Consider the following 72,089-nt stretch of genomic DNA (forward strand, 5'->3'; position numbering starts at 1 on the left):
GCTGTGGCATCTGGCAGTCATTGCTGCATACATACGTGTGCAAATATCTTCCGTTCTCTAGGGGAACTAGACTTTGTTGCATTTTTTCCATACCATAATTAGCACAATAACATAAGGCTCATTCTGGTGAAGAACTTGATGCCCGCAAGTCATTACATAAGAATCTGCGAGCGGTGTAAATGCATGAAAGGAAAAAAACTGTTGGAAAAAAGAACCCTAAACTGTTTATTTCTCACTAAAGAAAGGGAGTTGATATGAGAAGAGGAAATGAAGTATACGCTTCCAAGCCATACATTTCCTTGTGTGCTACTACTGTGTGCAAGAAATTTCTGCAGTTAATTTTTGTGTGTTGCATAAATTTTGATATCACTAGCATTAATTTGTGAGAAGGATCCTATTTTCTTGGAATTAAAATAGAGTGGACATTTCATCATTGGTTAATATTCTGATGACTAATGACATGATACTTTTTTGCAATGGCACCTGTGAAAAAGAGTCACATTGGTTACTATAAGAACATGCAGGCAGCGATGTCCGCTCACTGTAGTGACAGCCAAGGTGATTCCTTTCTGTTTATGGCGAAGCATCTTCTGCAGTGTCCACGCTCAACAACATAAACCAATTCTGACGGCATTGGGCACTGCTAATCGCTGCACTTGTCGCGAGCCGCGACAAGAGCGCACTAACGATATTGTAGAGTTAACACATCTTACTTACTTAATGTAATATGCAGGTCACGGGTTGGGTAAAAATTTACTTTGTAGTGACTATCCATTGCATTAAAATACTTTAGAGATATTTGATCCAATGTTTATTGTGAGTGGCGACTGCTGTCTGTTGAACAACAGATGCGCCATTCAATTACGCAGATACACTGCGACCGAAAGATGTCTCTGTTGTTGGCAACAAACTCCAGCTGTGATGGACACACGCTTGAGGAAGAGTTCGTAGCGCGGAAGACACTCTTGGAGCGCCGGCCGCGGTGGTCTAGCGGTTCTAGGCGCTCAGTCCGGAACCGCGCGACTGCTACGGTCGCAGGTACGAATCCTGCCTCGGGCATGGATGTGTATGATGTCCTTAGGTTAGTTAGGTTTAAGTAGTTCTAAGTTCTAGGGGACTGATGACCACAGATGTTAAGACCCATAGTGCTCAGAGCCATTTGAACCATTTTGAAATCTTGGAGTTATCAGATGGAAAATATTATGTTCACTTTACTCTTTGTTCCAGTTTACGTCTTTTAGTATGTTTCATCCTTCATTTCTTAGGAAGTTAACAATTAAGGCATCATGACACGTCACCAGTAACAGTACTGCATAGGAATGCTCAACGAGCGCCCTGATGACGTCCAAGCAAAACTGCAATAATAGTCACTCCGTTGATTTTTGTTGTTTCGAATTAGAGCATGCAGTACTCCCACACAGACGTTTGAGCCTTGCCTATTGAATGCAAAAGTCGCTTGATGGTTAGATGGTAATCTATCACTTACGTCAGTAGTCGAGACTTCCGTAATGTGGAAAATCATTCATGCCAGACCGATGTTTGTTGAAAAAAGAATATCTTTTTCTGGCGTATGTTTCCCAAAAGCACTCGCTCCACACACAGTTCAAATCTTTCGAACTGCCTCCTCTGCATTCACCCCTCTATTGTACCAAAAGTAAATACTGTGGGGCAGATGTTACACCTTTTTCCACTTGGGAGCCACTTTCACAACGCTTAACCGCACTTCATGATTTTCAAGTATGCAAAATCCAATGCTGCAGCTCGAGCGTAAGCTGTTCTGATCGCGATGCAGTCCCGAGCTGCCCTGCGGGATTGTTTATGGAAATATTTGTTATTGCTGGTGGGTAGGATGTGAAACGAATTATCTTCCATGTTCAATCAGACTCATAACTTTAGAGGGCCGAAATACGGTAAAAATAAAGGGAGATACACTTGGACGCGAACACGAAGTTCAGAATGCATGACGATTACCACTAGACCAGGGGCTCACATCTCGGAAGTAGACAACACTTCGTCCTAACATTTCCGCATCTTACAGTGTTGCCAGATTGTGCAGATGGGCGGATTTAGCATTGTCAGGGGTGACCGCTTTTATTGGCCATCTTAAGAAACGACTTAGACTTTGTTTCTGTGGCGGCCGGCAAGCAGTCAGTTTTTATGTCTAAGACTGTACGTCTCCAGATACGATATGACATCGCTTTACTTGTGAAGGTCATATCGTAAACTGATATTGGATTAGGACACAATTGGCCTTCCTTACTCGATCTTTTGAGGCTGCATTCACTACGGACATCATATTGCGCCCAGATATTTCTTTCTTTCCACGGTCGAAAACCCATACCTTTATGTGGTTGCTGGGACACTTCATTCATTATGTTGTAGAAGGCGAGGGGGAAGATGACATGAACTTCTTGCAGTACATGATCACTGCCTATTGGAAATGCTTGGAATGCCTCGATATCCAGATCTCTTCGCCAAAAACGTGTTGAATCTTGCTTTCCATCGGCAAAGAGTGGGTGAATTTAATTTTTTTTTATCAGTGTTTTTCTTGGTTTTGTTTGTTCCCATATGATTTGATTCGACTTGTCCTCTACTAGTTTCTCTGCTGGTTTTGTCTTGTGTATTGACTGAGCAGCGCTCCAGTTCTATTGTTAAATGTGTATGGATGAAGTATACATACACATGAGTGTCTACAATCCTTGCCAATCAAATTAGAATTTTTCTTAGTTTGCTATTTCGAATTTAATAGGGTTTCGTTTTCCTTCTACTTTTGGATTCTACTACAAACTACAAAAATAAATAAAAAACACAAAATAAAAAGAAATCAAAAAATTAGTAAAAAACATACAAAGATAATTGTTGATACATATCGTGTCAGCTTGGTGGTTGTTTGTAGGCTGGCTACGTTCTCGGTTTTTTCCTTTTATAATAATTATTATTGTCCTGTTATCATAATTAATTTTGTCAATCATTTGCAGCTCGTATTACATGGCGATTTGACTATGGGCTACTAAAGTGTCATGATAGTAGCAAGTCATTCTGATAATAATACAAAAAAGGAACTAGCGTTGCTGCCTTTCGATTATGGGGCCCTGGAATCGATTACCAGCCGGGTAGGTGATTTTGTTCGCCGTGGGACTGGGTGTTTGCGTTGTCGTAATCATTTCATCATCATTGGGGAAAGTGGCGCCAGTGGACAGTGAAAAGGTTGAGATTTTCAACGGTCACTGATAACGACGCAGTTGAGAGACCCACAAACCAAATATTCAGATTTTGTTTGTCTTGGTCGCAGGTCCGTCACCTTCGCACAATAGCGAACTGGTAAAAATCTCATTATACATCCTCAGACGGTTGTCCATCCGACGTCTTCCCGAGTCATTAGCAGTCCTGAGTTATGGAAGAACGATGTGAGTTTCTACCGTGGGGACAAGTCACATCGGCGAATCTTCGTCCTGCTCAGCCCATTCGGTACCAACGAGAGTCTCTACAATGCCGCGGGCTGTACTGGTATGTAGTGTTCGTGAACTTTTCGCAGCATCGTCCTCTGCTGCTGAAGGATCGACGGACGCCTGACGGAATGTATCGTCGGAACGACACGACATCTTTCCACTCCCCGAATACACTTGTTCAGTGACATCCGATGGCTGTTAGTCCATGTCAGAGAGGTTCATATTGCCACAATCATCAGATGTCTCGGGATGAGCAGGAACCGATTCTCAAGAGTCGAGGCAGCCTTCTTATGACGCTTCGGGGATCGCTGTTTACGCGCCAGGATTTCGACTTCCGGGGCTGTTCAATCCTTTAGCTCCTGTTGCACCGCCGTTTCCACAGTGTCCGTGGACACCTCCGCTTTAATTTCCATGCCTGTGTTACGTGGTCCTACTCGGGATCTGTCACCTGCAGCTTCTGTGGTTGGACTGGAGTAGGAGCCATTTCATCGTCGTTGTGGCCCATCTGTGTCTGCAGTACTGGTTCGAATATGTGCTCCTATTTCGGCGTCTTCTCTTCGCAAAGCGCCGACTCTTATTTCAACGGTAGTCTCCGTCGCGAAGTCTCCGTTGGATAGTTGCACTAGTCTCCTCTTTATGCACTCATGTCGAAGATGCCCTTCACCAACACACCCAGATCACGTCTGGGTTTGGCTCTACAACCGCCGTATGTAAATAGGAGAGCACATGTTTTGTAAGAGCGATTCGCACTTGAGGAACATGGCGGGATACTTGCTAAAACTTGCCCAGCGTTCGGCTGTACGACTAATAACTCTGTCATGAATGTGGAGTGATTCAGTCTCAGTGACTCAGGTAGTTCAAAGGGCAGCTTGAAGAATCGAATCACGCGCAAGCAGAGGACTACATGAGCCACTAACACGTCGCTAGTATGACGATCAGAGTGTCTATACCTCGTTTGGCGACTTCTAAAATTATGTCACACGCTGTGTCGTCGACAATCTTGACATAAACAGTGCTGCTCACGATTGATAAATGAATTCCATGAGCTCTGTGTAATAAACATGCACCTCATCCCTCAAAAAGCGTTCGATTTCGAATGCTTTCGGTCTTGCATACTTATGAGAAAACGTAAACTGTTCCATGATTTTTCAAAACGTATGTGCCATTGCTAGCCAACGGCCTTGCCGCAGTGGTAACACTGGTTCCCGTCAGATCACCAAGTTAATGGCTGTCGAGCTTGGCTAGCACTTGAATGGATCACCGCCCGGGTCTGCCGAGTGTTGCAAGTGTGGTGCTCTCATTCCTTGTGAGGCCAATTGAGGAGCTACTTGTGTGAGAAGTAATGACACTGGTCACGAAAACCAACAACGGCCGTCAGAGCGGTGTGCTGAACACACACCCCTTCGTGCCTGCACCCGTTGACGCTTAAGGTCTGAGGATGACACGGCGGCCGGTCGGTGACGCTGGGCCTTCAAGGTCTCTTCGGACTGTTTTTGTTTGTTTGTTTGTTTGTGCCATTGCTATCGGCTTAACGAACAATACACGCAAGTACTGTTGATGTAAACACTGCCTCTTCCTCGAGTGCTTCGCAGCTAGGACATAAACAGGTCCTAACCGCCAAAGGCAGACTATTTCAGCTGTCTGGACGCCGTCCATGACGACTTTAAAATTCCAACTTAACTGAGGTTATGCGCTGCTCATCACCCTCACTACTCACTGTGACCCACTGATTCCCAAAAGAGTTCGAGTGTGCTCGTATGAGGTGTTTGTTATTTTGGATATGTCAGAAAGTGCAGACAAAGCTTAGACACTTCTCATAACATTTTAGTCCAGCACAAGAGTCAACTGTATGTCTCCAATGATAAGCTATTCCACTGTTTTTATTAGTGCAATCGCTGTTCGGAAAATATAGAAACTTACCCAAATGTTTCTTTGCCTCTGTTGCAGATGATGATCCAGCCTACCAGTCCACTGCCTTTCGAAGACTTCCTGCAGAAATTCAATTTTCCCCAGTATTTTTCCGTAGCTGTGTATATAGATGAAACAAAACCTTGGCTGGTGCATACATTTATGCGCTAAGTTCACTGTAAAAAAGATTACAGCTCACGTAAGGACGTGTAGAGCAATTTTACTGAGTATTTGACATTATCGGAAAAGAACGTTTTACCTAAATATCATTAACTAGATTTGAAAAGGGACTACTTTTTTTGTAACTAGTTTTCTGAAAGCATTTACTTTCATGAGACAACAATTAATGATAAGTATTTTATTGAAACGTGTTTACATTTAATTCCGGAAAACATAGATGCTGACGATTTCGTTGCTACAGCGTTTTAGGGAAAGCCAATGTCACGTGTTAGTTACGGCAAATTTTGGACTTATTTTGGGAAAGCGAAGATAATATCAGGTTGTTCAATATCAGACCACTAGATTTAGTTGCGTAGTTCATCATAAATGAAATGTTGAAAGATGCTACTGGTGCAGTAGCAGGCAGACAGTGCGCGCCTTCCGTGGTATGCTGTTAAGGGCGAGCCGGTAGTGCTGGGCTTGGGAGATGCGCGCAGCGTAGCAGGTGTGGGCGTACCGCGGGTGGCCGCGCGGCTAGGCGCGGCTCGGCGCGATGCTGGAGCACGGGAAGGCGTCTTCGTGGCTGCAGGCGCCGGCGCTGCACAACAGCAGCTGCTCCGCGAGGCCCGCCTCCGGGGGCGCGGGGGCGGCGGCCGGGGGCGGCGTCACGCTGTGGGCCGTCACGCAGTCCATGCTCGTCCTGCTGCTCTCCGTCGCCATCCTGGCCGCCAACCTCACTGCCATCGTCGTGCTCAACAGCCGCAGATACTCCAAGTACATACACGCACAGGTAACCATCCAAACTACCGTTATTGTAATTCATTACGTGACGTTCATGTAACGTTCATAGTTTACTCAGCAAGTAGCCTCTTTTCGAGAAAGACTGTGTCCACTTTTGAGCCAGAAAATACAACTGCTCACTCGCACCTGTTAGTACTCAGCTACCTACAGTCGCCTTGAAAACACCTATCTCGTGAAGGAGACAGTAGCATGTTGTCAGAATGAAAAGGTGTCCTAGAAGAATTTTCTTTCCAGAGTGTCACAGGTGTCAGCTCTGGGCCTCAGTCCTGGGCCCATTGTTGCCCTTTCTGAATGTCAATAATATCTCCTCGATTCTGAGCCGTAAAAATCATGTCTATGCAGATGACCTTCAGCTTTACTAAATCCCTGAAGATACAAATACACCGATAGCCTCTGAATCTTTATTTTACATACAATTCCAGCGGAAAAGACTTATACTATTATCTTAGCCCACTATGTAAAAGAAATCATGTCTTGAGAAACGACGTTTTTCGAACTGATTACTGTAATGTCTAAAAATGTGCGTCTAATACATATCTGTCCCATCGAAAATAAAATTTGCAATAAAATACAATTTGGTAAATGACGTGATCATTAGTACTAGCTTCTCTATAAAATATAAAACGTAATAGTCATGATTTTTTTTCCTATATGGTGATGAGTTCCATTTTGAGGATTGTTCATGGCCAAAATTGATAACAAAATTCATGTGATTAATGTTGGCTGTTATAAGTGCTCTTCACATGACTTCCTTTATTTAACAGCTACTGAACACCTTTTACTGAAGATATGTGGAAAATTTTTGTACTTTTTTTGGTTGTTTTGGTGTCTTTTCACCTAATTATCATTAACGAGTTTAGTTAATACTCTCGCGCTTTTCCAACTACCACAAACATAACATCCATACGGTGAATTCAGCTCAAGGAAAATAAGACTGAGGTGTATAGTTATGTCGATGATGCTGTCATTAGAGACGGAGGCAAAACTGACGGAGGTAAAGCTCTGAGTAGGAAATCGGAAGTTATCGTTTCCCCACAGAACGACTGTGTCATCTATAGAAGGTGATTCAGACAAATAACAAAAAAATTAAACTTGCGTGACATGAGAGGGATTTGAAATATAGTGCTCCAGAATGAAGGTCCAGTGCCTTAACCATAGCTTAATATCGCGCAGGGCTTTCATATAATTATATTCTGTGCCTGAGATGCTTCTTTCCTTTGGCAGTTGTCTACAGGAGGTAAAAGTGTCTCTCCCTGCGTCGTTATAGCTGACTGTAGCCCTCTTGAACTTTGTTTTCGGGTGACGCTGTAGCCAAAGAACGGATTTTTCGTGCTGCCCGTGACGCATTAGCTCACTTGTTGCGGGCCACTGTGCTGTATAGCTCGCACCATCTTCCTCGTCTCCGTACACCGTAACAGATATTTATAGGAATTCTGTGTACGAGCCTTTACTGATACAGATATTGTTAAACTAGCTAACGTTTTTCTACCAACTTAAGTAAGATCGGGAATTACTGGAACGACAAGTCCACTTTAACTAACATCATTAACCCTTGAACAACAACAAGTTATTTAACAACAACACTTATTTTTGTATATTTTCTTTTATAATAGGTCCCCCTTGGAAAAAAGGTAGAAAAATTGAAGTTAATTTGCCGTTACAGGCGTTCAAAATGATGAGCAAGACAACAGTTAATTTGCAATATTTACCTCAAAGAAATTCAAAAAATAATACCTTAACAATATTGACTGTTTTTCAGGTTTTTAAAGTAAACAATTTTAAGTAAACCAGCCAATTAAAACAATTAAAACCGTTATAGATAAATTTCTTCAAGCAAATTTAACTTCAAGATATTAGGCGGTTTCCCTAAAGGGTGAATGTTAACAAAGACAACGTAAGGATTACCCAAAGATTAACACGAAATAATTTGCAATGAAACTTAGACCAACAGTACAGTATGTATTAAATATTAAAGAGAAAATTTCCTGTGCGAAGAGAGTTAATCAAAGGCCTATTGGTCGAAAGCCAAATTTCGTTTACACTAGGTACTCAGCTTGAGCACAGACAGACAAGAGGCGCGACTGCAAATAAATAGCAATCCGCATTAGGAAATTCTCAAGCGTCATGCACAGAGCCGCAAGGAAGCCAGGCCCAAGCGGCAAGAAGCCGGCGACACTGAACACTCTCCCAGCATCTTAGTAAGTGCTGTTAACAAACGAGAAAGGTATGTTTCTGATTGTTACGCTTTATCCATGATTGCATTTATATAGCGGTTTCAATAAGTTGATACGCCTTAGGAAATAAGCGTCGCCAACAGAGAACTACAGAAAGGGCGCTGTAATTTCTTCCAGGAAGAAATACAGTAAACAACTATATAGGGTCTTATTATTAACCGGAGTTCACAACATTCTTAAAACTGCTGGATAACTGTGATACCACAAAGCCCACCAGCTTCTAAAGCCTCGTGAAAACAAACATTAAAACTTTCAACAATTGGATCTCTATCACAAGAATATTAAAACTACAGAGTTTAAAGAAATTAGATAAGACGTAGGTCTCCGATACAGCTATGCGTGACAACTGGGCACATTTCATAACCAAAACAACATTAACCATGGAATTTTTTATTTATTTATTTGTTTTTCACTTATTTATTTATTTATTTTTTATTTTTTTGAAGGTGAACGCTGGCCCGCAGGTTAAGACAAGTTACCTCAAAATCAAGCCCGTCCGGTTAGCCGTCGGTTTAACGCACGGCTTTCCGAGTGAGAAGGAGCGCCTGGTCCCCGGCATGAATCAGCCCGGCGGACTTAAGTCGAGGTCGGGTGAGCCGGCCAGTCTGTGGGTGGTTTTTAGGCTGTTTTCCATTTGCCCTGGCGAATGCGCGCTGGTTACCCCTATTCCGCATCAGGTACTCAATGTCGGCGATTTCTGCGCAAACAAGTTCTCCACATACGCGTACACCACCATTACTCTACCACGCAAACATACGGATTACACTCGTCTGGTGTGAGACGTTCCCTGGGGGGATCCACCGGGGACCGAACCGCACAATAACCCTGGGTTCGGTGTGTGGCGGCGGAGGCGGTGAAGTGGACTGCGGTAGTCGTCGTGGGGTTGTGGGCCACTGCGGCTGCGGCGGGGACGGAGCCTCTCCGTCGTTTCTAGGTCCCCGGTTAACATACAATACAATACTTCAATATCGCACAGGATAGGCAGGGTAGTAGACTGTTCACAAAATCACAGAGCCACGTAACAAGGCGTGCATCACGAGTCAGTGAGACACAAATACTAACGTCTGTACAAAGAGCTTGCGGAATGTAAAATCTGTGCACAGAGCTGGACAACTAGTTGCGCACCACGTAAGCGAACCAGACTTTGCATTCCGTCCAGGCCTGGGGAAGAAGAGTAAACGACGACCAGGAAAAGACGCCGTTCACATCCACAGCCCGTGTGCGTTTGCTCCAAGCACTGCTGCTGCCTCCGGCTCCCCGATGTGCGAAAACTCCCGTCAAATGCCGCCGCCACACTGTTCGGGGGCCTCTCTCTCTTTCGGAATGCGATTCAAGCCACCGCTTTTGAAGACTAGGCGAGGCAACAATAACAGCACAAGGAAGTAATCCGTGACCCCCGGTAAGACGCTAACTAAAAGTTATCAATAGTGAAATGAGCCGTCTCGGCTCATTAAGCTGTCGGCAATCCCTTAACTATTTTCTCTACAGACGCAGTGAATTGCAAATGGTGTCAGTCTTCTCAGAATTACAGCACTCGGTGGCCACTGGAAACGTCATTTGATTTACAAGCACGACCACGTTGATTGCTTGTGTCAATGCAACTGTTAAATGTACAGTAATATTATGTAACACTGTGTGCAAATGCAATAAACGCACTCGAATAAACTCTTCTACGGTCGATTATTATATCTTGAATTCAGCCACATGAATTTTAGCTTACAGATTTTGGTGTGGAAGAACAAAATATTTATTTCGCTCTTCAGTTTTGAGAGAGATTCACAATTTTAAAATTATAGAAAATGGCATGCCCAAATCTCTTGTTAGTACTAACGTTTAATCACTAATTAACGTTTTCTAGTATTTTCCCTCTTTTTTGGATTCAGTGTAGTTCATCTCCTGCCTTGTAAGATAAATGCACTGCCTGAAAAAATGCAACACCCCCAGGCACAAGGACATTTTATTGATAAGTAAGGTGACAGGTAGTTCATCATCGTAGACTTGTAGGAGTGTAGATAACGAATGCAGACCAAATGCAAACACTTACGTCACAGGAAATAGTGCTCAAACCTACACAGTATACCCCTCTGGTGGCAGCGCAGGCCTATATTCTCGTAAGCAAACGGTCATAAAAGTGACGAATGGCATCCTGCGATAAACTGTCACAACCCCCTTGTGTCTTTCGTTGCAGTTCGGCGATGATTCTCGCAGGTCCCTGAGAACTGATAAGTTGCCGCTTCCTTATGTCCCATTCGTGTTCAGTTGGCAAGAGATCTGCTGTGCCAGGGCACTTGTTGTACACTATGAAAAGCACGTCGCGTCGTAGCAGCCATAGATAAACGTGCGTTGTCCTGCTGAAGAAGCACATCACCTTCCTGTCGGAGAAATGGCAGTTTCACGACGACAACAGTCCGTGCTATGCAGCTGGTACTGGTTACTTTACACTGCAGAAACATCAGATGTGACTGCGGGCTGTAACTGATGGCCCTCCACACCATGAAGAGTGTCACATACGCCTCGTGAGCGTATGTCAATCACACGTACACAGACTGAACCAACTCTGAGCGCCATACCACTCTCCAGTGGTCTCTTTCACGACACCAGAGTAGCCTCGCTTGGTTGTCTCGTGGTGTGAGTGGTAGTAGGCCCTGATCTACGGAGCGGCAATTTCAAGGAGCGCTAAATTCATATTCTTCAAGAAAAAAAACCTTGTTTCATAAAGCACCTAGTATCCAGCGCACGTTGATGTATCGATTATTCATATGATTTTGAAACGCCTCTGAGTTGGTTTTTGGACATTTTTGAACACATTCTAAGTTGATCTCTGAACGAATCATAAGCTGATTTTGAATTCGAGCATAGTCTACGTGACGTCTCTGCCAAGTGAACCCCCGTCCCGTCTAGAAATAAAAAACTTCCCCGCAGACAAAAGGGGAAGGAGCTATACGAGCTGAGCCGAATAAACCTGAACGGCTGAATGCCAATCGCTTTTTGTTTATGTTATTGACTGGGTGTACCAGTGATAAACGTTGTTATAATTATTAACAAAATCCATAGATTCAGATTACCAGAATGGAGATAAATGACAAACAGGAATAACAGGTAAGCAAGATTACATATTAATCTTCTCGGTGTTTCCAAGAAAATGAAATTTTGGCAGAAAGTATTTGCCAGAACGATAAATTACTAGGGGTCAGTTGTACAGTCCACGGTTAGCAACCTCGTAAGTTCTGTTCTCGGAATAGTGCGGAAAACGGGTTGTACGAAACCGTAATAACGCCTAACCGGAGAATAAACGCGGGGAAACTGAATCGGTGATTGTGGCTGGGTTTGTGAAGCTAACCGGAGCATAACTATTGCCAATGGCAGAAATAGTTACAGAATTGTTTATAACGAGATTGTTTGTTACAATGTGGAAGAAGAGGAAACGGAGAAATCATACCAATTTTATGGAAGAATGTGACATTTCCACTACTACTTTCCGATCTCATGCTTGAGGAACTGGAGCGTATAAAAGAAATGTGAAACTATCTCCTAACGTAAAACTTATTACTTGTAATAGGCCTAATAGGCATCTGATATTGTTACTTCGACAGTTATATTCTGTCGTGTTGCATCGTTTCCAGCAGTGTGTGTACGCAAACAGTAGTACTCTAATGGGTGATGTGTAGCAATGAACTTGCATGGTTGGTACTACCTAGTGCTTTCGGAGTCACTGCTAAACGTACATCACGCCAGGAGACAAGAAAATAACGACGCTCGCTTACGCGACATCGATAAAAAGACATCCATAGCAACTGTTAGCAAGTTGTTTCCGTTCTGCATGTTAACAAAAATCGCCATCTGCTCGACATACTGTCTCCAGTATTTCACTATTTAGATAACATTTAACTGCTAAGTTCTTTTGGCTGTGATCACGTAACATTCATGATGAACTTACTTAACATCCCTGACGAACACTGACTGACACAGCGCCAGCGTTAATTTACCACAACCCCACGTAGCAATTCAAGCACAAACGTCACAGTAAATCCTTGTTCGCTCTCTTGTCGACGTGGCCAGTTCGGCACCAATTCGATATTCGCACTCGGTTACAGCTGCACAGCTACAATGACACACAAGCCACTTCACAGAAACAAGAGTTCAAATGGCTCTAAGCACTATGGGACTTAACATCTGAGGTCATCAGTCCCCTAGACTTGGAACTACTTAAACCTAACTAACCTAAGAACATCACACACCTCCATGCCCGAGGCAGGATTCCAACAAGCGACTGCAGCAACCGCGTTGTTCCGGACTGAAGCGGCCGGCAGAAACAAGGGTATCGCAGCAACAAATGTGCTGTTCGTATGTACCGTCACTAGCAATTAAAACGCACTAAAATAAAAACCGATACTGTTATTTTACACCTGCATGTAAAAGCTTTTACTTGATGTAAAATTCATGCGTGGTTGGGTTGGAGAAGTGGACAGAAATTGTGGTTGTGGCGGGGGGATCAAAACTGAAAAATGCATTCTAAAACCCCGCTTACCTGTGAGTATTAGGTTACCTTAGACACAAAATTGAATGACATAACGAGCTTACCCCGCTGTCCCAGTGGTTGAACAGGTCTTTTCTATTTCTTCGACGTGGCCCAATTACCTGTGTTAGCCATTCTTTTTATCTCTCTCGTCACAGGTACACTTCATTGTTGTTAGGCGTCCTCTCTGGGCCACAACTGTGTTGCGATGATGATTTTTCTTTACTATGTGTCAAAAGTAAATTCTACGTCATTATGCTTGGGAACCATGAAGGACAAGTTCAGCTGTCTAATTGGAAAGGCTTTAATTTTCTTCCTACTTAATGGCGCCTTCCCTACGCAAAAAGTGAGAGTTGTTTGTTTAATTGTATCTGTTAAACGTAGGTGCTGGTTTGCGTCAAGGGGACCGCCGAACCTGAAGTCCCCACACCATGGACGGATGCCATCCAGTGTGTCACATGCACTCACTCCATGAGACACTGGCGAGAAGTTTGAAATTTAATCCAGGATATTTTTCCAGAGAGTGGAGATCAGGGACTTTACACCACCACTCCTCCACACCATTGTTGTAAAGGCGAAGGGAAAGCAACCAACCATACGTGGGGTACCCGTCCAAGTACTTGCCACGCCCAATGTTGCTTTCCTTCGGTGATCTGACGAGAAACGGTGTATTCAACGAGGCAAGACAGTTGGTTTTTTATGTATGGATGCCCTCGTAAACAACAATTACTTTCAATGTAAGGACAGCTCCACGCTCATCAACGTTACATACAATGCAACATATGCTTGTATTGCGAAGAAAAGATTATAAACACGAAAGAAATTTCAACAGGAAGCACGAGATTTCTGATTCAAAGATGTTAAAAAATAAAACGCAGGCCTGTTACACTACAATCTATGCACTTGGTAATCTCTTTACACAAGGCTTTTATAAAAACGTACCTTAGGTGCTTATAAAAAGTGTTACTAGATAAAATCAGAAAAAGCACTTTAAACATTTGTACTCAGACAAACACTTGTTGAGATGCAAGCCATACACTTTAGTAGAGAACGGTCACTATTCAGTAGGTTAATTTGTCTTCCTGCTGACTTTCCTCCCACCATCGAGTGATGAAAGTGAGTATCCAACCCAAAACTATCAAGAACTGGAGTACGTGTTGAGTTGTAGCTCCCGATATATTTAGAAGTGACATTTTTGTACAGTTTCTGTTTACCTATACCTGTTAGAAGCCGTCCATACTGTTTTGTGATAGTCATCTCATTTTGACAGTGCGGAAGGTGCTCGATGTACTTACGACACAGTATTACAAATTTTATGGCATTCGTTTTCAAAGAATCAGGAACTCTTTCGAACACAACTGGCTGAACTCCTATTTGGTCACGTGTATGACACATGCTTTTCGGTAACGTGAGCACTTTGACGATAGATTTGAAATACACCAAATACTTGAAATTTCCCCACAGCGAGAAATCCAAGGGATAAAGGTCACATGAAGCAGAGGCAATGTTGCTGAATCTCCATGACTTACCCGTCACGAATGTCATGCCATGCACATGAACAAATGCGAGTGCAGCCATTTGTGTTTACATGAGTTCCTTATTGTTTGATTAGTAGTGCAGTGAAGTATGTAGCATCCACGATAACCACACTGAGCTATCTTCCTGTCGTGTCAACAGAGAAATGTCTGGCAAGGTACACAGTAGGCTATAACTAAACGTTATTTGTTTCCGGTCATGTGTTTGTAGTGTGTTTTTCTAGTTTTCAACAAAATACGGTACTTATTTTTTAAACATTTTGTTACTCATTGTTACCGCCGGTGAAATCAATAGCATATACGAAACAATAACGGAACTATTGTATAACTCGTAGGAAATAACATAGTTATTATAGGCGTATAACACAATTGGCAGTAGCCTATTTTACTTACTGAACAACAGTCTAAATATACACTTTAGCTTGAATACATAACATAAAATATCTAAATAGAAATTACAAAAAAGACTCATCTACAAAAACATGGCGAATTATTCCTCCTTGTGATCGTTTCGCTAATTTCTCGTCATTACTTTTGCTGTTGGCTGTTCGTGGATTTAATACACAACTTCATCACTCGGGAGAGGGAAGGATGAATGTCATATAGTCGCTTCTCATATACAAAGAAGAGGGTGAAGTAGGGGATGAAAGAATTCTTGAAAATATGATGCTACTAAGGCAATTTTGAAGCTACACCTACAAAAATTGACATTTGGTTCCTCGGCAAGAAATAAAAGAATACGTGCGTCAGTATTTTTTGAAATTCAACTTCTAAGGGGACAAAATAGTGGGTGAGAGGTTTTTTTAAGTCAAGCAATATTAAAATAGTAATAAAGCATTGTTAAAGCTATAGCTGCGACAATTGGTATTTCTTCCCAGTTGGAAATAAAAAATCCGTGCTTTAGTGTTCTGAAAATACAACCCCTTTTCATGGAAAAATTTCTTTTAACTCCAAGAAAATTTGTGTTTGACTTCTCTGTTAGAAATAAAAAATTCCTATTTTTAATTCAACCCCTAAAGAGGTGAATAGGGTAGTAGTAGTAGTAGAAGGGTTTTGTGGGCGCACGACAGCAAGGTCTTCAGCGCCCGTTCAGTATCATAGTGAGACGGGTGTCAAGGAAAAACTCAGAACATTTACATCTAACGCAACATAAAACGGAACATAAAACACGGGGAACAATCATTGAAAAATATGTGCTCACCCACACCGAAGCGTGGGATGAAGCAGGGCGTCAGCAGTAAAACATGGACAACACAGGAAGAAAAAAATGTAGAGGGAGCTAAAACAATGGAGCGGATGGAAGTGGCTGGCTGACCGCAAGGAAAAAAGGGAGGACTCAGCCACTCTGCAATACACTAAAACCGCCAGCCTAAAAGTTTAGGCCAGAGTCCAGACACATCACAAAACTTAAAAACCCTAGACACACACGTCTCATCGTTAGCTAAAACACAGGGCAGATCCCCATCAACTTGTGCTTCTGCCCTTGCATCATGGTATAAAACACAGTCCGTTAAAATGTGCCGGACAGAGATGGGCACACCACAAGCATCACAAAACGGAGGATCCTCCCGCCGTAATAAATAGCTATGTGTCAGAGGACAGTGCCCGATCCGAAGACGTGTGAGTGCCACCTCTTCCCGCCTGAGCAGCCGGCAGGAGGAACGCCACGGCCGAGTGGTCGACTTTACCGACCGCAGTTTATTGGCCGTCACCGCCAGCCATTCGTCCTCCCACAACTCCATGCACTTCCTGTGGAGTGCAGTGATGACTGACTGCAAGGGGATAGGACACTGGACCACATCCTGCTCTCTGCAGGCCTCCTTGGCAGCCCGATCAGCCTGTTCGTTGCCCCATATGCCGACATGACCAGGCACCCAGCAGAAGGATACCTCTTTACCCCGCCGTTGGAGCAAGTACAGTTTGTCATGTATCAGCTGGACCATCTCTTCAGTCGGGTACAGGTTCTGCAGTGATTGTAAGGCACTAAGAGAATCGGAGCAGAGAAGAAATCGATCGCCCCGAACTCGATTCATCTGCTCCAGTGCCGTCAGGATCGCGTGGAGCTCCGCTGCGAAAACTGTATATTCAGCAGGGAGGCGAATCCGGGTAACATGAGCAGGGAACACCACAGAACAGCCAAGGAAAGTCTCCTGTTTGGAGCCATCAGTATAAACGACAGTGAAACCGCGATGCACATCTAGAAGGTTAAAAAACAGAGATTGGAACGTAAAATCTGGTGTGCCATCTTTCTTAAAATTAGTCAAATCTAAAATAAGTTTGGGTCTCCGGAGGAGCCAAGGTGGAGATCTGCTCCAACCGCGACGTAAAACACAAAGACCAGCCATAGACATCGCACTGAGGCAATCCTGTGCGCGAATCCCATAGGGCTGCGTCGCACGTTGCCGGTTATGAAACAATCGTGCCAGAGGAGGCTGAGCAACGGTATGGTATGCAGGGGTGTAGGGTGTGGACAAAGTTTTATACGCCTGGCGCACTGTAAGTAGCCGTCGCCGCATATGAAGTGGCGGTTCACCAGCCTCTGCACAGAGGCTGGGGATGGGGCTAGTTCGGAATGCCCCAGTGGCCAACCGAAGCCCTTCATGGTGCACAACGTCCAACATTTTTAAGTAAGAAGGCCTCGCAGACCCATACACCGTGCACCCATAATCGAGCCGAGACCGCACAAACGCCCTGTAAAATTGGAGCAGACAAGTCCTGTCAGCTCCCCATGTACTGTGGCTAAGACATTTTAAAATACTTAAAGCCTGAAGCGACCGCCGTTTCAGGTCTTTAAGATGAGGTAACCACGTGAGCCTCGAGTCAAAAATGAGCCCCAGAAATCTCACCGTGTCTTTAAAAGTAAGAATAGTATCCCTCAAGCGCAACTCAGGAAAGGTTAAAAGCGAACGAGAACGGTTAAACAGAACACATACAGACTTCTCGGTGGAAAACTGAAAACCACTCTTCTTCGCCCAATCATCCAAACGCCTAATCGTAAGTTGCAACTGACGGGTTGTCGTTGCAAGGCTTGAAGAAGAGCAGAACAAAGAGAAATCATCCACAAACAAAGAACATTGGACAGGACTTTTCACTATGGACGTAATGCTATTAATAGCGATGGCGAACAGAGTCACACTTAAAACGCTACCCTGAGGGACACCATTCTCCTGCTCAAAGCGATCAGACAGGACGTCACCAATTCGGTATCTAAAATATCGTGGCGAGAGGAAAGACTGAATAAAAAGAGGAAGACAACCACGAAAACCCCATTCGTGAAGCTGCTCCAGGATGAGACGCCTCCAAGTAGTATCGTAGGCCTTCTCGATGTCGAAAAATACACCTAGAAGGTGATGACGGCGTAGGAAAGCCTGTTGGATAGCCGCCTCCAGGAGGGCAAGGTTATCGAAGGTGGAACGAAACCTCCTGAACCCACACTGAAAGCGACTAAGGAGTTGCCGGGATTCTAACATCCAGACAAGGCGGCGGTTGACCATCCGCTCCAAGGTCTTCCCTATGCAACTAGTGAGGGCAATGCTACGGTAGCTACCTGGGCTCGAGCGGTCTTTCCCGGGTTTTAAAAAAGGGATTAAAACCGCCTCACGCCACGCGTCAGGAAAGTGACCCGACGCCCAAATGGCATTAAAAAGTGCGAGGAGGATTTCTTTGTTGCGCATTGTGAGGTGCCATAGCATACTGTAATGGATCCTGTCGTGGCCAGGGGATGTGTCACGAGCGCCAGACAATGCAGAATCCAGCTCCCACATAGAAAATGGGCAGTTGTAAACTTCATGAGAGGTGGAATGGAAGTCCAGACTACATCTCTCAGCAACGGCTCTATGGCGCTGGAAACCTGGATCCTGACTGGTTGTTGCAGTAACTGTGGCGAAATACGCTGCCATAGTCTGGGCAATGTCTTGCGGATCCGTGTGGAGAGTGCCATTATTCAGTACAGCAGCTATGGGGCACCTCCCTCCTCTGCCAGAAATTCTCCTGATGGTCTCCCACACAATGGAACTTTTGGTGGAACGATTAATGGTGTTCAGGAACGTTTGCCATGACCTCTTCTTGCTCTCACGAATAATGCGGCGACATCTTGCCCTCGCCACCCGAAAGGCTGCAAGATGCTCAGCAGTCGGCCGACACTTGAACCGACGCAGAGCCGCACGCCGGGTCCTGATCGCAGAGCGGCATTCGGCACTCCACCAAGGCACAGGTGGCCTCTTCCGGTGGCCTGTGGACTGTGGAATGGATGCTGCAGCGGCGTGGTGGACCGTTTTGGTAATATGATCCACCCACATCTCAACATTCGCACAGTGGTCGAATTGGGCCAACTGGCTATAAAGTGTCCAGTCAGCTCCACTGAGCACCCATCGTGGTGGTCTCCTTTCGGGGCCCACGCCATCGGGCAGGTGAATCCAGATTGGGAAATGATCACTGCCGTGCAAGTCAGCGACCACTTCCCAGTGAGCACTGGCGGCAAGAGCCGGAGAGCAAAGCGAGAGATCAATGGCAGAGAACGACCCAGTCGCTGTGGAGAAATGAGTACTCTGTCCTCCATTGAGCAAGTAGGCACAGGATGACAGGAGAAGCCTCTCAATTGCTCTACCCCTGGGGCAGGTAATTGCAGAGCCCCAAAGCACATTATGGGCATTAAAATCACCACAAATAATGAATGGCTGGGGGAGCTGGGTAAGAAGGTCGGTGAGGGCTGCTTCATCAAGAGCATCATGTGGGGGCAAGTAAAGTGAACATACTGTCAATGGATGACGCACGTGCACGGACACAGCGACGGCCTGTAAAGTCGTCGTAAGTGAGAGAGGCGAGGAGTGGTAGTCCGTCCTGACGAAAATACCTACGCCTCCTCTAGCTCTCTCTCCACGCAGGTCGTCCTTTTTATGGAGTGTGTAGCCTCGTAGCTCAGGGGAGTAAGATGGATGGAAATACGTCTCCTGGAGACAGAGACACAGTGGTCTACCCTGAGACAGTAGACGAAGTTCCTCCACATGCGTCCTGAACCCTTGCAAGTTCCACTGGAGTATGGGAGCCATCTATGTTGGGGGTAGCACCTTCATCCTGTCTCTCCGACGGGGCGGGGAGACCGCAGCAGGTGTAGGGGCAGGCGTGGGACGAGATGATTGCCCCACACATACATCGTACTCCATCAACTCTGGGGAAGAGTCAGATGAAGCCTCACGTAAAACAACATCCGCATGGTCCGATGGTTTACCACGGGATTTGACGCGCTGTTGCTGCTGGACGGTAGCTTTCTGTGGTTTGGTGGACTTTGGGGGAGCTGATGTGGGAGTGGGAATTGGCGCACTGGGTTTGGGAACAGCCTCAGCTGTTGGAGGCGTTAGGGGCTGGCCCAAGTTCGCCACTGTACCTTTGTCTGCCGTTCGAGTAGGGGCTACTGGCTCTGAAACACTAGGTGCGTTGCAAGTGCACTGACAGCTACAGGTGTTAGTGCCAACACTCACCACCTCGGTCTGCGTTGAGGCATCGACTTTTGGAGTAGGCTTCTGAACCAGGGAGGCAAAAGATGTAGCAAATGTGGGAGGTTGCATCGACTTAAAGATCTTCTTGGCCTCACCATAGGGGATACGCTGGGTTGTTTTTATTTCCTGGACCTTGCGTTCCTCTAAAAATATGCGGCAGTCCCTACTCCAAACAGGGTGGTTCCCAGAGCAATTAATACATTTTGCCGGACGCGAGCAACCAACTCCTTCATGAGCAGCCAGACCACAGTTTCCACAAGTCGCTTCGCCTTTACAGCCTAAGGTGGTATGCCCAAAACGCTGGCATTTGAAACAGCGCATTGGGGCCGGGAAATAAGGCCTCACACTAAGGCGAAGGAAGCCAGCTTTAACATGTTCAGGAAGTTTTGTGCTACTGAAGGTCAGAATAAAGGAGTCGGATTTGACAAGAGTGCCATCAACCCTCTTCATGATGTGTTGGACATCAACGATACCTTCTGGAGCCCACTCACGTTGCAGTTCTTCCTTGGGAATATCATCTAGATCTCGGCATGTCACAACACCTTTGCTGTAGTTCAAGGTGCTGTGCAGTTCAGTGTCTATGGCATACTCTCCAAGGCATTTAGCAGACTGAAGTTTAGTGGCTTGCTGGGAAGTGGAAGTTTCCACTAGCAAGGTTCCATTACGTAAGCGCTTTACCGATTTTAAGGAGCCACAGATTCCCTCCAATCCCTTTTGTATATAGAAGGGCGAAACCTTCTCGAAACTACCCTCCTTCCGTTTCACAATGAGAAACACATTCGGATTACCAGAATGTATTCTGTTACCTAAGACTGGACTTTTCAAAGAAGCGCCGGAGTCAGGGGGACTGACTACACGGGCCCTCTTAAGAGACTGGGTGTTAGAACCTTCCAGCGGCCCACCCTTTCCGCTGGGAGGAAGAAAAGAGGAGTTCGAAGGATCCATCTCGGTCCCACGAGCAGCTAGGGAACTAGAAGTCCACCTAGACAGAGCCCCGCGTGCCTAGGTAAGCCTTATACAACTGAGGTGCGGCAGGTTCCCCAGAGGTTGCCCGCTATCGACTGTTCCACCTCAACAGCCATGCATCTCATCAGCGCGCAGCACACCTTGAGATTGAGGGTTTTTTTATAGAGGTTTGTTCCATCCTCGCGATCCGGGCGGTCAAGCCAAGATCCCCATTCCCTGAGACACACAACGTTCCACCGCCGCGCCGCACGGTGGTCGCTGAAGTACGCTCAGAGCTTACGGTGACGGGGGACTGGTGGCGCCTACCAGCCTCCAGCTCAGGAACCCCGGGGTCGCCAAGCCCGTACCCAGCAAATAAATGCTGAGCCCCTGGGGGCGAATAGGGTACGAAACGTTTTATGAATATTTCGTTATATTAAAACATTTTTAAAGCTGAATCTATGAAAATCTGTATTTGGCTTCTAAAGAAATGTGTTTTAGGGGATGAAAGTGTGCATGGAAATATCACCACAAGAACTCAAAAGGCAGGATTATACAGACATCTGACTCTAGATGTCAGACTCTCTTTTTGATTAGAGGTACATTCCAAAAAGACCGTGCTTCTATTGCCTTAATTAGCGTGCAAAGCTTAGAAGATGTTGCGATTTGTGAACAAAATAAAAATTCGATTGAAGGAAAGCAAAAAGTAACTGTGCAGGCCAAATAGTCGATGTGAGCGAATCAGTGGGCAATAAGTTAGTGGTTATATAAATTTGCATTTTATTAAACGTGTCCTTGAACATTTCTCGGGTATTCAACCGGGTAGCGTCGTCCAAAAGACACGACATTTCCGCAAGCCGACTTCTTGGCATCTTCGGGCTTTCAGACTCCAAGAACACCTGAAGATGGCAAGAAGTCGGCTTGCCGAAATATCGTGCCTTTTGAACGACGCTACCCGGCTGAATACTCGAGAAATTTTCAAAATTTCTGTACGCGGGAAAACCTCAGATCACACGAATTTGTCCTTACTCACCAACAACACGTAATTCTGCGGACTGCATACAAAATTACATAGCCCTGCGGAAAAAGTGAAGTACCCAGAAGACATGGTCAGATGTTGGAGTTCACTGTTACAGGTGGAGGTGCCACCAGAGTGCATTAGTATTGATTGATGATGTCATCACATTTGGTAGGGTGTATAAGGGACATTAACAGCGTCAGGGGTTGAATAATCACTGTGAAGGCCACGGAGATGCCGCGTACAAGTGTGAGACAGCGTTATTGTAGTTTGAAAGGGAGCTCATTGTGGGGCTCCATCTGCCCAACTGGTCGAACTGTACAGTATTCAGATTTGTAGAGCATTCGAAAGTGACTGCAGCCCGTTGTTCGAATGCATAGAACTTGAGTGCAGGCATACTCGTCCTCAAGGTTCCAACCGACTACATCTGGCAACCAAACATGCACTAATCTTATCTGAGCGTCTTCACATCCTCGTCTGCCATCCGTGGACAGTAACGGACTCCCTCCAATAGTATGTCTAATCCCGCACCACTGGTCCCATGCATAGCTGTCACCAACAAAATACAAACGGCTGTGTTTGGAGTGGTACTTCGATCGGGAAGCATGGAATGTTGAAGAATAGTGCACGTTGTGTTCAGCGATGAACAGTGGTTCTGCAGTACCCTGGATGACCATCAATTGCGAGTACGGCGGCAGCCTGGAGACAGGTCCCATGCCTCCCAATTTTTGAAGGTGCACAGCTGCCGTGTTCTTGGCGTCGAGCCGGCCGATGTGGCCGTGCGGTTCTAGGCGCTTCAGTCTCGAACCGCGTGACCGCTACGGTCGCAGGTTCGAATCCTGCCTCGGGCATGGATGTGTGTGATGTCCTTAGGTTAGTTAGGTTTAAGTATTTCTAAGTTCTAGGGGACTGATGACCTTAGATGTTAAGTCCCATAGTGCTCAGAGCCATTTGAATCATTTGAACCTGGCGTCGTGGCGTGCAGAGACATAGGTCACGACTTCAGGTCACTGGTGGTAGTGATTGAGGGAATTATGATGATCCTCGCGTATTACCACTCTCATGTGACAATGTCGTGGTACAATTTTTCAACTGAATTCCTTACTATCTGCATAATGTTGAGGTACTTCTGTTGCCAGCAAGATCGTGTACCTGTTTCTGATAGCATATGTGCGGGACCAGCTCGGATATCAACTACTTTCCAGTGTCAGTGTCCAGGATACCAAGTACCATTTACAACATTTGTGGGCGAAGTTGCCTCACCGGAGCGGAGAACGTCTTCATGACACGCTTCCCAACGGAATTCAAGCATCCAGACCAGAGACGCATGCAACTTCAGACGATAAGAGAGTTCTTTGTAAATTTTAATCGATATTGTAATTACGAAATAACATCACACATCCTCTCAATCCACAGAGTTTTATTTCGTTTCCTCCTGGACTTGCCTGTGCCTCACTTTTCCTCAGGAAGTGTGTCACCTAATCTAATTACAGGAAAAATAAAAAATAAAGCTGCAATATCCCGATCTTCATAGCATGACATGACGGTGACACGCAAAATGATGAACTCTCAAGTAACTATGGTACTTATGAAGAACCCGAGGCTTGTAACTAAAGCTACTGTGGTAATATTCATCATCCACCCAGTTTCGGTTTAAGCATCCTTGCTTGTTGTAATTTCAAGTAGACTGCGCCTGATATTCCATTTCTTCTTAGGACACGCCACGTTTAATTTCCCTTGAGACGTACACTTGTACACTGATCTAAGTATTCGTGCATCTGACATCTTTTCAACGTGTTCGTACCATTTCTTCCTGTACATTCGATCCATTTCTGTTCTTTATCCGGTCTATGAGATTTTAGTCTATCACTCATAAAAGTCTCATCTCTGCTGCATCAATCCTGACAATCACTAAAAGAAACCGCGTGTTTATCGCATTTTGTCCGTGAGGCGAGCAAAGTATTTTGTATACTGAATATTTAAATTCAGTCGCCAGGACATTGAGCCAAAACGTATATCCAAAGTAAGTAATACAGCGTTTACTGTTGTAACCTAAGATGAGTAAAAGTGAAAACCTACATTTCACTAGACAGAAGGTATTCAGTGTCCACATTGCAGTGGCGGCTTTATAGAGTGGGAGACTGCAATCCGTGTATAGCACATAAGGTATCTATTACAAATCATAGAAAATATGTTGTTACACTTTCCACGTTTTCTGCTGGGAGGACGGCGTTATTACTTACATACAGAAAAGCGTGCATATATGTCTAATAAAGTTATCCATATAGTACACTTTCTGACTGCTGTATTCTTTCAAGAAAAAACATGCTCCAGCTGACACAATGTGAATTACTCTCGTGAAATGGCTTTGCAGTATTGAAACTAAAGACGTAACTGGTTCCACGTTGTGCAATGTGATCCTGTTCGCAATAGCTTACTTAGATCACAAGCAAAACTATTGTATACATTTTCTTTCTACTGAAGGTTGTAATACAATTTCTAAAACAAAAGAAACATTCTGCAATCTGATTAATGAAAGGAAAGCAATGTTTAGCCTAATTGCATTTCATTCTAACATACTGTTAATTAACATACATTCGTTATTTACACTCTTGCAAAAGTATTGTCAACGCTCAACGCTCTTTCCTCCTTAAAATTCCACATCAAAACCCTTTCCTGTATCCATTATCAGACAGATCAATTTCATTATTATTCCAGAAGGAATCCAAGAGGCAAGAACATTCTTTAATTTTTATGCATTTACATCGCAGTATCTTAGCATAATTATTGTTTTTGTAATTAAACATGTCACTCACCAAAAAACCTCGCTGGCGCTGTTTAGGTTTTCTCACTCAACAGATATCACTCTATCACTCTCATCGGCAATTCATGTTCTCTCTATCGAGTTCTCCATACAACCAATAGGTGGAAATATTTCATCTGTCACGGATCGTCTTCAACCCCACCCCCCCCCCCTCCCCCCGCCTCTCTCTCTCTCTCTCTCTCTCGCCGTTCTTTGAGGCTTAAAAACGAAATAAAACCAATTTTGACCATTCTTTCCACTTTATCAACATAGGTTAACATATGTGATTTAAATTATAATTCATTTGAATGATGCGAGAAGTTATCTGCATTTCCCTGCAACTACACAGCTTGCGAACTAAAATCACGCGAGAAAAAAAAATACCAAAAAGTGTTGCCTTACACTACTTCTCCGTTGAGGACAGTTAGAGTTCATGTCTCCGACCCATAACTGAGAAATGGTACTGCCATCACTTTAAAAAGTTTTAGTACTGTCAGTGTGCTACATTTTTGAGGAGAGTGCGATTTATAGTACCTACCTGCCAACTTCTGAATTTTTTGCAACTCGTACTTTTTGTCAATGGACGTATTTATTTGTTCTAGCGGTTTATCATCAATTACTATTTTTTCTCTTAGATGCTCCTTAACACGGAATGCCATTATCTAAGTTTTGTCATTAGATAGTGTCACATCAGAATCATTTGCTACTTTGTATGAGGATCAAATTGCTCTCTGTAATTTATCTTCAGAGTCCACCACGAGTATTTGATCGTTTGCCAACAGGAGGGTATTTGTAACTTTGTTATTGAGCATACAACAAGAGCAGTCCTATCACACTTTCCTGGATCACTCCTGACAATACCTATGTCTCTGATGAGCAGTTGCCACCTAGGAAAACGTGCAGGACTCTATTAGTTAAAAAAAAAGTCCTTCGAGTGACTCACATATTTGGAAACATATTCCGTATGTTCGGACTTCGTTAACAGTCTGCAGCGCCTTAATGAATGGAAGCACCTGTGACAGCTGGCAACACTTGCTTTTAATATATCACACTGCCACTTTCAAGGCTTACAGCTGCTTCAGGTACATATTTGAGAATTTAAATGAATTATAAACTGTGTATTATGTTGGTGCTATTATATAAAGATTATTTGAAGATTTATACCCACAAAAATTATTACATGAACCCATCACACCTAAACCCAACGTTCTTCGTGTTTCCCTAGCTCCATTTGCGAGTGCAGCAGGAAAGGTATTGACATTCAGAGGATATCGTCAATATTCCAAAACCAAACGAATGAAGACTGCTTGGGAAGGTAGTCCTTGTAACATCTTGTACTACTATTTCTGGGTGTATCGAACGGACATAGTGGTCATTCATTGCATGTGCAAGTATCTATAAGAAAAAGAAACACTGCTGACGGCTAAAACCGATTTCGAAGACATAGCTCAGACGTAGTTCTGAATTAAAACCATGTTTATCAGCTGTGAGCGCCGTTTTCTTTCATCACAGACTTCAGCAGTTGCGGATGCCGTGCGTATAAAATTGTTTGTGAGTCTCCAGCACAAAGTTTTTCAGGGGTCTAGGAACACGGGACACATATGTTGCCCTTCGTCAATGATTCACAGGAAGCTCAGCTTCGCACGAGTGATGCTATTCTAATTCTGCGTTTATTTGTTGATATAAGCTTTTCTCCCGCAAGGGAATACATTTTGCTGTAACTTAGGATACGCCCAAGAATTTTGCAGCATACCAACGTTATCGATATTGGTTCGTGATTTTGTCCTTACGTTCTTTTTACTTACGTTATATACGGGAGTCACCTGCGATTTTTTCCAGGCGCTCGCTACTCTGCTTACAAAGACACTCCCTTTTCCCGCGTAACTTACTGCGTGCCACGGCTGTGGCGTACGCGCCACGAGTGTGCGGTGTCTAAATGCAGACAGCTGGCCAGTTCACAAATGCACGAACAGCTTCGACGCTGGAGGGAACCCCCGGACTTGTCGCTCGACTTGCCGCTGCTGAGTAATTGTGACGGAGCACCCCGCGTCTCCCCTCCGCCCCGCCCCCTGCGTCCCACAGTTCCTCGGAGGACGGCGCTCCATCGGTCTTCCAACGAGCCTCTCACCCTTCCCACGTCAAGCCTCCCACAATCGCTTCGCAGACATCCCGCATCCCCCACTCACCCCTCCCCCCCCCCCCGCACACCCTTTCCCTCTCGCTCTCCTACACCAACTGAAAACGATCTCGCATCCGCTTCCCGTCGCGTTATTCTGCGCGGTTAACCTCCTTTAGCCGTTCGTCGCTATTCGACGCTCGTTCCAGATCTCTCAAGTGCTCGATCGATACGCACGCTTTTTTCTCTCCGCGGTGGACTTCTTTCTTCGATTATGCAGTCATGTGTTCGCTCGCAGTACAGAAAAGGCCTGGCGGTGTACGGCAGTTAGGTATGTGTAAGGGGCAGCCTGGCGAGCGTAATTCTAATCCGCTGCGTGTGCGGACGCCGCAGTAGGGGCGGCGTCCGCTGTTTACCGGCGACGTGCAGGCGGCGCTGGCTTCGCACGCCCCCTGCACGTCGCGCGCTGGCACCGTTCCCAGCCGCCACGCCCGCTCGCTGAGTTACGTGCCGAGTTCGGCTCCCAATCTAGCCACCGAGCGATATTCTCTACTTCTTTTATTCTCACTCTTCCGCTACCGTCTTTCTCTGGAATTATTGAGACGAAACGGTACTAAGCCAAGCCAGTGTTGTACTGCGCACCGTTTTAAGACTACATCTTCATCAACATCTGTACTCTGTAAACGACCTTTCGGTGTGTGGTGGCGGGTACTTCTGGCACAAATGTCTTTTTTCCCACTTCTCTGTTACATTCACGTAGGGTACGGGTGAAAAATGACTGTCGGTAAACTTCCATAGGAGATCTAATTTCTCCAATTTTTCCATCGTGGTCATTTTACGCGACGTCCGCGGGAAGAAATTATATGCCACCCAACCCTTCTTCAAACGGACGCTCTCGGAGTTTTAACACTAACCTTCTCCACGATAAACAGTGTCTCCCGTAGCGACTGGCACTGGAGTTTGTGGAGCATCTTTGTGATGCTCTGAATCTCACTAAACATTCCCGCGATGAATCGTTCCGATGTTAATTGTACCTTCTGTACCATTAATTCCGCTTGGTAAGTGTTCCAGTCTGTCGAAAAACTCTCAAAAACGGTCGAACAAGTAGTTTGTAAACAATTTTCATCGCGAATGAATTATGTTTCCTTAGAATTCTTCGAATGAATCGCAGCGTGACGTCTGCTATTCCTACACTTATTCTTATTTGCTTATTCCACTGTATTCTTCGTTGGATCTTCTCTATCGTTAACTCGCTAAGAGTCCCAGACTGTTGAACAACACTCAAAAAGCGACCGAACAAGTGTTCTGTAAGCGACTTACGTCGCGGAAGAATTAAATTTCCTTCAGATTCTTCAAATGAATGTCAGCGTGGCATCTGGTGTTCCTAAATTTGGTTATATGCGGTCATTCTATTTCACAGAAAATTTTTAAAAAATTGTACAAATTAATTATCTAGATCGCAAACAATATACAACATTATATTTGATAACTAGTTTCGGTCGCTCTCACAACCATACTCTGATCGCTTATGGTAAAGACATTGTGTCAACTTATAAGGCAAGATTAAACCGTATCGCCTATATATCTTGGTACATTCTCATCTAGGACAGAAGTTTAAAAAATGCTGGCTATACCAACGAGATAAAAAAGAATGAATAACAATAACAACACTTGACACTCAATACAAAAATTAAAAATTCAAGAATGATAAAGTGTTTCCAAAAGCCTCACAGCCGTATGAAGGTGCTTTATTCGCAACTGCCTGTTTCACGTCAGTATAGACGCATCTTCAGATTTATCTGTGAAAAATAGAAATTACTGCAAGTTTTATGTTAATTTGAACTGTTATTGAGTGCTGAGTGATGGTATTTTTATTCATAATGTTTCTGAGCTGTGATTGTCCTTCGGAGAAAATTGTTCATAAAAAAGAATGATTCTAAACCATGCTTGACAACATTTCACTTGAGCATATGATGTTTACACTTATTCGTTACAAAACGTAACTCGCAGAAACCAAGAAGCTACAAACATGCAAAGTAAATCACACTTGTTTGTAACATACACAGGAATAAAATGGTTCAAATGGCTCTGAGCACTATGGGACTTAACTTCTGAGGTCATCAGTCCCCCAGAACTTAGAACTACTTAAACCTAACCAACCTAAGGACATCACACACATCCATGCCCGAGGCAGGATTCGAACCTGCGACCGTAGCAGTTGCGCGGTTCCAGGCAGTAGCGCCTAGAAACGATCGGCCACCACGGCCGGCACAGGAATAAAAGAAACTAATTCTACACTTACTGGATCACTGTTTTTATTCACAAATGCTTCGCAGCATGTGATTTCTGTACATAGTGATGTGGCTACAATGAGGTACCTGCTTCCAAAAGGATGTGTTTGTTTTCCAATACATGCTTTTATAACAGCGAAATTTATTGCTTACTGATTTTTTTTTTTTTTTTTCAATTCTGAATTCGAAGCTACTATTAAGCGAAGTTGCATGGTCTTCAATGGTTACGACAGTACTGATAATGTCACATGAATTGCATTTATGATCTTACTGCACAATAAACTAAGTGGCGATATTACGCATGACCACTAAGATGAGCATTCACGATTATTATAGTTTATGAAATAACTTACTTTTTTATTACCATTCTTAAATCGTAAGCTACCACGTTTGCACATATAAAACGTTCTCAATATATACGTTACTTTACATGAGAATGATTGTTTGATCACATGTTGCTCCAGTTTGCTCTTAAATTCTACCCATCCACGCTATAATAGTGACCTTATCACCCAACGTTACGGCTGGCAAACTGCTGAAACGCGTCGAGTGCTAACCGGATCTACAGATTACGTGATCTTATTGTATTTAGTCAGAGAAATCCCCCCCCCCCCCCAAAAAAAGATGTGTACCGGTACGAATCAGGCTCTATGTTCGTGGACTTAAGTGGTTGGAAACAGTTTTCATAAAAATTCTCCTGTGCTGTAAGACGGCTACTATGGAAAAAGCATCTACCAACTTTCCCGCCACTATTGTACGCAATACATGTAATAGGAGGCACTCTAAACCTATTTACTGTGCACTGTTACCGTACTTTTACTTCTTGCACATTGGTACAAGGAGTACGTCCAGCATTTGTTTTCAGTAAAATGGTCGGTCCAACGAAAGCGTTCTGAATGCAGTTACATACGTACCTACAGGGCATTAGTCACTGGCTTTAAGGCACTGACAAATTTAACGCTGCGTCGCGGGAGTGTAAGGAGGCTAAGGATCTTATTAACACTATTTAGCAACTGTAAAAGTCCAAAGAATTCATCTGAGTTCTTTAATAAATGTTTCCTCGTTGTTCTAGTAGGGTATCTCGCATGCTGAAAGCACGTGGGTTCCTGCGGCGTCCGTGAGCGATAGTTGATGCGATCCCAAGACGTCTCCGAGAACGAAAGTTGCTAACGTTTGATGAAGAGCACTAAAATGAAAAGCAACACTGCTCATAAGCCACGTTTGATGCTGTTCGTGATACTGCGTTCGAGATTCCAACAAGAGAACGCAGTTCTCAGAGCAAAAACAGTCTACAGCGGCCTGCAAGCGCCACCAAACCTTCAAACAGCATTTCTGTGTGGAATACGGCTCAGGGAATCGACTTATTGACATTCCTTTACGAAACGATGCAGTGCACTAAAATATCAGTCGAATATGGAACCCGAAGAGTATCTTCTATTCAGACAGTCACAGAAATATGTGATTATGTATCCAAGCACCTAAAATATTAAGTTATAATGGGAGAATGTTGTTGAACCGCCAAAAATAGCACCCGGGTCTCCTTGGAGCGCTGTGAATAGTACCAGACGATCGCAAGACCATCCACCGCCTACGTAAGTCACGCCAGCGAACTGGTGTGTGTGTGTGTGTGTGTGTGTGTGTGTGTGTGTGTGCCGACCGGTGTGGCCGAGCGGTACTAGGCGCTTCAGTCTGGAACCGCGCGACCGCGACACTGAATTGTAACGCGTACCGAGGAGCATATATAGGCTCAGATCACAATTTATTTGTAAGGAAGAGGAAGAGTTAATACGCAAAGAAGTGGCATACGGAAATCCTAGGAATGAAGAGATACGCTTGAATTTCTTTTAGACTACAGCTACTGCCATAAGGAATACCTCAGTAGGCACTTCAGTTGAAGAGAAATGGACATCTCTAAAAAAGACAAATACAAAAGTTGGAAAGAAAAACGTACGTACAAAGAAGTTAATTGAGAAGAAACCCTGCATAACAGAAGAAATACTTCAGTTGATCAATGAAAGAATTAAGTACAAAAATATTCACTGGACTTTAGGAATCCAGATATACAAGATGGTTAGGAATGAAATAAATAGGAAGCGCAGAGAAGATAAGGCGAAATTACTGGGTGAAATATGTGAAGAAATCTAAAAAGCAATTATTGTCGGACGGACTGACTCACCATATACAAAAGTTAAAATAGCCTTCAACGAAATTAAAAGCAAGGCGGTAACATTAAGGGTGCAATGGGAACTGCACTGTACGACTAGGTGGAAAGAGTCCATTGAAGGCCTCTATGATCGGAAGACACGTTTGATGCGATAGAAGAAGAGAGAGGAATCGAGACAAGAAATACTGGTCGAGTATTAGAATCAAAATTTAAAAGACCTCTGGGACACTTAAGATCAAATAAGGGAGAGGGGACGGATAGCATTCCATCAGAATTTCTAAAACAATTTGGGGGAGAGCCAACAAAACGACTGTTCACGTTGGTGTGTAGAATGTATGAGTCTGGCGATATAGCATCTGACTTTCGGTAAAATATCAGACCACAATTCCGAAGACTGCAAGAGCAGACTAGTGCGAGAAAAACAGCACGATCAACTTAACAGCTCATGGACCCAATTTGTCATCAAGAATAATACACAGAAGGATGGAAAAGAAAATTGAGGATGTGTTACAAGACGATCAACAAGTTTGTTCCTGGTCATCCTCCGAAGCAAGTACAGAAATACTTGTTTTGTAAATAAAACAGACTTTTCCTGCTGCCACGCGTTTCACATCTTTATTGTTCTAAGGCATTATCAAAATGGTTCAAATGGCTCTGAGCACTATGCGACTTAACTTCTGAAGTCATCAGTCCCCTAGAACTTAGAACTAATTAAACCTAACTAACCTAAGGACATCACACACATCCATGCCCGAGGCAGGATTCGAACCTGCGACCGTAGCGGTCGCTCGGCTCCAGACTGCAGTGCCCAGAACCGCACGGCCACTCAGGCCGGCTAAGCCATTATCACTGGGATCCATAACGTTACAGGTTTGTTATTTTTAGTTTATCGAACAGTTCACGTCGCGATTTTTCATGTAAAAAAGTAATTAGTTACGATTTTTTGTGCTCCGCGTTTCCTCTCGTCTGGTCTGTAGGCCGCACTACCACTTTATTACCGCCATATAAGCACAATTTTAAGTTCCGACCTTTTTCACACTGTTCACCATGTTTGTCCTTTCTTGTGGTGTACTATTGTTCTACTATAGTAAAATCGAGTGGCAAAAGAACTATAGCACACCACGGAAAAGAAGGAGAGACATGTTGAACAGTGTTAAAAAGTTCGGAACTAAAAATTGTACTTATATTTCAGAAATGAAATGGTAGTGCTGCCTCCAGACCAGATAAGAGGAAACTAAAAGCACAATAAATCGTAAGTAATTACTTATTTACGTAAAAAATCGCGATGTCAACTGTTTGATAATCTAAAAATAACAAAACTCTATCGCTATAGATCCCACTGTTGATACCTTAGAACAAGGAAAAGGCAAACTCATCTGGAAAAAATGAATTAAGTGGGAGCAGGAAAAGGCAGTTTTATTTATAAAACAAGTATACATGACGAACAGTTTGGTTTCATGAAAGGTAAAGCCACCAGAGAGGCAGTTCTGAGATTGTGGTATGTAATGGAAGCGATACTGTATAAAAATTGACACGTTCATAGTATTTGTCGACTTGGAAAAAGCGTTCGGCAATGTCAAATGGTGGAAGATGTTCGAAATTCTGAGGAAAATAGGGAAAGCTGTAGGGAGCACGGGTATTATACAACGTGCACATAAACGATAAGAATGGAAGAGCAAGAACGAAATGCTCCGACTAAAAGGGGTGTAAGACGGTGAAGTAGTCTTCCGCCCCTACTATTCAACCTATACATCGACTAAGCAATGATGGAAATAAAAGAAAGGTTCAAGAGTAGAATTAAAATTCAAGGTGAAAGAATATCAGTGTTAAGATTCAGTAATGACTTTACCGTTCTCAGAGAGAACGGCAGGATTTGTTGAACGGAATGAACAGTCTAATGGGTACAGAATATGGATTGAGAGTATATCGAAGAAAGACGAAAGTAATGGGAAGTAGCAGAAATGAGAACAGCAAGATACTTAACATCAGGGTTGTCGGTCACGAAGTAGATAAAGTTAAGGAATTCTGCTACCTGGGCAGCAAAATAACCCACAGCGGCCACGGGAAGGAGGACATCAAAAGCAGACTAGCACTGGCAAAAAGTCTACTAGTGCCAAACATAGGCCTTTATTTGAAGAACAAATTTCTGAGAAGGTACGTTTTTAGCGAGTCAAACCAGCCAGAAAAGAAATCCACGATATCGCACAGCAAATTCCGTTTTTTCTCAACCGAAATAGACCGATAAAAAATGTGTTGCACTGCATAATGAACGCCTCTCGTACTTGCTCACGGACGGCGTTAATACCTGGTGTCAGCAAAAGGCAAAACAATGCCCTGTGCAGTTAAAAAAAATGGTTCAAATGGCTCTGAGCACTATGGGACTCAATATCTTAGGTCATAAGTCCCCTAGAACTTAGAACTACTTAAACCTAACTAACCTAACGACATCACACACACCCATGCCCGAGGCAGGATTCGAACCTGCGACCGTAGCAGTCCCGCGGTTCCGGACTGTAGCGCCAGAACCGCTAGACCCTGTGCAGTCGTGAGTCCATTATGTGAGTGCTAAATGAATTCGATTGTTCGTGCTCACATGTTATATGCTTCCGTAACAAAGGGAAACGAAGTGCTTGGAGTTTCAGGAAACATCGTATCGAGGATGCATAGTCCACACGAGAAAGTGGAAAATCATCATCCACTAAGTCACAAAGCGAACGAAAGTTTGTGTTGGATGAACGTGACAACGGCGACTGAAGAGGACAGTAACGTAAAATAAGGGTACGAGAGCTTCAAAAGTCACAGCAGAACTCTATGTCACCCTAGAGATCCTTGTCAGCACCAAAACAATACGAAGGGAGCTGCGTAAGCTAGGAATTGCTGCTAGAGCTGGAATTCCAAAACTGCACAATAAAAGATGCGACGACCTGTTACAGATAAAAGTGGTGCCGAATTCATAAAACCCGGGCTATGGAGCAATGGAAGAATGTCATTTGGTCAGATGAGTTTTATTTCATACTGTTCTCAACATCGGCCGAGTTAATGTCTAGAATACGCCGGCCGAAGCATACAATGCAGCCTGCTTGCGGGCAAGAGCGGAAGGTGGTGGCGGAGGTTCGGTAATGATCCAAGTGGCCATACCATGGTGTTTCGTGGGTCACATGTTTACTCTGCAACGTTCCACTACTGTCACGGATTTTGTGAACATTTTACCTAATGACATTATAGTATTCCCCAATGGTGACGGTGATTTCCAACACGACAGGGACTCTTTTCATGCGGCTCATATCGCTCAGGACTGTTTTTTTGAGTACACGGATGATTTTGCATCTCCTCTGGCCTCCACAGTCACCAGATTGCAATATTACTGGTCTACTTTGTGGCGAAGGGTGCATGATTGTTATCTACCTCCATCATCGTTACCTAAGCTTCTCACTAATTTGCAGGAAGAATAGAACAAAATTCCAATGGAAACCATACAGCACCTGCATTTATCCTTTCACAAACGACTGAAAACTATTTTGAATGTGAACGACTTTCCTAAGTCGTATTAGGTATGCGTTTTTCCCTCGCTCCATTTGAAAGTGGAACAGGAAATGGAATGATTAAGAGTGGTAAGAGGCACCCTCCGCCATGTACCATATGGTGGCTCGCGAAATGAGTACGTAGGTGTAGATGCAGGCTTGTTCTAGACTGTAATGTTACGCGACGGCCATGACAGCTGGTTTCAAGCAAGACAGATGTTGCTGGTTTCACTCTATGAGCTCTCACGCAGTGTCCGAGCAAACATTGCAAATAGAACTGCATGCATTGGCCATCTGGAACAAGGTACTTCAAAAAGGTGATTACTACCAGTAGCATCAAATCTGCACGTCTTCCAAGCAGAAAAAAGACAGTAGCTGACTGCAGGAGTGCAACGAGGCCGGCATCGCACGACTATGCCTCTTTTCTAAAGAAGCAAGACGTCAACTGCGGAACGAGGCATTTTAAACCACAATGTGTGGACAGTATACTTCAAGCTGGAGGTGGTTCTGTGATACGTTTTATTTAGTTTTCTTACCGTTATTTAAGCCCACGTTAATGTTACAGCGAACGCTAACCAGGATGTCTATTTCAACTTGGGTCGTTGTAGCGAGATTGTATACCGTAACATCCAAAAACACTGAAAATAAACGCAGACTATATCTATTGAAGGAAGTTGATCAAAAGTACCTTGATGCCTTGAAGAAGCACTCTCTATTCCTTCCACACTAACTCTGTAAGCTTGTATCAGATGTTGCTTAATTTACAAAGAAATTCTATTGCTGGATATCTGGAGTTTTATATCAAGCAAACCAACAAGAGACGGAACAGATCCTCCTGCGGTACACAAAACAGTTCAGAACACTGCTGCTAAAGCAATTAATAAGACACGCAAGATTTGAACGACATGGTAGATAACGTTGAAAGCTTGATGAACTTTCTTACAGGTGGTACTGTTTTATGAAGGATGTCTCAGAAATGTAAGGTCAAAAATTTACTGACTGTTTTGAGAAAAGTATCATTGCTGTGGTCTTACGTTCTTCAGTTCTTCACGCAATTCCATCTTGCGCACACCTCTTCATCTCCGCAGAGCGCTCCGTCAAATTCGTCTCGCAGTATCGTATCGCCCATCTCATTTGCATCTTCTTTCTTCTTCCTATAATATTGTCTTCATTTCCTCTATAAATTCTTTTCACCTTTCAGGCTTCACCTTACATTGTTTACCAACTAAACTCTTGATATTCATACAGCTCCTACTCACTTCTCCAAAAGTGTCTTCAAATGTAGTATAGGCTGTATCTATCTTTCTATAGTCTTTCAAGTACAAATATATGAAATGTTTCTATAGCCTTTCGTTTGTCCTCTTGTAGCTACTCTTACTAAGTAATTTTTCACCGTCTGTCAACGTCAGATTTTAATCGCCTATATTATCTCCCCCCCCCTACACTTGCAGTTTTATATTTTCTCCTCCTTTCGACGAAATTCAGTACCTCCTGTGATATCTAGTGATTTCTGCTAGGCCTTCCCTGTTCACTTATTTTATCCTCTGTTACCTCCGATATTTGATAGTTAAGAGCTACCCGTTTACCTTCTATTGCACTTCTTCCCATTTTTTTCAGTCAATCGTTCGCTAATGCTCCCTTGGAAATCCTCAGAAGCCTCTAGTTTCTTCATATTATTCATAAGTATCTAAAAGCCGAAAATGAACATAGTTTTTTTATTGACATCAATAGTTTACACCTATTACAATTGAAGTTCGTAGCAGTTGTTCTAAGTGAATATTACTTATCTCGTCGCATGGATCATAACATATAAGACTGTCAGAACTGAACTCTGCGTCTAAAATTATTTGACTGCATTGCTTGCAGATGTTGTTTACGATACGGGTGTGATCGATGCTCCACCAGCACTCTCCACATTACATTTTCCGATATGTCTGTTTCACGGAAAAGCTGACACGTGCTAACTGATCAGTCGCCTACGATACCAATCAACGCCTACACTTAAGGTTCTACTAGGCGAACAATTCATTCTTTTGGAACCTTGAACAGATGCGTGTAACAGTTTCTCGTAAGTGGCAGCACACTTAAAATATGCCTCAGGTCTACTAAAGAGATCGCCTACAATATGCTTGTCCGCCGTCTTCTGGGGTACTGCTGCCCTGTGTGGGTCCTTACTAGATAGGATTGATGGAGGACATCGGAAAAGTTCTAAGAAGGGCAGCTCATATTATATTACCACAAATTAGGGGAGAGAGTGTAACGCATACGATACGCGACCCGGGATGGCAGTCCTTTAAAAGAAAGGCGTTTTTCTTTGCAGCGAAATTTCAATCGCCAGCTGTCTCCTCCAAGTGTGAAAGTATTTTGTTGACGCACACCTCCATAGCGATTACTTTCTTGCATTTAGTACGACACCCGTTGCGAAATTTTTCTCTGCAAATTTTTCCGGCTTTCATGACACCAGATCCCGGTGCGCTAAACATCAGATGCGTGTCGACAAGTTCTTATAAGGAGTATTGCTCCATTTTCGGTAATCACCACTGACGTATCGATTCACAGGCTACTGATTTCTAAGCAGTATATTACAAACACGTGTCTTCCATGCATTGTTCATTAAAGACATCGTACCACTTGAAATATTCATTTCTGATTACTGGTTTCTGATTTAAAAATATGAAGCTCAGGATGCTCTACCGTTTGTATAATTTTGACGCTGAGGCCTATGACTTCTAGTGTAGGAAAGCTGCAGCACAATGGACTGTACCAAAATGCAGGAAGACCTACAAACGAAAGAAAAATGGTGCAAGCACTGTCAATTGGCCCACAAAATTAATAAAATTGTATTGCTCGTAAGTATGTGGTATGCTTCTGTTTTATTTGATTAGGCTAGCCAAATACGTAGGAGAACATCTAGGTGCTATTTCAAGTGGAACTACATAGAACTAGTTGTAGAAAGTGGAAATACCAGCTTAAGAATCACTCGAAGAATTCTGAGGAAATGTGAACCACACACGAAGATGGTAGACGATAAAACCTTCGCTGCATCGACTCTTGATGTTTCCTGTCTTTCTCGAAACCTTACGAGGTAGTGATGACCGAGATTCAGAAAACAAAACTGCGTGTTTTTTACACGATTTATTTCAGTAGCCCAGACAGTGGAACAGACATACTCATCAAACTCTTCTGGTAGGTGCTTCATGGGAGGCTTTGTACATCAGAGCGTTCATTCCAAGACGAGGCTGAATAACATACTAGATTCTCGTTCCGACGTACCTTACGACATGATAACGACAGAAAAGCCAGATGTATCGGAGCTCGTACATTTCCTTACAGGCAATCGTTATTCTGGCGCACATTTCCCAAAAGAAACAGGAAATAGGGACTTGACAGTGTCACCAGCAGTACCCTCCTCCACACAACGTAAAGGGACTTGTGGAGTATATAGGGTGATTCAACCGTCATGTCCCACAGGAGAAATAGGGTGAACTAGATCTCCACAGACAAACTTTCAGAGGTGGCGGTATGGACCAAAACAAGGAAAAAAAACGTTCTAGCGAAGATGGGGTCTAATATGCATAGCTTACCAGCTGTGAGCACTTGTTCATCTTCGCTACTGTGGAACACGTGCTTCTTACTAAACAAGTGCTCATAGTGCTTACGTTTTGTATTTTAGAACGGTTATAATTGTTTGTTAGCACTGTGGTGCCACCTGGCGGCAGATGCCTCTCTCTGTCCTGATGACTACCCTAAACCGTTCCGTATGCGGGTTTTAAGCGAGCATGAGCATGTATATTCGGTGCACTGTGTATGATACACTATATAATGACGTTTTAGTATTGGTTTACTGATAAACTATGCCATGCATGTTCTCGGAAAGTCTATTTATTATGTGTCGCAAATTATTTGTACATAGGGACGAGAGTCTTTGAAGTGAAGTGCATAAGGTACGTTATAGATTCATATTATGTTAAAATGTTATGTAGATATCTTACACCCAATTTTGTGTTTATTCTTTACAGATCCCAAAATGGTACCGCAGTTTGTCGAAACCTTTAATCTGAATAAATGCTCCACTAAAACGATCGCGACTCTGAATTTCTTAAAAATTTATTTTTTATTTTAATGTCAATCTAGACCGAGTGAAATAATTTGAAACGTATACATTTTAGAGTCCTAGCTTACTGTACATATTTTTCTAGTTTTGGTTCGCACTGCTACTGAAACACGGCCCTGGGGATGGAAGGACTGGACAAACAGGGATTGAACACCATTTGTGACGCAAAATAATTTGAAATAAAATTTATTGCAACCACAGAATTGTCTGACAAAATAGAAGGTTGACAGTGTAAAATATATAATACGGTTCAAATCCAAGGCAATATGTTCAAGCCCCGACGCCACCGGCAAATCGGCATACACTCCTGGAAATTGAAATAAGAACACCGTGAATTCATTGTCCCAGGAAGGGGAAACTTTATTAACACATTCCTGGGGTCAGATACATCACATGATCACACTGACAGAACCACAGGCACATAGACACAGGCAACAGAGCATGCACAATGTCGGCACTAGTACAGTGTATATCCACCTTTCGCAGCAATGCAGGCTGCTCTTCTCCCATGGAACCGATCGTAGAGATGCTGGATGTAGTCCTGTGGAACGGCTTGCCATGCCATTTCCACCTGGCGCCTCAGTTGGACCAGCGTTCGTGCTGGACGTGCAGACCACGTGAGACGACGCTTCATCCAGTCCCAAACATGCTCAATGGGGGACGGATCCGGAGATCTTGCTGGCCAGGGTAGTTGACTTACACCTTCTAGAGCACGTTGGGTGGCACGGGATACATGCGGACGTGCATTGTCCTGTTGGAACAGCAAGTTCCCTTGCCGGTCTAGGAATGGTAGAACGATGGGTTCGATGGCGGTTTGGATGTACCGTGCACTATTCAGTGTCCCCTCGACGGCCAGTGTAGGAGATCGCTCCCCACACCATGATGCCGGGTGTTGGCCCTGTGTGCCTCGGTCGTATGCAGTCCTGATTGTGGCGCTCACCTGCACGGCGCCAAACACGCATACGACCATCATTGGCTCCAAGGCAGAAGCGACTCTCATCGCTGAAGACGACACGTCTCCATTCGTCCCTCCATTCACGCCTGTCGCGACACCACTGGAGGCGGGCTGCACGATGTTGGGGCGTGAGCGGAAGACGGCCTAACGGTGTGCGGGACCGTAGCCCAGCTTCATGGAGACGGTTGCGAATGGTCCTCGCCGATACCCCAGGAGCAACAGTGTCCCTAATTTGCTGGGAAGTGGCGGTGCGGTCCCCTACGGCACTGCGTAGGATCCTACGGTCTTGGCGTGCATCCGTGCGTCGCTGCGGTCCGGTCCCAGGTCGACGGGCACGTGCACCTTCCGCCGACCACTGGCGACAACATCGATGTACTGTGGAGACCTCACGCCCCACGTGGTGAGCAATTCGGCGGTACGTCCACCCGGCCTCCCGCATGCCCACTATACGCCCTCGCTCAAAGTCCGTCAACTGCACATACGGTTCACGTCCACGCTGTCGCGGCATGCTACCAGTGGTAAAGACTGCGATGGAGCTCCGTATGCCACGGCAAACTGGCTGACACTGACGGCGGCGGTGCACAAATGCTGCGCAGCTAGCGCCATTCGACGGCCAACACCGCGGTTGCTGGTGTGTCCGCTGTGCCGTGCCTGTGATCATTGCTTGTACAGCCCTCTCGCAGTGTCCGGAGCAAGTATGGTGGGTCTGACACACCGGTGTCAGTGTGTTCTTTTTTCCATTTCCAGGAGTGTATTTCATGAGCCATGCTGGCCAAGAAATACATATCACTCTAAAACAAAGATATTAAACAACCTTGAAATACATACAATAGAAATATCTCTAACGGTAAGCTCACAACAATCTTCCCACGAAACGCCTTAACGATCGATCCAAGTGAGTACGCTACACACTATGAATTCATTAGCCACAAGAGTTTTTCTTTCGAAAGACAAACTGAAATTACTCTGGAATTTAACTAACGCCAAAGAACTGTAACGAAAATCCACCTTCCAAGCGGCAAGCGGGATATACGCTTTAAACTAATTAACAACCAGGTTTAGAAGGAAAATCGAATATGGGCTGGAAATTAACGGCAAATGCCTCAAAAAATTTAGTGAACACGCATACGCAGAAACAGGAAATGGAATGCCCACTCCAGATTAATCAACGAGTTTAAAACATATGAATTTGAAATTAATTAAAATCTCAAAGAATTTTAACAAGCGCACATGCTCTCACACAGGAAATATGGTGCACACTATGAGCTAATTTAAAACAGAGTTTTAAAGACGTCAGGTAGGTAATGAACGAGTAGGTGCTCAAACAACAAATAAAATATACTCCTACGATTTATTAAAAAATCGAATTCCTTAACAAAATGGACTAAAGGTAAACACATCGTCAATAGCAAACCAGTAAACAATAAATTGGGTACGCACATTCTCTTCGTAATAATAACAAGACTTGAGCCCCACAGTACAGGGAGTTACAGTACCGAGGAATAGTGACAGCTACCGCCAAGACACAAGGAAATGGAGCGGAATATGTTCGCTCAATTTTGCATCTTACCAGACTAAATACTCAATTCAGACTTAGTTACGAAACACAAGTAAGGAGTGCATTACAGAACTCTTTTGTAAACCACAAGATTTAAAAGAGAACCATTTTTAAAAGTCTAAATAATTAGTGAAACTATAAATACATTTTAAGAGAGTCTGAACTACACCACTCACAAGCTCGGCAATTTGAAATCCTGGCTACGATGGTCGGTAACAGGAGTAGCAATATGCGTAGAAAAGTCCGTTAACACCCCTGAAGAGACAGGATGATTGGTCACACATAAAGGATTCTTGCACCAATGCTGCAACACGTGACCCAACGATATCAACACCAAGGAAAGTTGCAAAACGTGCTCACCTTTAATAAGCGTCCTACAGGCTGCTGGAGAATACAGGTTGACACCGGTGTGAGAGCCGCCTTTCCACAGTGGTAGGAATTCCGCTCTGCTAGCCGCTGTCCACAGGAAGACTGCCACGGCGATAAACGTTTGGAGGCTTAATCCATGCGACCAACCCCTTTCTAATCCGTCAAAGTCGTTTGGTACTAATCTCCACTGTAAGCACGCCGTGCATGCACTAGAAAAGATTCCGGCGACAAATCCCAGTTCCTGGCCCAACTGCACAATTACCCTGGTTCGGTGGGAGACGGCGGCGGGGTGGGTGAACTGCTGTGGCCTGTTGTTGGGATGTGGACCAAGCAGGGCTCCGGCGGGACGAATCCTCTCCGTTGTTTCTAGGTCCCAGGTTCAATACACGATACAGAACCCCAGACCCAGAAGACGAGGCCACTCGAGCTAAAATCGAGTACACTTGCAACCCGATTCCAACAGTGCTCCTCGGCAACCACCTACCTGTCAGACCGCCAGACTCAGAGAGAAGGACCCCACCAGCGCGGCTCGTCTGGCCAAGAATGAATACAACTGGTCACGTGTTGTTACCTATCGAGTCGCTGCATGGGCACAACCACCTCTCAAAGTATGAAAGCGCAGAACTTGCAGCAGAAGAGATTTCTTTCTCAGTATCGAAGAAGTGCTCATAGTACTTATGGTCTGGGAGACGAGTCTTTGGTATCTTTGGTTCTGACAGCTCAGTAGCGTCGTCCCGTTGCCTAGCGACCGGAGGTAGCCAGCCAACGACGGACTGCACTCGAGCCGGAAGCAGGAGACACGTTACCGGTCTGCAAACGTGACGAGCGCGTATCAGAAGCGTACCAGTGAGTGTCTCAAGTTCATCCGGTGCTGTCATTTCGTCGTTTGTGGTAAAAGTTCACATCGTAGTTCATTTCGTTTTTGTTGTCGGTGCTTATTTGCTTCTGTTTTCTTAAGCAATGTCTAGTGCAACGAGTAGTTCCAGCCCAACACGTAAAGTGTAACGGAGGAAGAGGAGTGTGCTTGCTACACAGCCAGGCTCGCGAATTCATGTGTTTGGTGAGGAACTACTTTGAAAAAGAAAAGGAAAAAGGTGAGCCCTTATTTCCTTCTGCTCAGGTTGTTAAGGCCTGTGGCCTTGCCGCAGTGGTAGCACCGGTTTCTGTCAGATCACCGAAGTTAAGGGCTGTCGAGCTTGGCTAGCACTTGGATAGCTGACCATCCGTTTGACGAGCGCTGTTGGTAAGCGGGGTGCGCTTAGCACTTGTCAGGCAAACTGAGAAGCTACTTGATTGGGAAGTAGCGGCTCCGGTCTCGTAAACTGACAAACGGCCGGGAGAGCGGTGTGCTGACCACATGCCCCTCCATATCCGCATCCAATGACGCCTGTAGGCTGAGGATGACACGGCGGCCGGTCGGTACCTTTGGGCCTACCAGGGCCTGTTCGGATGGAGTTTAGTTTCAGGTTGCTAAGAGGACTGCAGCAGCATTGAAAATAAGCAAGTACACTGTTGTAACAATAGGAAAAGAACAAGGCAGCGTTGACTGTGGTGAGAATGGTACAAGGCTGTCCACACGAGGAAAGAAGCTGCCGAGCAAGAAGCAAGTGACAGCTTTTGACGATTTACAGAAAGACGCTATTCGTCGTCTTATATATGGCTATTGTAAGAGAAGGGAACATCACACACTGTCTAAACTACTCGTGTCACTTCCGAAAGACGATCTTTTTAAAGGAAGCAAATTTTCATTACGTACAGTGCTGAAGGACATTGGTTTCAGCTACTCATTGTTTAACGGACGCAAAATATTGATGGAAAGGACATGGTAGTGCAGATTTCTGCGCAGAATCGTGTGTGTGAGGTTCGGAAATGTAGTATGGATAGATGAAACGTGGGTTAATGTCAGTCTTTCATTACATAGAGGCTAGAGTGATGGAACGCAAGTACATCGGACGGTTTTGTACCAGATTGCTTGCTAATGTTTCGTCCAAAAAAGACATGCAATTACCACGAAGAGATGAACAGTGTGGTTTTGCAAAAGTAGTTCGAAACGTCGCTAATGATGAACCTGACAAATTCATCATTGACAATGCCCCTTATCACTCCGTTGTTCAGGGTAGGACAGCAATTCTGGAAAAGAAAAAGGAAGATATTATTCAGTGACTGAAACGACGAAAAGTGGGTTTCATACAAAATACAAAGCTGGTAGAATTTCTCGAAATTGTGGTACAAAAAGACCACAATTTCCGACATATGTAATTGATGAGATTGCCAAAAGGCACGAGCATGAAACTGTTCAGCTTCCTCCATACCACTGTCACTTCAGTGCCATTGAAGAGGTATGTGCGCAAATAAAAAATTACGTTGCTACAAACAATAAAAAAATTCACTATCTCTGAAGTTGAAAATCTTCTTGAAGCAGCTATCCATCAAGTGACAAGCGAGACTTGGCGAAAAATTGTGAACAGTACTGCAAGTGTCATCATAGAGGCAGCCAAAACGAAGGCCTTGTGGATGAGTACGTGAAAAATGTAGTTATACAACTGGGAGGGAGCAGCGATAGTTCGAGCAGTGCCGAAGAAGACTATTTTAAATCAGACGCTAACCGCAGTAAGAGTTGTGTTTTTCCATTAGCATAGCTACAATACACTGAAGAATGTAAGGTGTGAGTATGCCATCGGCCTATCATCATATTGTGAGTACCATATCCAAATTATTAGTATTAATGTATTTATTGATTATTCAGTCGCTCATTGTAAAACTAATTAATATTGCTAGTATATAAAAAAGTAAACAAAAACTGAGAATGTTCAACGATTTGAGAAACCAATTTTCCGTTTTTCGAGATTGTGGACTGCAAGTAGCAACTGTAAATAACGACCTGCATGTTAGCGACGCTTTTGTTTCTACGCGTTCAAGTTCAGACCGGGCACTTAGTGCCACACGCCACGTTCGGCAACATTGCCGTCTGCCCCCCTGGACTGTCTATGCGAATCACTCGTCTCACGGATTACACATTTTAAAGCCAATGTTTACTAGACACTTTCTTACTGTTTTGGTCCATACTGATACGACGCGTCCCTGAGGTCACATTGTAACCAGGATGTCAAGAGAAGTATAAGAGTGAATGGTCCAGCGCACGCCCGGAGGCATTAGTTGCCTGTAAATACATTTCTGGTCAAACAAGGTGTACAAAGGTTTTAACCTCTTCAGAGCTGCAGAGCCGGCTGGCGGCGAGGTGCTCGTGCTGTGGAAGACTGCTGGCGTTTCGTCAGTGGGTCGTCACCTTGTTACAACAACTCATTTGTCACGAATGAAGAAACAAAAGCGTCGCTAACATGCAGGTCGTTATTTACAGTTGCTACTTGTAGTCCACAATCTCGAAAAATGGAAAACTGTTTTCTCAACAGATTTGTCATGTACTCCGAAAGCTGCGTTGTTGATAAGAAAGGAACCACCCCCCCCCCTCCTACGCCCTAATGGCGCTGAGTACATGATAGTATTTGCTCCATTTATCTTATGCAGAGCTGGCGACGGGGGCGAGCGAAGTAGGTGCTGTCGCCCGAATGTGCTCTGGTGACCGCGTTCAGCTGTCTATGGTAACCCCGTCCTGGACTCACATGGATTCTGCTAATGGCGGTCCAGGACGCCGTTTGTCATGCCCTCTTCTCCCACCAAGACTGCAGCTGGAGTTCATAGGTCAGCTAGGAGGCTACGTGGGCTCGAGTCCATTGGCCAGTGCTTAAATGGCAGGTTGTAGATCATTCGCGTCGACCCAGTGAGTGAGGGGAGAGGGGGGGGGGGACTGGTCATTCAACAGTCTTCCCATCTCCGATGACGCAACAGGCAGCACAAGAAGACCACTGCTGTGGTATGCATCGGCGTTTGGCTGGCCCTGTCTTGAAGTCAGCAAGCAGGTTGCAGGCTGGTCATCATCAAACTGTTCGTCGTGGTTTCACTGAAACTTGGACTGTCATTGTCTCTGTTTATTCGACACAGACAGAATGGCAGCACAAAAGATTTGTCATTTACTCCGAAAGCTGCGTTATTGGTAAGAACTGAGCCCCCCTATGACACAAAGGTGCTGAGTACATGATCATATTTGCTCCATTTATCGTACCTGTCAGCGCTGCTTATCATGCCGTGGTATTTTCAGTTTTGATTGTAGACCGTCGGGCTCGACTTCTCTGTCTCTGTAGCAATGCTCGGCGTGAGGCCACACAGTGCTGCCTCACAGACCTTTCCTTAATCGTACAGTGGTGCTTTCATTTCTGTCTGTTCCGGTCCTAAGATCTACTGGATTGACATTGCGCCATGTTGACATAACAACTGGCACATCACTTCAGCTTAACTTTTCCGTTCAGATTTCACCTGAAGGAACTTAAATAAAAATTTTAAGCTTGCACAATAAAGTTATATTTCTGTATTACAATAGTACTAGCTCTGAAATTTTGACAGTGTGTGGGGCGGCGGGTGGAATAATTGTTAAATGTTCCTATATGCTGTTGTTTGCCGCCAGCCGCGGTGGCCGAGCGGTTCTAGGCGATTCAGTCCGGAACCGAGCGACCGCTACGGTCGCAGGTTCGAGTCCTGCCTCGGGTATGGTTGTTTGTGATGTCCTTAGGTTAGTTAGGTTAGTCTAGGGGACTGATGACCTCAGATGTTGAGTCCCATAGTGCTCAGAGCCATTTGAACCATTTGTTGTTTGCCGTTCTCAACACTGGCTCTCTAACTACAATATTGGCATCCAGAAAGTGATTAGCAAAACGTGAAGCCTGTAATTAGAATTCCTAGTGCCCACTTCATCTGAGAAATACATTTATAGCTACAGTTTATAGCTCTGAGGAATTAGGAGATTGTCTGGGATTCATAATCAAAAACCATTCTCTCTAAAATGTTCACTATATTCTGAAAGTGACAGACCAAAAAGACTCCACACAATCCAACTACCAGAGCAGTTCAGAGTCTAATGCGCTGATGCCACTATAACTGTTCAAATTAAATGTTTAAGTGAATGCTCGCCATAATTTCATGATAATGTTCATCAAACGCCACGCTAAATAATGGTAGAATGTCTGTCCTGCGGCGGCACGTGAAAATACGACATACGCAAACTAAAGATAGATCATTAACGTCATCCCAAAATTAACACTTCACTCGAAAACGATTTCATGGTTACACGTATCCCGAGTAACTTATTACTGCATCCGAGGCTGTTTATATCAACGATACCGACGCGACGCGACTCCCGGCACAGGTTGTGCGCTAATCAGCGTTTGGAGAGAACTGGGGCCTTCTTCCTCTCGCACAGCGTTCTTACATATAAAGCCGCGGTGCAGACGGCTAAGGGAACGCCTGATCAAATCTGCTCTTCCGACTAGCCGCTGGGCTAGTAATGCACCACTTTAAGTTATCGAATAAATCATTGCTTCCTTTGCTGATGGCTGATGAAGCTCTCAATTTAAATGTGCAATCAGCACACGGGTAAGTAATCATAATAAAAGTCTGACGTGGCTAAGACAAATATTTTGGGCGAGATAATTAATTTAATTACACTACACGCAGTAGACGAGCTCCGAACTTGCCCTTTGGAGATACGCTAGCGCTATAGGTTTATAGTAATTCAGTTGAAACTTCTCACATCTATTATTACAGCGGATCTTCCTTCTACGTAAATTTAAACATCCTAGCTTTATTTATTCGCCTACTTAATCTATCTTGCTTCCTTAATTTTTAAGATAAAAACCAGAAAATTATGAATTTCAACTAAAATTTAAATTTGTGAGATCCAGAATACTGTTTCTACTAAATTATTATGCAAAACGAATCTAAATATAAATTTTTAAGTTTCTAGCTCTTTTCTGTTGCGCCAATGATTTTTACAGAAAAACATCCAAATTTCGAAAATTATTGAACTGATATCCAACACATATTGATTTTGTATTACTCCTGACATGCTAGAAACGTTTCAGGTTATTTACTTCATTTTAAAGTATTGCGCAATATTTATGACGTCAGAGTTAGTTACAGCGGACTAGGCTTGCACACAATGGAAAGACTGATGTAAATTTTATAAGGCGTGAGTAAGCTGCTTCCCTACAAGTGAAATTCTGGTTCACTCAATTTGTCTGTATATGTACGAGGAGGAGAATTCGAAAAGTAGCGGCTGTTTGGTAACTGAAAAGTATATTCGTTAGAATAAGTTTTTGTTATCGTTTTCCATCTTAATCACATTTCACATTTAAACTCGTTTGGCAATGTTCCAGTGGCTTATTCAATGCCTACGCATAGAAATTCTCCATTTGAGAACTGGACAGGCTTACAACACAGGGAGTAGCAACCAAGGCTCTCTCTCAGCCGCTACCAGTAATTTTCAGGTGAGGAAACTATCTTTATGAGTTGCTGGCGTGCCGGCCACTGTGGCCGAGAGGTTCTAGGCGTTTCTGTCTGGAGCCTCGCGACTGCTACGGTTGGAGGTTCGAATCCTGCCTCGGTCATAGGTGTGTGTGATGTCGTTAGGTTAGTTAGGTTTAAATAGTTCCAAGTTCTAGGGGACTGATGACCTCAGATGTTAAGTCTCATAGTGCTCAGAGCCATTTGAACCACGTTGCCGGTGTAGAGTGGAACAGAGAGTTCACATTGTTGTAACTACGACGATATTCCCGCCTGGATTTGCTCCACCGGCGGTCTTTAGTTCCCATCTTCAAACCATTCTCGACCAAGCCATTATCACAGCCTAACAAGAGTTAATAACTTGATGAGTCATCGGCGCTGTGGGTTGCGTGGTATAAAAATTTCCAACTCAAATCCTCAGTCCTATCCTTGATAGGGACAAGGAAGTATGGGTACTCGTTGTCATGGTAGAGGACTACTACGGCCCTGTACACATAAGTCTTAATGTTGACACACGTTCCGTAAACCTAACCAAAGGAAAGCCTTTCTCGACCCGTTCCTTTTTGACCCAAGTAAGGACATTGCTTTAATTTTTTGATTCGGCGAGTTTTATAGCCGCCACTTTATTTCTTTTAAAACTGTACTTTAGTGTAGAGCCGTCACATGAGTTCTCGCCTTCGACATACGTGGAACACAAAACGTCTTCATCTTGTCGACAGCGGCTATAAACGCTCATCTTTTGATATGAGTTACTTTATTTGTATTAGTTGATAACGTTTTGCTTATCCAGACTTCTCCGTGAGAATGGTGTAGCACTTCATTCAGCATGAGAAAATCCATCAGTGAAAGCTCTAATCGTCGATCAGATCGCAGTTTTAGGTCAAGGTGCTGCACCGTTTTGTCGGTAAGTCTGAGTCTGCCGCTCTGCACTCTACGTTGAACTTTTTGTACGGCCTTCTTTTAAGTCTCGACACACCTGGCTAACCTTCTTTTACTCATAATTGTAGGTCTTTGAATGAGCCACAACTGGTGATGATCTTCAGCAACTATGTATCGTTTTACACTGAAAATATCGCACGGAATGACCCCTTCCAAGCCAGTCAGGCAGTCAGTCAACCGAAACCCAACTTCCGTTTTCCTCCCAAGAGAGCCTGAGAGCGATAAATCAAAGCAGTCGGGGGTATGTAATGTTTCTTGACATTCGAAAAGCTTTTAACTAGGTACCACACCACTGTTTATTAACAGAACTACTGTTATCTGAAATATCAAACAAAATTTATGACTGGACTGAACATTTCTTAGTAGGAAGGGCATAGCATGTTATCTTGGATGAGGAGTCGTCGATAGAAGCACAAGTAACTTGAGGCGTGATCCAAGAAAGTGACATAGAATTCTTGTTGCTGTTCGTGTTGTACAGGGGGGTGATAATTTAACTATCGCTACTTGAGAGAGCCCACGTGAAAAATGAGTGATCGTAGGTCAATAAAACTTTGCGAAAACTTTTGTAAGGACACGCAGAAGAGAAATAACGAATAAACCATGGTATGACACAAAATTTTTATGTCCACATGAGAGAGCAACATGTTTTAATTGCGTACAAAGCTTACGTTCCATGTTACAAACGTTGACCAATGTGGTGACCATCAGCATCCAAGTCAGTCTGGAACCGTACTATAGATACTTTTCACAACTGTTCGCAGCACTTTTCGGGCCATTGGAATGTTCAGTTGTCGTGACACGACTCTTGAACTGCCTGAAGATCGCATACTGCGTCCAGCGTTCTCAGACATGGCAGCATAACTTCTTCAGCTTGTGGCAAAATTGGCCATCGGTCTCTTCCAGGAGCGATTCCTAAATCGCCAGTTAGTTCCAATTTTCGAATCATGTTCTTCAATCCCGATGCTGAAAGAGGACCTTTAAAGCGAAGAGCAGCAGCACAGTTACTATTGTTTTGATAGAGCAGGCTTACAAGAAATGCTCTGCTCACCTTGTCCAGAGCCATGTTGGCTATCTGTAGCTGTAATGCGCGCTGATGCTTGTTTTTCAACCCTACATCGCCGTACTAGTACCGGCGTCTAACGGCAAGTTACGATACTAACACAATTAACAACGCAAATCCTGCTGTACACTGAACATCATTCTATAAAGTTTGGCACCCATCCACCTACGCTTGTCCACCTATAATGGCTGAAGTAGTGAAAGTTTAATTAGGGCCACTATGTATATTAATGATCCGGAAGACAAAATCAATGAAAGTTTCAGACTTTTGGTGATGATGGAGCAATCTATGATTAACTACTAGCTGAAAAATCTGCACAAATATGTAGTAAGATTTTAATAAGTTTTCGAGTAGAGGCAAATATTGGTTACTCGTTTCAATTATTGAGAAATGTATAGCTGTGCACTCCACCAAACACAGGAAAGTTTTATCCGATAAGTCAGTATTTCTGTGAGCCAACTCATACAAATACCTGTACGCAACAGTTCAGTAGGAATATGAAATGGAATTATCACGACATTGGTAACGCACGGGGCAGGCTTCGATTTATTCTACAGGGTAGTGGGAAAATGCACTCACACTACAAAGGTGACTGCTTACAAATACGCTAGGATGTTGCTTAAGTGTGTTGGATTCGTGCCAAATAAAATTAACAGGGCTTATTGAACATATATAAACCATCGTAATGACTGATCACATGCTGTTTTGATCCACGGCAGAACATCACGGAGATTATGAAGAAACTAAATTAGCAAAGGCCTACTTACAGAATTTAAGAATCACAGTTAAGCGAAGAATCCAGAGATATTCCTCAGATCCCTACGCCCAGTTCCGTAGGGACCGCGGATATGAGATTAGACTACTTATAGCGCACACACTGTCATTCCAGCAGTCATACTTTCGGCGCTCTACACGTCAATGGATCATATAGAAACTCTAACATATGGTACTTTAGTAAGTAATCTCTGTCATTCACTTCTCAGTAGTCTGCAGAGTATACAGTTATGTAGATGCGGCAAGTGCTGGTAGCTTTCATTCACAGCCAAACGACCATGTACTTGTGGCTTCGTAAAGAAGCCAATAGACGGCGCACCGTTTGTCCATCTTTCTCCTGAGCGAGCAACATTTAAATACAAGGTGTATCATAATGAATAGTGTAAACGCATACAGTTGACAGTACACGATGCTAGAAGCAAAAAAGTGTCAGTAAACATAGGTCTGCAAAAGGACCATTTGCGAGGTGACTGCGACTTCGTGGGTACCAACCACCATTGACTTGATTTTGTGTAAACGTGTAAGGTAAGAATGCTGAACAGTATTAAGAAAAGTTATTAGAGACGATAACAGTTACATGACTGTACGTATAGTTAAAGGAGGTCTTCAAAGTGTCGTCCTTATATCCGTATCTAGGCCGGCACCCGTCGCTGCAGTGAGGTTCAAATCCTTTCAAACACGCCTCACCCAATTCAGTTTCTGCCATTTAGGCGTTTAGATGTCGTCTCACCATATCAGCAAAATGTGCTGGTGCTCCACCATGCATATACCACATGCTCTGCGTCGTTCTGAGGGAACGCCCTCAACCACCCCTGTAAAATATGCCGCAGAAACTGAAGGTGATTTCATCCACAGAATATGTTTGGTAACATACATGTCCCAAGAAGACGATCATCTAGTATCGCTAAACACAGATATGACTCCATAAGTGAGACTTGTGATATTTAATCACACCATCAATAGTGAACCGTTTTCCATCTGTAATTAACATGTTATTGTCAGATGTAGGATTGAAAAAAGCTTTTTGTTCGATCCACTGGTAGAACGCTAGTTTAGGGCTAAAGTCAGCGTCACTAACAAGGGAACCTTCTGGTCTTTGAAATCTCAATCCGAACTGAATTTCCAACGTTACTACTATACTTCAAGGGTGTCCACTCATGGAAATCTCGAAAAACTCTATCTAGAAAATTCCCGAAAAAAGAAAAGGATTCTAGAGCTTTAAACGTAGCTCATGACACCTCATTGAGGGGTCATAAGCAGCAACGCCGGACGTAAGTGAAGTACCTCACTCAAAAGAATGCCGGCACAGTAACTCAGCGTGTTCAGTCAGAGGGTTAGCTGCCCTCTGTAATAAAAAAACTGAGTTAATGGATCAACGACGAACTGAAACGGGTGTCTTGCGACGTCCGCACCGAGCAGATGAAACGAACGAAAACGAACAAAACCAGATAACAATAATAAAAAAAAATAAAAAAAGTAGGATACTAGACTGTCATGTGGCTGATCTGAGTTCGATCCTTCCCACCTACCGATGTGGGTTGATTTTCTTTTTCTTTAATTGTTTTAAAAATTATAACAACTGTTAAATGAAGTTAATGACCTGAGTCATTATCAATTACATCATAAACAATTTTATTTTGTTTATGAAATGGCAGTCGCAGCTACGTAAAATGTGAATTACGCTCAGTAATATTTTATTTTTTAAAAATTAAGTAATTTCAAATTAATTTTTAATCGAGGTAAATTAATTACCACCGTCACAAAATTCTGGTTGGAGTTTCAATTACATAATTTTTTTTATAATGTCATGTTCATTTGCCAATTTTTTATGTTAGGTGCAAGTACCAGAATTATAATTGTCATAAAAATATTGAAAACAAAAAATATTTTGGCATCTTGCAAAATTTATGAAGGACGATTGCTTACAGGAACAACGATTTTAAAAAAAGATGTGGTGAGCAGCATGCTTCGTTGACATTCCTGAAAACTTCTATTTCATCAGAAAGGCTGGAAGCATACCAGGCAAATCGCATCATTTCCTTAAAAATTGGCGATGACAACTGATGGTGTCCTATTAATTGTAGTTTTATACGGTCTTCAAGAAAATTTATTTCTCTGTTCTTTTCAGTAAGAGGAGCGCAATTTTGTATTTTTATCACATTTTTTCTTGTCTATATAAATAGACATCATATGGTTCAACACGGGGGGTACATTTCGGAGGAATCACTTTAATTTACGTGTTGGTGATTTCTCATCAACCTGAAAGATTTCGTCGTATAGTTCAGGCTTTGCTTGTCCACCTCAAGAGTCAATAATTAACAGAAACCGTTCTTGACCAAGATTCCAAACACCTGTTGAGAAAGTCACTATGCAGTTCTGTCGTTAGCTTCCAACATTTGGAAGACGTTATTACAAAGTTTTTATTATTTTGCTCGTATCGTTTTACTGTTTTTTTTTTAAATCGGGGACCAAAATTACCGGTTGCCACTTGTGAACAAACAAACCTTTGAGACAGGATGTTTCCAAACAGAGTGAGAGCGTATTGAGCGGTATATGTATGCATCACTTTATTCATGTCGTGTCATTTGACGAAAATAGTTTTGCTTCCATTGACAGTCAGAGTCTTGTTTGCGCCGTCTGATACTGATTTCCTGGAAAGAAATAACAACCGATATTAAAGTATTTTGTTAGAGAATCGTAAAAATAGAGTGCAAAATTAATTTTAAATACCCCGATACCCCGCAATAAATACCTATCTGGCCAGTGTTCATAAAAATATCCTTTGTTGAAATTCGGTGTCAGTTTTAACGTCTGGATTAGAAAATGTCTGCGATAGCCAAGGTTTACGCGAACGTCGCTGTTTCTGTTCTTGAAACAAATCTGAGGAATTCCGTGCTTATTTTTGAGTCTATGAACCCAGCTGTCAGAAGCTTAAAATTCAACATCTGTAAACTGTTGTGCTGCTGCTAAAGCCCACTGCTGCAAATTCCGTGCAGTCACTTGCCGATAATTCTGTCGGGTTTCAACAGAAAGATCAAACGTCCAAGAACTATGTACCGGAACTGATTCCTGCGAGCTTATCAAATTTCTTGCCTCCTTTTCTACTGCTTCTTCCCATTGGAATAAATATCCCATCTTTCTTAACCGGCTGAACGCTTTCTTTCTTTCGTTCTTTTTTTTTTTTTTAAATGTCGTTGTTTCCACATGGGATGAGCATTTACAATATTAACTACGTTAATTTTGTAATCCAAAGAAGACGGTCTACTTCTCTTTCCCTTTTTTCTTCTGGTTCATAATGAACAGACGAGCTGTTTCCTTCGTACCTTTTGAAAGGCTTACCTTCACAATTTTCAGTTTTTTGATCAGGTTCATCATCAGTCACAATTATCTTTTCAGCGAACACGTCCATAGCACTTCTGTAAATTTCTTCGCCCATCAACATTGCTTCAGGAGAAATTGTCGTTTAAGATTACGAGGCAATCAAATGATTTGCAACAAGCAAGATTTCATAATAAACAACACCATCATTTCACATCACCTTCGACGTTTCATTGTATAATGAATCTGCAGCTTCTGATACTTTCTCGATGTCTTCATTGACAGACATTTCTAATTCACAATATATTTCACGGTACAGAACGCTCCAATGTCTGGGAAGGACATAAATGAACTGGCACTGTAGCAGGTAAGGACGACTGCTCGATTGGTTCCGTGCGGGCTTTGACACTTCCTCACCGTCTGCCTGTTTGTACACACAGTAGGCCAACAGCAATTTTCTGCTTTTCCACGAAGACACTGGTTCCGCGAATTTACAACGAATAGTTTCAACCTTTCTACAGTTTATAATATCGCCAAATTTTGTAATATTATTGTAATGACAGTAATTAATGCTTTAATTTGTCTCCATCAAAATGCATTTGAAATTATTCAACTTCTTAAAAAGAAAGTATTGACGATTGTAATTTATATTTTAGCCTATGACAGCCATTTTATAACAACATGAAATTGTTTATGATTGAATTCATAATACTTTAGGTGATTAACTTTATTTAAAAGTGTTTTACTTTTTCAAACAATTAATAAAAGAAATAAGAGTCGAGCATACAGGTAGAATGGAACCCGGATCGGCCGTATAATTTTCCAGCACCCTACTAATTGAGCAATTTTACGCGAGTGTTGCCATGCTACGTTAAATGTATATGGCGTATGAGCTACGCTTAAAACTTTAGAGCTTTTTTTTCGGGACTTTCAGGATAGTGCGCCTTAAGACTTCTCGGGGAGGGTTAATGCACACTTGTAAACGTTCGGAGAGCCTCCGAGCAGGGTTTGCTACTTGGTATAATCGTGCAACCTCCCGTGAATTGTTACGAAATGCGTGTTGGTCAACTACTCGTTACTGTAACGTTGGTTGGTTGATTGATTTGTGGGGACGGAACCAAACACCGAGGTCATCGGTCCCATCGGATTAGGGAAGGAAGTTGGACGTTCCCTTTCAAATGAACCATCCCGGCAGTTGCCTTAAGCGATTTAGGGAAATCACGGAAAATTTAAATTACGATGGCCGAACGTGGGTTTGAACCGTTATCCTTCCGAATGCAAGTCCAGTGTGTTAACCACTGCACCACCTTGCTCGGTATTGTAATGCTCTACACTGCCACCGACATTAGTACAGCACAACTGACACTCCACAAACAGCTGACAGAGTGGCTCTCTGACTTTGTACTGTCCTGTCGTATCCACTCTTTACAACTCCACGTCTACAGATTGTAAACAAAGACCATACACCGTCGGGCGTGCAGTGTTTACACAGAATCACGTCAGTTGTGGATTGTAACTGCAAATCCGCAATTATCCCGTAAAAGACTCGTTTGCCGGCCGATGTTTACTCAGTATTTGGTACTTCTAGTATCGTCTACTTTCAAGTGTGTTAGCTTACAGCATTGACACGTTCTGTATCAGCAAGCGGCCCTTAGTCTTAAAGTAGGCCTGGCAAGTAGAGTTTTAGACGTGGCTGTGGACGCGTAGTCGCTCACCACGCGCCGCACTCTCGTGTTGCAGCCGCGCTACCTGCTGACGTCGCTGGCGAGCAACGACCTGGCCATCGGGCTGCTGGTGACGCCGTTCGGCGTGCTGCCCGCCGTGTACCGCTGCTGGCCCTACGGCGAGATCTTCTGCCAGATACAGGTAGGCCGCCGGTGCACCACCACGCCTCTCACCCACCTTCTGCTCAGACTCTGGCGTGTAATCCACCAAGGAAATGAGACGTGCTCAAATGTATGGGAAACTTTGAAATTGTTCCATGCCGTGGGATTGGAAGTCCCATTTCTGAAGAGCCATTTATAGTGATGTTGTAAATACTCCTGGACAAATATTTGATATGTCTCTAACTATTCCCCTAGCAAGAGCCCTTTAAGACGTTTAAATAATTTTTGGTCAGTCTAGAATGAGATTCTCACTCTGTAACGGAGTGTGCGCTGATATGAAACTTCCTGGCAGATTAAAACTTGTGTGCCGGACCGAGACTCGAACTCCGGAACTTTGCCTTTCGCGAGCAAGTGCTCTACCATCTGAGCAACCCAAGCACGACTCACGCCTCGTCCTCACAGCTTTACTTCTGTCAGTACCTCGTCACCTACCTTCGAAACTTTACGGAAGCTCTCCTGCGAACCTTGCAGAACCAGCACTCCTGAAAGAAAGGATATTGCGGAGACATGGCTTAGCCACAGCGGGAGGGATGTTTCCAGAATGAGATTCTCATTCTGCAGCGGAGTGTGCGCTGATATGAAACTTCCTGGCAGATTAAAACTGTGTGCCAGACCGAGACTCGAACTCGGGACCCGTGTGCCGAGTTAGAGCTTTGGTCTAGCACACAGTTTTAATCTGCCAGGAAGTTTCATGTTGGTCGATCTGTGTGAAGTCTGCACTGTTGGTAGCTGAGAAGGGTTGAGGAGCTGTTCTCAGAACTACATGTTGCAGGTATTCTTATACACTATTCTCGCAGTGCTACGCTTTATCGAGCAGGTGAATCACTTGCACATGAAACATGTCAAGACTTTTATACCGGATGACATTTCGTACTGCATTTTTAGCGTGTAGTTTATTTGATCATCTGTTATATCTTTAACTTCTACAGGTCCTCGATGTACCCTTACACAGCTCTCACCTGACGCTGCAGCTCTTAGAAACTATTATACACAGTCATACAACCAAGAAGCAAACGGCCTTGCCTCTGTGGTAACACCGGTTCCCGCCAGACAATCGAAGTGAAGCGCTGTCCAACTTGGCTAGCACTTGGATGGGTCACCGTCCGGGTCTGCCGAGTGCTGATGGCAAGTGGGCTGCGCTCAGCTCTTATTAAGGCCAGCTGAGGAGCTACTTGACAGTGGAGTAGCAGCACCGGTCACGAAAACTGATAACGGCCGGAAGAGCGGTGTACTGACAACATGCCCATCCATATCCACCACAACCACTGAATCCTGTGTGCTGCAGATGACACGGATGCTGGTCGGTACCGTTGGGCCTTCAAACCCTGTGCGGACGGTGTTTGGTTTTATTTTATATCACCAAGTAACTTAAATTTCATGTTCGTCCCACGACCACTCATAAAAATAGATACAGTGTCATCTTTCAACAATTTACACATATGACGAGTACGTACGCAGATAGGTTTATCAATAAAGAAATTTGCTGAAGCATCAGTTCTCTTAGAAAGGTCCGCTTGTGTTACCATAAATTTTCGGTACGTAATTACACTCCTGGAAATTGAAATAAGAACACCGTGAATTCATTGTCCCAGGAAGGGGAAACTTTATTGACACATTCCTGGGGTCAGATACATCACATGATCACACTGACAGAACCACAGGCACATAGACACAGGCAACAGAGCATGCACAATGTCGGCACTAGTACAGTGTATATCCACCTTTCGCAGCAACGCAGGCTGCTATTCTCCCATGGAGACGATCGTAGAGATGCTGGATGTAGTCCTGTGGAACGGCTTGCCATGCCATTTCCACCTGGCGCCTCAGTTGGACCAGCGTTCGTGCTGGACGTGCAGACCGCGTGAGACGACGCTTCATCCAGTCCCAAACATGCTCAATGGGGGACAGATCCGGAGATCTTGCTGGCCAGAGTAGTTGACTTACACCTTCTAGAGCACGTTGGGTGGCACGGGATACATGCGGACGTGCATTGTCCTGTTGGAACAGCAAGTTCCCTTGCCGGTCTAGGAATGGTAGAACGATGGGTTCGATGACGGTTTGGATGTACCGTGCACTATTCAGTGTCCCCTCGACGATCACCAGTGGTGTACGGCAAGTGTAGGAGATCGCTCGCCACACCATGATGCCGGGTGTTGGCCCTGTGTGCCTCGGTCGTATGCAGTCCTGATTGTGGCGCTCACCTGCACGGCGCCAAACACGCATACGACCATCATTGGCACCAAGGCAGAAGCGACTCTCATCGCTGAAGACGACACGTCTCCATTCGTCCCTCCATTCACGCCTGTCGCGACACCACTGGAGGCGGGCTGCACGATGTTGGGGCGTGAGCGGAAGACGGCCTAACGGTTTGCGGGACCGTAGCCCAGCTTCATGGAGACGGTTGCGAATGGTCCTCGCCGATACCCCAGGAGCAACAGTGTCCCTAATTTGCTGGGAAGTGGCGGTGCGGTCCCCTACGGCACTGCGTAGGATCCTACGGTCTTGGCGTGCATCCGTGCGTCGCTGCGGTCCGGTCCCAGGTCGACGGGCACGTGCACCTTCCGCCGACCACTGGCGACAACATCGATGTACTGTGGAGACCTCACGCCCCACGTGTTGAGCAATTCGGCGGTACGTCCACCCGGCCTCCCGCATGCCCACTATACGCCCTCGCTCAAAGTCCGTCAACTGCACATACGGTTCACGTCCACGCTGTCGCGGCATGCTACCAGTGTTAAAGACTGCGATGGAGCTCCGTATGCCACGGCAAACTGGCTGACACTGACGGCGGCGGTGCACAAATGCTGCGCAGCTAGCGCCATTCGACGGCCAACACCGCGGTTCCTGGTGTGTCCGCTGTGCCGTGCGTGTGATCATTGCTTGTATAACCCTCTCGCAGTGTCCGGAGCAAGTATGGTGGGTCTGACACACCGGTGTCAATGTGTTCTTTTTTCCATTTCCAGGAGTGTAAATCGCGTACAGGGAAATTTTAGAAACTTGTAGCCAATGTCCGTAATGCAGAATCAAGACGAACAATAGCAACAGTAATCCCAGATTGACCAGCTTGAATATCCACATCATTCAGTGCAAAATCAATGAGTGAGGTTAGCTTTTACCGTTCAGGAGAACCACGTGTTCACGAAACATATTAAGACTTTCTTCCAAATGACATTTGGTATGGCACCCTCAAACAATATGGACTAATATTCGCCAAAAATGTTAGCTCGTACCTACAGATGACCTACACGTACGACCTTGTTCTTGTATCGGAGGCAAATTACCTCGTTCGACGTGGATCGAGCAACACCGATGGCAACACTGCTGCTTTGTTTTGGCTTAGCAATGAAATACACGTCCGCGTGGCAGCTAACTGCAGAACATTCTTAATAAAAAAATGGTTCAAATGGCTCCAAGCACTATGAGACTTAACATCTGAGGTCATCAGTCCCCTAAACTTAGAACTACTTAAACCTAACTAACCTAAGGAAATCCACACACATCCATGGCCGAGTTAGGATTCGAACCTGCGACCGCAGCAGCAGCGCGGTTCCGAACTGAAGCGCCTACAACCGCTAGGCCACGGCGACCGGGATTTTTAATACATTTCAACTCATAAAAACACAACAGTTTCCTGGAATTCACTTATTAATTGCTCAATCACAATTAGTTTATTGACTATAAAGTCACATATTCAGTAGAAAACCTAGTCAACCTGAAGAAGATACGGAGCTTACAATTAAACTAACCGTACCTACATCAGGGCATTGCAGCGTCAGTTATCAGGTGTGAACTACAGACCTTAAATTGTGATTAGATCTTCCCCATGAAAGTTAATAATAGAGGTCACTTTCATCCTGCTTGAAGTCGGCGTGTAAAATACGCAAACACCATGACGTCGCCTGGTTTTTCGTTTAGTATGTTCCTTACTGCACATAATATCAAATATTTTAGAGCTAGTTAACATATAAACTGCACACAGCGTTGTTTATCATTCAAATAAACGTAACTGAATAGAGAGAAGGGTTCTGCCTTGACAAATACGTTGCCCCTGTCTATCACTGAAATGCAGAAACTGATCTAACGATATTCGCTTTAATAAGAGGCTCTGCCTAAAGCAGTTATTAAAACAGTATATCAACGTTTTGTGTGCTTAAAAGTTAGCTGCACTTTAATTCTACGTCAGAAATATAATAATTCGGTACTGTTGTAGACGCATCAGCTACTCATTCCATTACTTTCATCAATGAAAAGCTGTCACTTGTAATTAGGCTCCTTACCATTCTTCTTGTCTTTAAGAATTTACCTGCACCTGTAACATCTTCTTGCAGCATGCCTCAATGGTATAGTTGCCCTTCCGATATAATTCAGTCCCCAGAATGGCTTCAGGTAGTAGCATGAGACAAAAATTAGATATCACAAGATAAATAAAAACAAGCACAGATTTACAAAGAGATTACAGCAAGCTCTGTCACAACTCAAAGATCATCGTTTGTGCTTGTTCTAGTAATTTACTGTCGGAAAGACACACAAGACACACACTCAAACACTCTCTCTCTCTCTCTCTCTCTCTCTCTCACACACACACACACACACACACACACACACACACACACACACACACACACATACACACAAACACAACAGCATGGATCTAATATCACATGGTATTAGAGTCTACTTTGTCAAGGTGTTGCGACTTTTTCGTGTAATAGAGGAAGGAAGATTATGTTTTCACCCGCCGGTCGACGTCGCAGTCTTTCAAACAGTGCAAGCGATACAAATGAAGCATTACAGCGGTGTCAAAATTAACAAATATTACAGTCAATTATTAGTAATTGCTTATAAAGGTATTATCATGCGCGTAATCACGTAGCAGACGTAATTATTCAGCGCTGTCGCACATCCTTTTTTAAGCAGCCGTATGTAACACTAATTGCAAGAGACACTCTGTATTTTAAACCATCTCTATTTATTTAGAGGGAATTATTGCACATATAATTTTGTGACACTGAAGTTGATATTACTGAAATATTGGAATTTATACTGCAAATAATTTTTCACTGGGTTAGTAAATTACCGATAACTCCATCCTCTACCACCGATTCTTCAGAGACTCGATGTACCGTGCATAAAACAACTTCAGACGTCTGATTAACTTACAAAAAAAAAACGTATTAAATATTTGACGACGTGCTCAATTTTAAGAAATTATAGTTTTTTCCAATTAAAACGTCATACCTGAGGCTGAAGTTGTACTGCACGAAGAGTGAAAATGTAGTAAGCGACAAGTTATCGTCCTTTCCTTATTTTTTAGGGATGTAGTCGAGAGAAAGTTCCTAAATGGTTTCAAATTGTGTATAAAGTGGGTTTAAAGTCGCCAAGTGCTCTCTTTCTCAAGTACAGGATAAACATAAAGTTTTGGTAATATGCATGCCTTAAGACATACTCATATATGCAGTTGCTAACTTACTGTATAAAACCTCTAGCGTAGCATAATATCTATTAATGAGATGATTATGACTAAATTTTACATTTTTAATTTGGTCTATAGACCCCAGCGGAAAACTGCTCCTGCCTGAGCTAAAACGGCGAATATGCTCTTCTTTGAAGGACTCCGACAGAAGAATGGGGACCCAGCCATCTCATTCGTCATTCAGCCATCCTCAACAAAAAATGTGTGTCACGCGAACATATTCGCATAATATACATTTAACACATTAAAGTTTGCTGTATATTTTTTGCTGGATACTGTCCTCATAGATCGCAATTCACTGAAAACGCCTGCTTGTGATTTGTACCCTAAAGGAGCAAAAACTTTATCAGAAGTATGTTACTGAATTTGCAGTCTTTCCAGTTTCACGTAATTTCCGGCAGTAATTTTAAGTTCTTTCAAGCTTGTTAAAAACCTTTTTAGCCCATTTTTCGTCACTGCAGAAGCACATTGCATATTTGAATACTTGCTACAAGTACGTTGACAAAATTTTGGCGTATGATGAAAAGTCACGCAACGACCGGCTCATTTACGTCCGTTATTACGCTTGAGAGCATATTTCGGATGCAAGTTAACACTGCACAGGAACAGCTATAATCAAAAATGTACTTTAGAATGGTTAATTACATTCAGCATTTGTCTGAATGTGTAACTAATATTAAAACGTAAACCACTACAGCATGTACCATTTTCAAAATCTTTCAGTAAAAACAATGTAAATATTTTGGAGTAAAACTGTTTGTACCTCTGGGTCTCAGTAAATGATAGTGACCTCGAACAAAGTTTGAAGGTTCGCCGTGAACATCGTCTCAAGAACGTATGTAAAAGTTTAGATTTGCTGTGTACAGAAATTATAGAAGTTGCCATTCCCACAATTTGGATTTTTGGTACCCAGAATCTTGGTTTTTCGGATGTGTCTTGATAACGGATAAAGATTATAGAAAACGGGAAAATGGCATTTCCAGATAAACGTCTGAAGAAAATACTGCTAGAGTTTGAGTCCTATTGTGATTAGTTACTTAGATAAGTACGGCCATCTTCGAAAAAAAGAATAGAAACAATTTTTTTTTTAGGTTCTCTCAAGAACCGCCCATGAACAGATGGTGTTTTTATAAGCAGCCCAAGGCCTACCCTACACCACACCTACTGGAAAAGAACCTCCCTATTTTCTCCATTTGTGTGAGATGGAGGAAGTGGGTAAGTTTTAAATTTTCACCCTGCCGCAATATGCCCGTTCTCCCGATAAGTATACAAATAGTCGCCAGGCCGAGGCCTATCCAAAAACCCTTATTTCTGTGACCAAACTAACGCGAAATATTATCCCCCTGAAAAATCCCATTTTTGCTTTCAGTTTTTGGAACATATTGATACCGCGCTCTGTCCTGCATGTAGTGATACGAAATACTGAAAATGAATTTGCCCTTGGAAATTGTTAAATAGGCAACAAGGAACTGTGCCTGGGTGATCAGGTACCCGTTTTAGCCGTTTAGTGTTACAGTTACCAGTAAATCCCCGCACCTCTGCTTTTTTAAAGAATCGATTCCCATGCATAAAACGGCTTCAGACGTCTGGGTACGTTACAAATGAATTGCGTTAGTTATTGGACGCTTAGCATAAAAGCGAGGAAGGTTTAAAACAAGTTTGACATAGCGTTTGACGTTTGTTAAAAGTCGCCAAGTGCACTCATTCTCAAACACTGGATGAACATAGTCTGGGTATTTTATCTCTTAAATTACGCTGCCTCACTACGTATACAATTTCTTACTGTAACACTTACGTTATTGTGGTGAACCTCTAACACTGGATTGTACACTGTCCACTTACATGAATGCGACCACCAGCCAGAAGCATGGATAGCCACCTCTTGCAGCGCGGACCGCTGCGAGACGAGGAGGGAGTCAGTGAGGTTCTGGAAGGTACCGACATGGTTGCACAGCCATGCCGATTCCACTGCCATTGGCCAGCTGCGCTCAAATTCTCGCTTGAGGGTCCTTGGCACGATCAGCCCCATCGAAGTGGTTCCACAGACTCTCGATTGGGTTTTAATGAGGTGAGTCCGGTGATCAGAGGAGTAGGGTAACTCATCCAGGTGCTCTTCGAACGGTTGCGGTGCTGGCCTGCAGATTCCATCCTTCGTCGGCGATGGACAGCATTCAGTAAGGATCCATGAACCAGGCGTCTGTTGCCAAGCCCCGTGGGTAGCAACGTTGGCTGAACGATCTTTGAAGAGGTAGCGCTGGTAGTCCCTTGGTCCGTCTGCACCCAGCCGTTACACGTCTGTTCTCTCGAACACGTATCTGCAGCAGTCGTTCGCTCCGGTCATGTAAAGACCCGTGGTGCACCACGGTTGCCTCGACGGCGATTTTGGACAGCGCCATTTTGCCATGTACACTATACCGTAACCAATGTGGCACGTAATCATTTTACAAACTTAGCCGCTTCGTAAATGCTCCCACCCTTGGCCCGAACGCCAATGATCATAACCTTTTGGACGTCAGATAAACCGCTCCGTTTACTCAATACAATAACGACTGCGCTGCTATCCCTGTCCACTAGACACGTTTTATATACCCTCCACTGCTAGTGCTGCCATCTGCAGTCTATTGTTGGTTGTTGACCGTTAACGTCGAACATAAATGATGGTCGCATTAATGTGACTAGGCCTTGTGGAATACATCAGATGTATTGGGGGATATGAGAATACTAAAACAGTAGTGAAGGGTGCAAAAGCGAAGGCAATCCGATAGTGATCGGACATTGTCACATTATAATAATAATAACCTGAATGTCGGTGGTCTGTTAAGAAAAATTAATATACATACAAAAAATTGAGTCACGCTGAAGTTGTGGAACTGATTCAACTATCGGAACTTTTATTACCCTGTAATTATTTTTCATTCAACAACAAAATTTATTCTCCTATTGAAATTCTGACCACGGGCAATTGCCTGTGGATGATATATTTGTTAACAGAAAATAATTTTTTTAATAACAAGGTACGTTGTAAAATCGAAAATGTAAATTATAGAATATTTGTAGATAACGTGATCGCCCTCATTAAGAGAGACGAAAAGACAGTGCTATGAATAGGATGTATAAGAATGTTCAGTTTACTGAAGAAATAGAAAAACAAGAAAGCATTAATTACGTAGATGTCACTATTAAAAAAGTAAAGGGCAAGCATAAGCTCAGCGTTTTCCCTAAACCGATGTAAATTGGTTCTGTTATAAATACAGTTTCTTGTCATCCACCGCGCTAAAAATATGCATTTTTAACTCAATGATTCATAGAATTCTCACGTTACAACTAGACTCCAGGCTGCGTTGCCATCAAGTTACGTACTTTGAAGCAGATTGCCTTAGACAGCGGATATAACACCCAGTTAGTCAAGATCTGATACAAAAAATTGAAATAGATACTGAATAACAGGAAAAACACTAAGGTTCACAAAATTAAGATAACCTATGGTTCATGAAGAAAAAATTTCTGAAAAAATCGAGCAGTAGTTCTTTAAATCTAGCATTTCAATAGTTTTTCAAACCGCCAATAGTTTAAGATTTAAATTACGGCATAATATATATGAGGCAACAGCGACAAATATAAAAAGTCCGGTGTGTGTAAACTAGAAAGTGATAAGTATTAAGGATTCTACATAGGTCAAACCAAACGATCAGAATTCCCCAGATGCGGAGGACATATTGGAAAACATAACCGCACAGCGTTAGTGATCGTCTGTGAGACTCAAAGTTGAACATTACTAGCACTGACCACAATATGAAAATTCCTCGCAAACCCCCTAAAGGCAAGACGTTAGATATTTTGGAAAATTTGTAAGTATGTTATCATAAGAAGCTACGCAGCAATAATGTTCTTAACAATCAGTCATATATCACGGAATACCGGAGACTGGGTGTTTGTGTTGTTCTCATCATTTCATCATCATCATTTGTGAGAGTTATTAGGTTGGATTGTGAAAAGAAAATGGTCTGTGTAAAAATTGGGACTTTTACGGGCGCTGATGACCGCGCAGTTGAGCACCCCACAAACCACACGTCATAATCTTACAGAATACAAATTATTTAAAATATTTCATGATGTACTGTAATTGCAATTTCTTTTCCTTTAGCTCTAATTGTTAGGCTTCACAGGCAATATCTTTAAAAAACGTAATTAAACGCTGTAGGTTCAAATGGCTATGAGCACTATGCGACTCAACTTCTAAGGTCATTAGTCGCCTAGAACTTAGAACTAATTAAACCTAACTAACCTAAGGACAGCACACACATTCATGCCCGAGGCAGGATTCGAATCTGTGACCGTAGCGGTCGCTCTGCTCCAGACTGTAGCGCCCAGAACCGCGGGTGAGAACCGCACGGCCACTCCGGCCGGCAAACGCTGTAGTTTACTTTTTTTGTAGTCATCAATCTTCTGACTGGTTAGATGCGGGCCTCCACGAATTTCTAACCTGTACCAACCTCTTTATCACAGAGTAGCACTTGAATCTTATGCCCTCAATCCTTTACTGGATATATGCCAGTCTCTGTTTTCCGTTCAGTTTCTACCTTCTACAGCTCCCTGAAGTCTTACAATATGTTCTACCATTTGTCCCTTCTTCTTGTCGTTATATTCCGTACATTCTTTCCTCTCCGATTCCGCGCAGTACTACTCATTTCTTACGTTATTAGTCCGTCTAATTTCCCACTTTTTTTGCAGCACCACATCTCAAATGCTTCGAGTCTCTTTTGTTCCGGTTTCCCACAGTTCGTATTTCACTACCATACAATTTTGTTCTCCAAACGTACTTTCACAGAAATTTCTTCCTCAAATTACGGCCTTTGTTTGATACTAATACACTTCTCGTAGGTAGGAATGCCCTTTTTGCCAGTGTTAGTCTGCTTTTGATGTCCTCCATGCACTATCCGTCATTGGTTATTTTGCTGCCTAGGTAGCAGAATTCCTTAACTTCGTCTACTTCGTGACCATTAACCCTAATGTTAGGCTTCATGCTGCTGTTCCCATTCCCGCTACTTTTCATTAATTTCGTATTTCTTCAATTTACTCTCAATCCATATTCTGTACTCATTAGACTGTACATTTCATTGCCGGCCGCGGTGGTCTAGCGGTTCTAGGCGCTCAGTCCGGAGCCGCGCGACTGCTACGGTCGCAGGTTCGAATCCTGCCTCGGGCATGGATGTGTGTGATGTCCTTAGGTTAGTTAGGCTTAAGTAGTTCTAAGTTTTAGGGGACTAATGACCGTAGATGTTAAGTCCCATAGTGCTCAGAGCCATTTGAACCATTTTGTACATTTCATTCAGTATATCCTGTAATTCTTCTTCATTTTCATTGAGGATAGCAATGTCATAACCGAATTTTATCGTTCATATCATCTCACCCAATTTTAGTACCACTCTTGAGCCTTCCTTGTATTTCCATTATTGCTTCTTTGATGTATAGATTCAACAGCAGAAGCGAAAGACTGCGTCCCAATCGTACACCCTATTTAATCTGAGCATTTCGTTCTTGGTCTTCCACTTTTATTATTCCCTCTTGGCCCTTGTACATGTTGTATACTTACAACATGTACAAGGGCCAAGAGGGAATAATAATAATAAGTGTAGAAAACCAAGAACTATAGGCCTATAGCCGCACGGGATTAGCCGAGCGGTCTGGGGCGCTGCAGTTATGGACTGTGCGGCTGATCCCGGCGGAGGTTCGAGTCCTCCCTCGGGCATGGGTCTATGTGTTTGTCCTTAGGATAATTTAGGTTAAGTAGTGTGTAAGCTTAGGGACTGATGACCTTAGCAGTTAAGTCCCATAATTTTTCACACACATTTGGACATTTGAACATGGGCCTATATCTCTGACATCGATCTGTTGTAGAATTTTAGAACATGTTTTTTGCTCGCTTATCATGTCATTTCTTGAAACCCAGAATCTACTCTGTAGGAATCAACATGGATTCCGGAAACAGCGATCGTGTGAGACCCAACTCGCTTTATTTGTTCATGAGACCCAGAAAATATTAGATACAGGCTCCCAGGTAGATGCTATTTTCCTTGACTTCCGGAAGGCGTTCGATAGAGTTCCGCACTGTCGCGTGATAAACAAAGCAAGAGCCTACGGAATAACAGACCAGCTGTGTGGGTGGATTGAAGAGTTTTTAGCAAACGGAACACAGCATGTTGTTCTCAATGGAGAGACGTCTACAGACGTTAAAGTAACCTCTGGCGTGCCACAGGGGAGTGTTATGGGACCATTGCCTTTCACAATATATATAATTGACCTAGTAGATAGTGTCGGAAGTTCCATGCGGCTTTTCACGGTGATTCTGTAGTATACAGAGAAGCTGCAGTGAAATTCAGGAAGATCTGCAGCTGATAGGCACTTGGTGCAGGGAGTGGAAACTGACCCTTAACATAGACAAATGTAATGTATTGCGAATACATTGTATGATTATATGATAGCGGAACAAACACAGGTAGCAGTTACATCTGTAAAATATCTGGGAATATGCGTACGGAACGATTTGAAGTGGAATTATCATATAAAATTAATTGTTGGTAAGGCAGCTGCCAGGTTGAGATTCATTGGGAGAGTCCTTAGAAAATGTAGTCCATCAACAAAGGAGGTGGCTTACAAAACACTCGTTCGAGCTATACTTGAGTATTGCTCGTAAGTGTGGGATCCGAACCAGGTCGAGTTGACAGAGGAGATAGAGAAGATCCAAAGAAGAGCGGCGCGTTTCGTTACATGGTTATTTGGTAAGCGTGATAGCGTTACGGAGATGTTTAGCAAACTCAAGTGGCAGACTCTGCAAGAGAGGCGCTCTGCATCGCGGTGTAGCCTGCTGTCCAGGTTTCGAGAGGGTGCGTTTCTGGATGAGGTATCGAATATATTGCTTCCCCCTACTTATACCTCCCGAGGATATCACGAATGTAAAATTAGAGAGATTCGAGCGCGCACGGAGGCTTTCCGGCGAACCGTACGCGACTGGAACAGGAAAGGGAGGTAATGACAGTGGCATGTAAAGTGCCCTCCGCCACACACCGTTGGGTGGCTTGCGGAGTATAAATGTAGATTTAGATGTAGATGTATAGATTACCCACATTTTTCTCAAAATTTCGAACATCTTGCACCGTTTTACGTTATCGATCGCTTATTCCAGGTCTATAAAGCCTATGAACTTGTCTTGTTTTTTTTTTAGTCTTGAATCCATTATCAAGCAATGTCAGAACTGTCCCTCTGGTGCCTTTACCTTTCCTAAGGCCACACTGAGCGCCATCTGACTCATCTAACACATAAGCAATTTTCTTTTCCTTCATTTTGTATATTAATCTTGTCTGCAACTTAGATGCATGAGGTGTTAAGTTGATTTTGCGATGATTCCCGCACTGGTCTTGCAGTGTTCGGAATTGGATGGGTGACATTTTTCGAATGTCAGATGGTATATCGGCGGACTCAAATGTTCTACACACCACCGTGAATAGTCGTGTTGTTGCCACTTCCCCCAACGGTTTTAGAAATTCTGATCTAATGTTATCTGTACCTCCTGCCTTGTTTGATCCTAAGTCGTCCAAAGCTCTTTTCGGTTGTGATTCTAGTAAGGGATGCGCTATCTCTTGTTTCTTCTTCTATCACGGCATTACACAAGTCCTCATCCTCATAGAGTTCTTAAAGGTAATCATTCCGCCCACCTGCTCTCATGTCTGCGTTTAACAGACGATCTCCCACTGTATTCTTAATGTTACCGCCCTTGCTTTCAGTTTCGCCGAAGGCTATTTTCACTTTCCTGTACGCTGAGTCTGTCATTTCGACAATCACTTCTTTTTCGATTTCTTTACATTTTTCATGTAGCCGTTTTGCTTTGGTTTCCCTGCACTTCCTATTCCTTTCATACCTCAGTGACTTGTATTCCTGCATTCCTGAATTCCCGTGAACATTTTTGTTATTCCTTCTTTCACTGATCAAATGAAGTATTTTCCCTATTACGAGTAGTTTCGTATCTTCTTTGTACTTATGTTTTTCTTCGCAGCTTCTGTGATTGCCCTTGTAGAGATGTCCATTCCTCTTAACTGAACTGCATAGTTAGGTATTCTTTATCGAAGTATCTATAGCGTAAGAGAACTTCAAGCGTATCTCCTCATTCCTTAGCACTTCCGCATGCCACCTCTTTGCATACTGACTCTTCCTTAAACTTAAGTCTACTTCTCGTCACTAATAAATTGGGTTCTGAGCCTATATCTGCTCCCGGGTACGCCGTGCAATCCTTGTGTGGTTCTTGAACAGAGTATTCCCAATTCCTAGGTGAAATTCATTGCAAAACTCAATTAACGTTTTCCTCTGCTATTCATACTACGAAACCCATATTCTACCTTAACCCCTTCTTCTACTCCTTCTCCTACAACCACATACCAGTCCTTATGAGTATTGGATTTTCATCTCCCTTTACGTACTGAATTGCCCGTTCATTGTTTACGTACACAACCTGTATCTTCTCATGTTCAGCTTGCGGTATGTATATGTATACTTTTACTGTTGCTGGCCGTGTTGGTTTTCTGTCGATTCTGATAAGAACAACCCTATCACCGAACTGTTCGCAGTAACACACTCTCTGCTGTGCCATCCAAATCATAACGAATCCTACTCTCGTTATACCATTTTCTGCTGCTGTTGATATTACCCTATACTCATCGGAACATAAATACTTGTCTTCCTTCAGTTTCCTTTTACTTACCCCCACTACATCTGAATTGAGCCTTTGCATGTCTCTTTTCAGATTTTCTAGGTTCCCTGCCACGTTCAAACCTTTGACATTGCACGCCCGGACTCTTAGGAGGTTATCCTTTCGTTAGTTATTCAATATTTTTCTCGCTGACACCTCCCCTTTGGCACTACCATCCCGAAGATCCGAATGGGAGTCTAGTCCGAAATCTTTTGCCAATGGACAGATCGTCATGACACTTTTCAATTACAGGCCACACGCCCTTTGCGTACACATTAAGTGTTTTTTTTTTTTTATGCAGTGGTTTCCTTCTGCATGTTCCTGCGCTTCGTCATCGCTAATTCTTCCACCTTTAGGGGTAGCTTCCCACCTCACAGGCGAGAGAGTGCCTTCAACCTCTGTCTGATCCTCTGCTCTCTTTGACAAGGCCGTTGGCACAGTGAGGGTGATTGCTTATGCCGGAAGTCTTCGGTCGCAAATGCTGATAATTTTTATTTAAAATTTAAGAGGTATCAGAGACGAACCCCGAACCGACGAGTTTTGATTACTAATCGAGGACGCTATCCCTAAGCTTCTGGTACAATTCTACTTAGCGGCAGCTTTGGCTTTCAGGTAGTACCACACGTAGACGGCGAGCTATGGATCGCGTTGTACACCATACATTTCACTTTGCCTTGCTGATTAATGTCATCTTTTTTCACCTGTCTTCAGCTGGATTAAGCACCGAATAATTATTTTGCTGTAGCCTTCATGTACCTAAATCGTGTAATTAGTCCTTGGTTGTATCTAGGGACAATAAACCTCGTAATTACACGTCATAGTTATGGCTATATTGCAATTTTATCTAAATCTTTTAAAGTCTCAATGAATTTTCCTTGCCGCTGCTGCTAATTATTATTTTTGTTTTGAGATTGTAACTTTTCCATATCTAACGTTTGCCGATAATCCACAATCATACGCAGATCTCGGGCTACGTATCATATTGTATATCTAAAAGGTTTTTTCGCTCAGATGCCATCCAGCGATGCGGTCAACACTACCGGTATGTAGGTACGAAAAACACTTTGTTGAATGTATTTTATGAAACTATGCCTCTTCATCAAATACGTAATGCGTTACATATGGCGCTCTGTACTGTGCAGTCTCGTCTTCTACTAGGTTTCTGCTGTGCAAGCACATTGTCAATAAATGTTACTGTGCGATTATTCCGTCCTATATCTGACGGTCTATACAGACAGAATTTTAAAATACGAGTTAGGCTGCAGTATTAACGACATGCTGTTCTTTCGACTTCATACTTTATCTCTACGTGATTATATACGCTCTTCCTCTGTCTGGAAAGCACTTAGCTTTTACCTGCAACAAAAAAAATTATTGTGTGCGCCAGTTTCCACATTTTTATTGTAATCAAATATTTATTTTGCAGTTCATGTACGTTGCAGTCTTAACGACGTGTTGTCTTTTTCGACTTACTGTTTTACCTCTGCTTAGTTGCTTATGCTCTTGCTGTTCTAGAAAAAAATTCGCTTCTGCCTGCTACAAAATGTTTTTGTAC

General features: G+C 43.5%; 1 protein-coding gene across 1 annotated transcript; it reads left to right on the forward strand.

Moving 5' to 3' along the window:
* Positions 1-6,069: 6,069 nt before the first annotated feature.
* On the forward strand, positions 6,070-57,355 carry LOC126188605 (trace amine-associated receptor 1-like). The gene is made up of 3 exons (XM_049930206.1): positions 6,070-6,306; positions 56,176-56,301; positions 57,251-57,355. Exons 1-3 carry the CDS (start codon positions 6,070-6,072, stop codon positions 57,353-57,355), a joined length of 468 nt encoding a protein of 155 aa, XP_049786163.1.
* Positions 57,356-72,089: the final 14,734 nt, after the last annotated feature.

Source organism: Schistocerca cancellata, chromosome 5, assembly GCF_023864275.1.
Source record: "Schistocerca cancellata isolate TAMUIC-IGC-003103 chromosome 5, iqSchCanc2.1, whole genome shotgun sequence".
In the NCBI taxonomy this organism is placed as follows: Eukaryota; Metazoa; Arthropoda; class Insecta; order Orthoptera; family Acrididae; genus Schistocerca; species Schistocerca cancellata.

What these genes read in the sequence shown, in the direction of transcription:
- LOC126188605 (XM_049930206.1), top strand. Translation starts at nt 6,070, where the DNA reads ATGCTGGAGCACGGGAAGGCGTCTTCGTGGCTGCAGGCGCCGGCGCTG. An exon ending in CCAAGTACATACACGCACAG is followed by an intron (nt 6,307 to 56,175) that starts GTAACCATCCAA and finishes CTCGTGTTGCAG; the next exon opens with CCGCGCTACCTGCTGACGTC. An exon ending in AGATCTTCTGCCAGATACAG is followed by an intron (nt 56,302 to 57,250) that starts GTAGGCCGCCGG and finishes TAACTTCTACAG; the next exon opens with GTCCTCGATGTACCCTTACA.